Genomic DNA, 60,535 nt, shown 5'->3' with positions numbered 1-60,535 from the left:
TGCCCTGTAAATGTCTAGACTTCAATATTCCCTTCTCAATAATGTTTTCTCTCTCTGTTGCAACAAATTGAAAACAAAATAACTCTTTTGGAAGAAAATCCAGCCAGTCTGCAATAACGTTACTACATTATCTCTGTTTAAATCACGTCTGAAGAAACATATCTTTCTCTTTCTTAATCTCTCCTCCTTTTCTCTTTCCCCTTTTTTCCTTTTCCCATTGAGTAATAGTTTTGATTTAAGGTAATTTATAAACAAATACTTTTATTTCTATTTTTATATATCTTTAGCTTTTTAATCCTTTTTTCCATTGAATATGTTCTGTAACTTGAATTATAAAAATAAAACTTTTATTTTATCGGTTGATTGGAAGAAATTGCCATTTGGCAATAAGCCCGCCAATGTACAAATAACATAATGTACAAAAAGTTAAATAAATAAAAATAAATTAATATTCCCACGTATCTGATATATTTAGTGTTCCCATAGAACAAACCTTTTGAACTTTTTCAAAGATTATGAATGGTAATTTTATTTATTTATTCATGCATTTCATAATATGGAATCATTATATGATATGGAATCCTTAGTATGCCATATATATAAGTAGAATAGAAAATATTCAAAACAAATTTATAAAGTACCTTAAATACAAAACCGGTATTTCTTATGTGTCAACTCTCACTGCCTCCACCTTCCATTTCAATCATTTCTCTACAATACCGCAGAGTGTGTGCGGACCAACTACTGCTTTACAAAATTATGACAGGAATGGTTGACTGTACAGAGCTGCTTGGTTTAATAACAATACATGTGCCAGCCAGGATTTTTAGACGGTACCACCTTTTTCATGTACCAATAAGTAAAACATCGTATGTAAAAAATGCTTTTTTTCGTAGGACTTTTTCAATGTACAATACAAAATTTAAAAATAAAGATTACACAAACATCACTCTGTCAGATTTAAAATTTAAACTAAAAATGTATTATGTAACTTAGTAGACATTATAATAATGAATATGTACATCTCCCCTCCCTCCTTATCCTCTCTTCAAGCATTCTTTTCCTTATCCCGCCCAATTTACAGTAACTTAATGTTCTTAAAATAAATATTTAAAAAATCCTTGTTTATTGAGTACATGAAAATAACATTTTTATATGTATAAATTGTATGTATTCATTTGATATGTAATATATTTTCTTTAGTAACTTTGTATACTATGTGGAAATCTGTTATTAGTTCTGAGTTTATACACTATATCGGTTTACTAAAAATATGTATGTAGAACTGTTGATTTCCCAAATAAAATAAAATAAAATAAATAATATATACAGTTCACTTTGTCTAGCTGTATGAAACAGTACTTATGATTTTCTTGTTGTATTACTGTAGAATGTTTTATTATTTAAACTTTCTACTGAATATGCTGTATATTTTTTTAAATATAAATCGTGTATAATTTTTAGGTTTATTTTTTTTTTATAAATCTTGGGTATAAGGAAATTTATGTTTAAAAAAAATATTTTAAGCCAAATATGTTAGTATTATAAATGTTTGTAAAAGGCAGATTTGCCGTTTATGTTAATAAAAAATAAATGAAATAAAGCAGCTTAAACTTTTTTTCTATTATATTATAGGTGGGATATATTTCATGTAATTGTAGATACTGGCCATTAGTTTATTACTTCATTATGTGTTGAATAAATTGAACGACCCTGTATTCATTGTTTTATTTATAAATTCAAATTAAATGAATATTGTTTTTTTACATGGGTAAATAAAAATGTCTAATTTTAATTATGAAACCATTTAAATGATTGAAATTTCAATATGTTGTAATTAATAATAGATAAACGTTTTGTTTTTATTAAACTGTTTATTATAAATTCCGCCAAAAACGTAAGGTTTACATTATAAAACTGTTAACTCAACTCAAGCAGCGATACAATATAAAAGAATGCTGGGGTACAGCAAAACCAGATGATTCGCAGTTTTGCCTGCAGTTGAGAGAATCTTACAATCGTATTTGCCATTGAAATCATATTTTTTATCGCAAGAATAATGCCCCGCTGTACTAAACGCATTTTCCTCTCACGAATGCTCAGAGCTTTGGTTAAAATTCACCCATGTGCGAGCATCAATATTTAATGACACGGTAAAAATTATGGAAGGCGACAAAATCAGCTTCACAGAAGTTTCCTACACGTTTGTGGATTTAAAAAATAAGTACACAAACCGATTGGAAAACGATTACACTCCTCTGACTATAAGGACTGAGTTGACTTAACTTGTAGAGAGTGGTCAAATTGAGAGGAATGATAATATGAGGCACATTCGTAACTTTTACCAAAATTGCACCCAGTATCTGGAGAAGCACATGCATCAATATAATGAACGCCAAACATACACTTGGATTCAATTTATAAAAATGTCTGAAATGGACCGATGTACAGCAATTATTAATATAACAAATACCAACAATTATCAGTACAAATGCCTACGACGGCGGCTATGACAATAAATGAAGAAAGCTTATTTGACAAAATAAACTACGTCTCAAATTATGTGAACCATCCACGATGCTCTAAAGATATGGGAGGATATGAAGTATAACACAGAACAATGATGGATGGATGTATTCTGGGATTTAAAAAAAAAAGCAAATGACCTTTAAAAATTGACTGGCCGTCGTCCAATACTTTTTAAGTATTTTCATTGATGAATGCCATGTGGACATCAGAAAAATCCTCACTTTCAAAAGAAACGTTGCGCGCTGTGCTAATTATAAGATTTTATATGGGCAGTTGCGAAAACATTTATGATGTTTTAAATCACAACCCTGAGTTAGTAAAAAAAAGGCGTTCTTGTGAAAAATACGATTTTAAGAATACAAGATCGCTTTCTTTAAGATTTGTTTGATTGTTTCTTGATTAAGCGTACTGACACACCCACCCTCAGTTCTTCATAAAAATATTTTTCTCTTTTCGCGAAAATGTCCCGCATTGACGTTTCACAAAGTTGGCCGCCTTAGGTATGGGTCAACATATGCCTTGTTAAATAACTTTTACGTGAACATTTATATTGACACTCTAAGCACGAGAATGGTTTCTCGTCACTATGAGTCAACATGTGCAAATTCAACTTATCTCTTCGTGAACATTTGAACTGGCACTCTGAGCATGAAAATGGTTTCTCACCAGTATGAGTTAACATGTGTGCTTTCAACTTATTTTTTCGTGAATATTTAAAATGGCACTCTGAGCAAGCAAATGGTTTCTCACCGGTATGAGTTAACATATGCGCTTTCAAACCATGGTTGGTTGAAGATTTATATTGGCACTCTGAGCATAAGAATGGTTTCTCGCCAGTATGAGTTGACATGTGTGCTTTCAAACCATGGCTGGTTGCAGATTTATATTGGCACTCTGAGCATAAGAATGGTTTCTCGCCAGTGTGGGTTGACATATGTGTTTTCAAAGTAAAGCTCTTTGAACATTTATATTGGCACTCTGTGCACGAGAATGGTTTTTCACCAGTATGAGTTAAAAAGTGCGAATTCAAAGCAGAGCTCTTTGAACATTTAAATTGGCACTCTGAGCATGAGAATGGTTTCTCGCCAGTGTGAGTTGACATGTGTGATTTTAAAGCAGAGCTGGTTGAAAATTTATATTGGCATTCTAAGCATGAGAATGGTTTGTTAGCAGCATGAGTTAACATGTGCGATTTCAGAGTAGAGCTACGAGAACATTTAAATTGGCAGTCTGAGCATGAGAATGGTTTCTCGGTTGAATGAGTTAACATATGGGATTGCAAATGACTTTTTCGTAAAGATTTATATTGGCATTCTGAGCATGAGAATAATTTCTTGCTAGTATGAGTTAACATGTGCGATTTCAAAATAATCCTTCGGTAAGATTTAAATGGACACTTTGGACAGGTGTCGTATTTCTGACTTGCTTGCGAACCTGAAATAAAAACACACACAATGTAATCATTTCAGCTGCTGTTTATTTTATAACAAGCTAATGGAAAATAAGATAAGTGGGAAAGTTTCTGGTACAATAAATTTTATCAATTATTCAGGATTTAAAAAAATGAGATTTTATTAATCGCTATAACAGTATTTCTCAAAAATACTGGACTGAACTTTCACAATTGAAATGTTGACGATTCTTTCAAATGTTTTATGAATAAATTGCAAATTCAGCAAATTTTATTGATAATAAAAAACTGTTCATCTTAAAATTCAATGATTCGATTTTGTTTGTTGAATCATTAAATTTATACATACACAATTTTTTATTATATTGTCCAACTTATTATTTAACCTTTTTTATTATTATTACATAACTAATTATTTTTTAAAAATATTTTTGATATAATACTGTATCACATATCTAGCTTATTTAGTTTAGTTCCTCTGCGTACTATCATATATAGTCCATAGACGTAATCTCAGAACAAATAATGAGGATGGAAGTATCACTTACTTGAGGAAATTTCACCGTTACGAGAGGAGGAATCCAAGCAATTTTGTTTAATTTCAGGATTTCTTATATCCGTATTTGTGCAGATAATATGACCGCTGGTTAAGCTAGGCTGGTAAGTACTGCCTCCCGGTTCAGTCTTCGCTGTAGCAACGCCTGGCTTCTCGTTTCTATAAGGACGTGACGCTCCTTCCCCAGCATGGAGAAATTCTACTTTTACATCGTCAGTTCCCGGTTCAGTCTTCACGGTACTACCATCTGACTCCTCGCTTTTGTAGGAACGTGACGCCTCTTCCGCAGTATAGATTACATCTCCATCTACATCGCTAGTCCCCGGTTCAGTCTTAACAGTAGCAACACCTGGCTCATCGCTTCTCCAGGGATGTGATGGCTTTTCACCAGTATAGAGAATATATCCATCTACATCGCTAAGCCCCGGTTCAGCCTTCACGGTACTACCATCTGACTCCTCGCTTTTGTAGAAACGTGACGCCTCTTCCGCAGTATAGATAACATCTCCATCTACATCGCTAGTCCCCGGTTCAGCCTTCACAGTAGCAACACCTGGCTCGTCGCCTTTGTAGGGATGTGATGGCTCTTCCCCTTTGTAGAGAATATATCCGTCTACATCGCTAGACCCCGGTTCAGTCTTCACGGTACTACTATCTGACTCTTCGCTCTTGTAGACACGTGACGTCTGAAGAGGCGCAGTAAAGATAATATCTCCATCTATATCGCCAGTCCCGGGTTCAGCCTTCACAGTAGCAACACCTGGCTCCTCGTTTCTGTAGGGATGCGACCCCTCTTCCTCAGTATGGAGAATTTCTCCTTCTACGTCGCCAATTCCCGGTTCCACCTTAATATTCATTGTAGATATTTCCATAGCTCTGGTTTTGAGAGCGGATTCAAAGTAATTCCTAGAAATAGAACAAAATATTTAATTCGAAAATAAAATAATTTATGTCGGAAGGATTTTTTAAAAATGTTTTCAATTACCCAATAAATTACTTAATACACTGAAACGCAAGGTAAATTTTTTGTACCACAACATGCCACGAGTCAAAAGTATAATGCAGATAAAACATAAATGAAATATTTTATAGCCAATATGTTTAAATTGTAAATGATGCCTTTTTTGTTGTTTGATTAGTAACACTGCATAAAAAATTGAAAAAGAATATGTTTTTTGTATGAGAACAAATATTTATAATCATCAAAACCAATTACATTATAATATTATCAGTTAATCGCTCTCCGTTATTTTATCCTTACATAGACATTTAGGCTAGAGAAATATAATCATTCTCGGAAGTCGCGATACCTACTCAATCACACTCGTGAAAGAAAAAGTAAAAACACACAAAAATGTTTAGAGATTATTGCGCAGATATATACAAGTATAAAAGTATGCAAGTCCAAAAAGGATAAATGAAACTGAAAAATACAAATCACAATAAGAATATGACTGACGTCGGTATCAAAATAATGCACGACAGATGGAACTCAGTTTGGAAATCAGAAAAAAGACTAATTGATTGGGTTGAATCTGTCATCATCATCAGTGGCGCTGTAGCTCGTTGTGGGCCCTGGCCTCCTCCAGAAGTTATCTCCATTCGTTCCTGCACCCTGCGGCTCTTTTCCAGTTTGTCGGGCTCTAATGTCACTTTACACATTATCCAGCCGTCTTAATTTTGCTCTGCCTCTGCTTCGTCTGCCTTCAGGAGTGGTATAAATAATATTTTTTGGGGTACGGTTATCATTTATTATGTGCACATGACCCGACCATTGTAATCTTCTTAATTAGATGAATTGTGCGATGTTGGGTTCACCATACAGTGCCTCTAATTCGTGATTAAACCGTCTCCTCCACATTCCGTTTTGGTTGACAGCACCAAATATCTTCCTTAATATTTTTCTTTTGAATACCAATACCATATTTCATATCTTTCGGTCATAACCCAGCGTTCCGCACCATATGAAATGACCGGTCTGAGGAGAGTTTTTTAAATAATGGTCTTAGTTTTTCCAGTAAGCAATTTGGATCCCAGATGTTTAAACAAGCCATAATAACATCTGTTTGCCACCGATAGCCGTGCCCTAATCTCGGTAATATAATTGTTATCATTAGTCATTTCAATACCTAAATATTCAAAGGAGTTGACAGTGTCTATGTGGTGTGACCCAACGTCAATTGCCTGCTGTACATAGTTTATTTGCGACTTTCTTGCTAACATATATTTAGTCTAAGATGTAATTATTTTAAGACCCATGTCACTTGCAGCCATTTCTAGCTTTAAGAAATCCTATTTTAATCCCGGGACAGTTCTGGAGATTAAAGGGTTGTATCTGTATTTCGTTCAATACACAAAAAAGGATCAACCGAAAAGTGCAAAAGTTGTCGAACTGTCCGTTATATCTCGTGCAAACTAAACATTGCTACAAAGGCGAGACACAACCTTGCAAGACTGGTTAATTACAATAGAGCAAGCCGGATTCGTTAAAGGCGCATGAGACTCAGTCATGAAAATATTAAATATTTAAGGTTTTCCTTTTTATAAAACAATATACAAATTACAGATATATTTTTTTAATACCGCCAAGAGTCCTTCAATAATTTAGGCTTGCCTCGGTGTTATATGTAATATTAACAAATTATAACATTCTTACTATTTTGTTATAGGTATTTCATAAGCAGCTTTAACTAGCATTAGTTAATGCTTATTGTGTCAATTGCGAATTCACTATGCTAATTATTCCATAACTAGACTATCAGGAGAATTCACATCTATCTAAAACGATAGCCTCACGCACGGGAGTTCCGTATTCGATTCTGTTGCGGTGCTACAAATAAAAAATATGTTGTTCTGCTTTACGTACTGGAATAGTTACTTACTTTTAGCGGTGATTTGTAAGTAAAAACTTAGTGTATCCGTCCAATAATATTGTAATTAACGTATTTATTATTTACGAGCTAATAGAAAAGCGCTCGGTTCAGAGTTTGACAGGAGAACCACAGATAAAATGTACTATGGTAGACAATCTACAAAAAAGCGAAGAAAGGTAATTTCTTAATCCATAAACACCAACGTGCGGTCATAGTGACCCAATCAAACAAAAAAACAAATTCCTTGGAAACGCCCAAAGCTTTCGCTTAGCCGCGTCCAGTAGCTTCTTATAAAATATAAAGGCAGCCAAATAAAATATTAAAGTTAGTAAATGACCTATCCTATCTAACAGCAACTAAAGAACTTTTTAAACAATCCAAACAATTAAATGTAACTGAACTCTTTAAAGTAGAACCCTTAAAATTTATTCATAAATTAGCCACTGATGCAATTGTAGACGAATAATTAAAACTGGAAAAAAACTGTAGCAAACATGAACACAATACGAGAATATCAGAAAAATATCATATACTTTTCATTTCATTTTTTTGCGCCACAACAGGCCAGGAGGCCCAATTACAGTGGTGAATTACATTACAGAACAACCAGGCTTGAGCAAAATCATATTTTTAATTTTTGTGTTCTCACCGGGAATCGAACCCGGAACCTTCCGTGCGTGAGTCAAGCGTCTTGACCACTACACCACGGAGGCCGCCTTCAAAACAAGAAGAAGATACAACCTTCTAAAACAAGAAAAAGACAATCGATACTAATAAACCATGGACTGAAATTATACAATAAACTACCAGACAAAACTAAACAAAAGACTCAGACAACCTTTACAAAAGATGTAAAAACTATTATTACTAACATTAGAATGTGAATTTTAAAAGTAAAACTATTTTGTTAAATGTATGTAACCCGTTATGGTTTATTAATGAAATATTAAAATAAAAAAAAATAAACAAAAATGATGTCAAATCAGTTCTGCGTATGCAGTTACTACGAATGATTGTGCCCATGCCCAAAAGCTTAATTTTTAAATTCATTTACTGCGAGTGTTTGTGTCCATGCCTAACAGCTATTTTTAATTTTTTTTATTATATTCTTCTTGGTCGTTTGCTCTTGGCAGAGCAGTCGTGATTATGTTGGCAAGAAGGGAGCACGTCAAGTACGTAAGTTTTATTAAAACATAATGATAATTAAATATATAGGTATTAGTAGGTTGAAAGTCTTTTTCGGATAATTCTTTGTTTTTTGTATTCAAAATGGTTTTTGTTGTACCTCAGGGTGTGTCCCCGTGGTTTTATCGGTTGCTATTGAAAATAAAACGTTTGCACTCATTGAATGCATCAAATTTAGCCGTGGTTTTCCGTGAAATCAATGTATTTAGGGTCAATGAATCACTTTTATGCAAAACCGCCTTATTTCAACATAAATTATTTTTCTTGTAAATGAGTTCATATTATTTTTTAGAATTTGAAGGCACCTCGGGGACCCGAAGAATAATGCGTAGACTCTTTTTTGACAAAAAGCAGCAACAAGGCTTTCCAAGTTTTGACGAAAAGTTGATATATTTTATCTCGAGATGAAGTTTCTGACGAGCAAAAGAAAGAAGTGAATCATAATTTTACCTATTTGAAGTCACAATTTGAAAAAAGGTGGATTTAAGTGTATAAAAAAGTACCTACAAAATTTTCTTCGGAAGAATGAAATTTATTTATATTTTTATATTTTATTTTTTTATTTTAAAGAAACAAACAGTCGACAATGATATGGTAACATAAAAAAAATACAGTTTAAAGACAGACCAGCAAAGTTTCTGAATAAGAATCATACATATTATTAAATTGTGTTACAACAAAAGGATATGTTTATGTGTATTTGTATGAGAGTAAGTGTAGATGTGTGTTTATGTGTATTAGTGCAGGAGTAAGTGCTCAGGTGTGTGTAAGTTTGAGCATCATTAAATAGTAAGTGGGATCGTATCGCAGCCAGAAATAAAAATTCGTAATTTATGTTAAAATAAATAGAATGTAAAATATATCAATAGAAGAAAAAAAAGCATTATAGTTAGAGCAAGAACGATAGAGTGTTGTGCATAGTTAATGCTACAGACTGGCAGATGGAATAAATACTTATTTCTTGTCACGCTAAAGGGGACATTTAGATTAATTTTGGAGAGTAGGTTAAAAGAGTCTTCTTTATTATTTAATTATTAATGTAAAACTCATAATTCAAATACAGTGGTGTCTATTTTGAAGAGTAAAAAATCCATTTTGTTTGACAGATTGGCTGTAAGTGCAAAGCGTTGTATTGTTTTTATAATCTAGGTATTTAAAATTATTTTTTTTGAATATTTTGAATCCTTTCTATGTTTTTTATGTATTTTAGCCGCCTAATTAGCAGAAATACCCTATGTGCGTCGTCAGGATTTGGCCTCATCCGTAAATTGTAGTAAGGTTCATTGGTCAAATTACTAAACACTGTTTTTACATTTTTTCATTTTGTCAATATTATTAATTCATTTATTTATTAACTTACATGGTCCATGTATACAATTTAAAGGGTTTAAATATAACAATAAAATAATTGTTTAAAACATAAAAAAATAATGAAAAGAAGCATTGCAAACATAAGTAACACCGAGACAAGATCTGGACAATTTATTTAGTGCTCGTTTAAATCCTTGGAAACTTAAACCAAAAAAGTCCAGATCTTGTCTTGAGTTAACAATACGACAAAGACGGGTCATTGGATAATTAAGGCCATAGTTTGTTCTATGCTGATCGATGAACAGTACGTACTTCATTGTTTCTCGACCTACGAGTCGGAATATTGAATTTTACTTGTCCCAGTAATGATGGAACATCGATTATACCATTTAGTATGCCGAGCATATATATGGAATCAATTCTACGTTTTTGTAGACTAGAAATATTTAATATAACAATATTGTTGTTTAAGGCTGATTAAAGTGTATGTTTTTGTTATATGTTTTATTTACCAATGAACAGAATATGAACCATATAATTATAAATTAAAATCTAACATAAGACATTTTAAAAATATATATTTTTTAAAAGAGTGGGTCCAACGGGGCTCGTACGCCAGTAACGTAATTTTTTATCACGACGCCAGTTAAATTTTAATAGTAAAGTGACGTTATAAATATGCTTTAAATGTAAAGAGCTAGCTGTGAGCGCATTTATTTTTTATTCATTTATTTACACACATAAGTTTATTGTACATTATTTGAGACATAAGTCCCAACTCAATGGGACTAAAAGTCCTGTGTTGAGTTGTAACAAGCAATTAGTTGACACAGACACATGAGTAGGATCAGAAACATAAAATATAATTTAAAAAAACAACATATATATGGCACATTAATATGTTACACAGTAAACTCAAACATCAATCATCAAGGAGTTTCCTACTTAAATCCCTCCCAATAAGGAAAATCCAGGCCTTAACTCCTTTCTTGAAAACAGTTTTTGTCCTTGAGAGCTTAATACGCATTGATTTTCATTATAATATTAATTAATTATCAATCAAGTCAATTTCAAATGATCTGAGCTATCCATAAAAACTAAGCATCCCATTTCAGATGTGACCAGAAAGACAAACAAAATATTAATTATAGTTAAGCCATCGGCAACTCGATTACCATCACACTTCAATTCCCAGTGAATTAAGCCTGATGTTTGATAACAAGAAAGTACACAAATACGATCGATTTATAAAAGCACAACTGTCATGGTTATAGAGAGGAACAACTTCTCTTATCCGTCGTACCAAGTGAGAGCCACACGTCATTAATTATCGTTCATTTTTAGTAATTTCCCAGTAAGAAATTTCTCACCAATGTGATTTAATGAATGATTTATTAAAAACCTTTATTGAAAACGTACATTCATTATCGGAGCAGTTGAATGGTTTGATGCAAGTATTAGTCAACATAAGTTTTGTTAAATTACGTTTACGTAAACATTTATACTGGCACTTTGAGCACGATAGTGGTTTACAGTCAGTCAGTCAAATAACTTTAATGTGAACATTTATATTGGAACTCTAAGCACGATAATGGTTTCTAGCTACTATGAGTAGACATGTGCGAGTTCAATTTATCTTTTCGTGAACATTTGAACTGGCACTCTGAGCATGAGAATGGTTTCTCGCCAGTATGAGTTAACATGTGTAAGATCAATTTGTCTTTTCGTGAAAATTTAAAATTGCACTCTGAACATGAAAATGGTTTCTCGCCAGTATGAGTAAACATGTGTAATTTCAACTTATTTTTTCGTGAACATTTAAATTGGCACTCTGAGCATGAGAATGGTTTCTCGCCAGAGTGGATTAACATGTGAGATTTCAAAGCAGAGCTGTTTGAACAAACATATTGGCACTCTAAGCACGAGAATCGTTTCTCACCAGTATGAGTTAACATGTGTGATTTTAAATTAGAGCTGTGCGAACATTTATAATGGCACTCTGAGCATGATAATGGTTTCTTGCCACTGTGAGTAAACATGTGTGATTTCAAAGCAGAGCTGTTTGAACACTTATATTGGCACTCTGGGCATGAGAACGGTTTTTCGCCAGTGTGAATCAAAGTGTGTGATTTCAGAGCATAGCTGGTTGAACCTTTATATTGGCACTCTGAGCATGAGAATGGTTTCTCGCCAGTGTGAGTTAACATGTGTGATTTCAAAGTAGTGCTCTTTGAACATCTATATTGGCACACTGAGCATGATAATGGTTTCTTGCCAGCATGAGTTAACATGTGTGATTTCAAATTAGAGCTGTGTGAACATTTGAACTGGCACTCTGGGCATGAGAATGGTTTCTTGCCACTGTGAGTTAACATGTGTGATTTCAAAGCAGTGCTGTTCGAACCTTTATATTGGCACTCTGAGCATGAGAACGGTTTCTCACCAGTGTGAGTAAACATGTGTGATTTCAAAGCAGAGCTGGTTGAAAATTTATTTTGGCATTCTGAACATAAGAATGGTTTTGTGTGCGTTTTTGTGTGCGATTTCAAAACAGATCTATAAGAACATTTAAATTGGCAGTCTGAGCATGAGAATGGTTTCTCGCGAGTTTGTTTTGACATGTGCGATGTCAAAATAATCCTTCGAGAAGCTTCAAATGGACGCTTTGAACGGGCGTTATATTCCTGACTTGTTTGTGAACCTGAAATGAAAACACAAACAATGTAATCTAATAGTTTAAACCGCTGTTAATTTGATAACAAAGTAATGAAAAATGAGATGAGTATGAAAGTTTTTTAGACAATCAATTAGTATTCTTAGACTAAATTTATATTTGAAGCACTATCTTTGTGATAACCATTAACAAAAAATATATTAAAACAAAACAACCTTTTGTCTAATGACTTATTTCATATTTTATTACTGACCGGTTTCGAAGCTAAGCAAGCTGTTTAGTAGTTACCACATTATACCATAATAAGGAAGCTTACGTGGCTTCTAAACCGGTTATGATAAAACGGTTTTATAGCGACTTAACTGATAGATCACAAACGTAAAAAATGTGTCATTTTATCCCATTCTTCCTTTGCTAATAGCGGGGTTCCGCAGTGTATTCATTTGGGTCCAATACCGTTCATCATCTTTGTTATTGATTAAAAGGATGTATTTGATGAATTGAATATATAATTGTTTGCTGATGGCTTAAGAATTTGAAGCTTTATATGCTACTGTAGATCATTATGTGACTTTGTAACATCATTAAGATAACATTCTTCAGCGGCGCTCTACCAAAAAGTTACAGTTAAAAATGTTAGATAATGAGAGGGAAGGTCCAATTAGTCTTTTGGATAAATAATGTTTATTTATTAGTCACATAAAACATAGCTAGCATAATGTAGATGCTTTATTATGTTGGTGTATAGACATTAACATAATAATATAGTAGTACGAGGAGAGCAGCGCGGCGGCCGGGATCTGCGTTCATTTGAGTTTTGCCCTCCTAGTTAGTCACAAGTTCAAAAGTAATATAATTATTGCATTGAGAGTCTGATTATTATACGCATTAAGAACGTCAGAGTTTTCATTATTATCGAAACATATAGATCGGACCGAAATTGTGATCACTTGCGACTGGAGTATATAAGAACCCAGACCAAGGATTTCACAATAAGTGATTCACTGAAAATGTTTGCCTTTATTTTACGTGTGAATAAATAATTAAAAAAACATAAACACAGTTGTAATACCTATACTTCATAAGTTTGGAGCCTGTTAGAGTATAAATCAACAGTCCGTATCGTTGAATTGTACTCAAACCAGCTCACACAGTAGGGTATTTTTACGAGTCAGGAATAACGTCAAAAACAACATATATATAAAAGCTAATTTTTACGATTCTAGTGATATAACTAGCAATGTATTCAAAACACGTTTTATTTAAAATTTTGTGTTTAGAAATGAGCATATACAAAACGGCTCGCAGTTGGTATGACGCCATTTTGACGTCACGCGTTATGACCGCTGACTGCGCTTCTTATAAACGTTGCGTAAAAGTTTAGCGCCGAAACGTCATGCGAGCTGCTTGTCCCACAAGACGCGAAGCGTCTTGTATTCGGATAATTCAAAATATGCATATTTTAAACCTTAATTTCGTAAAATTCGTAGCAAATTTTCAGTTCTTCGTCATTCACGTATCCAATCAAATTTCGATATGATAGTTTTAACAGAAACTAACCTGACTTTCGAGGGATATTGATGACAGAGAATTACGATTTCCAAACTATAAATTGTTTCGTTGTGACCGACCTTCACACACAAGTAACAGAATGAGTGGAGGAGGAACACTTATAGCTGTGAATACCTTACTAATTGAAGTGGTAGCGAATTGTAATTGCGTAGAAAATGGATTCGTACAAATCAAACTCAAAATTTTCTAATTACTCGTTGCTGGAGTTTATTTTCCACCCGCCAGATCAGTTGAAGTGTACTTATCGTACTGCAAGACGATTTAAGAATTATAACCATCTAGAAATAACAAATCGTCCACTCTCTTATTTAGAGACTTCGGCTTACCTAAGTAAACCAAAAATGCATTGGAATACTTTATTTTTACCGCTTTCATTGATAATTATTGAATCGTTATCTTGTCTTGATTTAAGCCAAATAAACAACACTTTGAACCATAGAAATGAAACTTTTGATCTGGTTTTCAGTTCATGGCTCCAACATACTGTACGTCTCGAGGTTGATAATCTTTTACCAGTTAAAAAGTATCATCCTCCTATTGTGTAACATAATATTCAGTCAAAACATCTTTAGTCCACAGACATAATCTCAGAACAAATAATGCTCAAAATCCCCTGACTCTATCAAACCAAATCATGGAAAAGGTCGAGAGTTTTAAATACCTGGGAGTACATGTTACAGAAAATACCAGCTTTAAAAAAGAACTGGGAGTGCAGTTAGGAGTAGCAGGCGGCACATTCAACAGCATGAAAGCTGTCTGGAGAACGGATATTTACTCAGTGAAAACCAAATGCCGCCTATATACAGATTGCATAACACCTATTCTCCTCCACGGATGCGAATCGAGGCACCTTACTAGGGCCCAAAACAGCAAAATACTGAGATTTAAGAATCTTGGGTGTGCGGTGGTTTGACTTTGTGAAGTAATAAGAGAACGGATACAGCAAACTCCGGTGACAACTGCCATCAAGCTGAGGCGATACAGTTAGCTTGGCCATGTACTGCGGATGCCTCCTGAGAGCCTTAACCACGTTGCCTATTTTACAAGGCATCAGGTTCTCGACGTCCTGGACGTTCACTGCTGACTGTTCGTCGGCAGTTTATGTCAGAACTTCGGGACGAAAACATGACTTGAAAGGACGCAAAGGAGTTGGCAGCCGATAAAGTAACATGGAGGCTCTTTGCCTTTGGAGGAACTAGAGAGCGGACACGAAACGATGATGATGTATTGCAATGAAGGAGAAAATATAACTTACTTGAGGGGATTTCATCGTAACGAGAGGATTCTAAACATTCTTGTTTTATATCAGGATAATCAATGTCGATATCCGTAAAGATCGGTACATCACTATCTATAGTATTCTGTTGCTCAACACTAGCCCCCGGTTCAGCCTTCACGGTAGCTACACCTGGTTCCTCGCTTCTGTAAGGACGCGACGCCCCTCCTCCAGTATGGGGAATTTCCAATTTCACATCGTCAGTCTCCGGTTCAGCCTTCACGGTTAGAACACCTGGCTCCACATTTCTATAGGGAAGTGCCGCTTTTTTCCCAGCATGAAAAATTTCCACTTTTACATCGCCAGTTCCAGGTTCAGTCTTCACGGTACTACCATCTGACTCCTCGCTTTTGTATGGATGTGACGCCCAATCCGCAGTAGAAGGAATATCTCTATCTACATCACCAGTCCCCGGTTCAGCTTTCACGGTAGCAACATCTGGCTTCTCGCTTCTGTAGGGAGGCGACGCCCCTTCCCCAGTACGGAGAATTTCTCCTTCTACCTCGCCAATTCCCGGTTCCACCTTAATATTTATCGATGCGATTTCCATAACTCTGGTTTTGAGAGCGGAATCAAAGTAATTATTTGATTTATCTGAAGATAAATATCCTAGAAATGAAACAAAGTATTTAATTCGAAGTTCCACAAGGAACAGTTCTTGGCCCTTTATTGTTTTAAATTTATATTAACTTTTGAAGCTATGAGAAATCTAGTCAAATATTGAATAATTTACTTGAAATCCCTTATTGTAAATCTAGACTTGAGCAAAGACACTCATTTTTCAAAGCTTAAAAACTGTTCAATGCATTTCATAATGACAATATGATAGAGATTAATTATTTGAATATGTTTCGATAAAATTGTGTTGAAATTATGAATAAAAAAACTGGTTTAAGTAGTTCCTTTTTCTTATGAACAGAATATACTTTTAATATAATTTTCTCTTTTTTAGTGACGAAAAAATTCTGTTCTAATATCAGCACTCATTTTATGACTCGTTGATATCTATCGTATTCTTCCAGTAGCCTTTATTTCAATTAAAAATAAAATGTATATACGCGCACAGGCCATGCCTTTGTGCGATTTTTTGTGTTAATGCAATAATTTTTTATTGTATTTGTAACTTAGGTATACTGATTGTAAAATGCAAAGAAAAAATTGTATTAATTAAAATTACTAAATGTCAAAAGAACGGATTTAATTTTTCTTAAATGTTTTAAAATACCCAATAAATTACTTGATACATCGTGACATAATAGGTTACTTTTTTGTACCACAACAGGCCACGAGTCAAAAGTATACAGCAGATAAAATATTAATTAAATATAATATAGTCAATATGTATAAATGGTAAATGAAGCCTCATTTTTTCTTGAATTAGTAACGCGGCATGACAAATTATTTTTAAAAAACATGTTTTTTCGTTCGAGAACTAATATTTCCAATCAGTAAAACCGATCATATTGTATTATCATTATATCTCTCTCCGTTATTTTATATTATGAAACATATACGATAGAAGAAAAATTATAGACATTTTAGATTTATTCAAAATTGTAAATTCAATATGGGATTGCCCTGAATTATTATCTCTCATCAACTTCAGGGCGCCTGGAAGAATGACTAGACAGGTGCCACCGTTTTATAGCAACAATTCACGGACAGTGTATACTTGTAATGCCGTATTAAATAGATTTCATGAACTCGGCAATAGTTATTCCCACGTATCTGATATATTTAGTGTAGGGTATTGTTCCTATAGAACAAACCTTTTGAACTTTTTCAAAGATGGTGAATGGTAATTATATTTATTTATTCATGCATTTTATAATATATACAGTTTTTTGTTCACTTTGCCCAGCTGTATTAAACAGTACTTATGAATTTCTTGTTGTATTACTGTAGAATGTTTTATTATTTAAACTTTCAACTGAATATGCTGTATAATTTTAAGGTTATTTTTTTAATATAAATCTTGTATAATTATTAGGTTTAATTTTTTTAAAATAAATCTTGGGTATAAAGAAAATTATGTGTTTAAAAAATACATATATACATATTAAGCCAAATATGTTAGTATTATAAATTTTTGTAAAAGGCAGATTTGCCGTTTACGTTAATAAAATAAAATAAAATATCTAGGCTAAAGAAAAATAATCATTCTTAGAATGCGATACCTACCCTAACCCAATTACACTCGTGATCAAAAAAGTAAAAACACTCTCAAAAATGTTTAACACTCGAACATGGACGATTGATGACGCACAAGGAAACACAAGAGATGAAATCGAAAGCCATCGGAAGATAGAGAGATTATTGCGCAGATCTATACAAGGATAAAAGTATGCAAGCCCAGTAAGAATAAATATATTAATTCAAACGCAGAAGAATCTGATATAATCCTCCAGCAAATTAAAGACCCAAGCAGGATATTGAAAATGTACAAATCACAATTAGAATATGACTGACGACAGAATCAAAATAAAGCTCGACAGACGTAACTCAGTTTGGAAATCAGAAAAATGGATAATAGAATGGGTTGAATCTGTATTTATTCCGAAAGACAAGAAAGAATCAACCAAAAATGCGAAAACTATCGAACTGTCCCTGATCTATGGTGCCAGCTAAACATTGCTAATTGCTACAAAGGCAAGACTTAACCCTACAAGACGGGTTAAGTCAAATATGGCAAGCTGGATTGAAAATATTGAATACTTCTGGTTTTCCTTATTATAAAACAATACAAGTACAAAATATAGATATTTATTTAATACCGCCGAGAGTCCTGTAATTTAGACTTGCCTCGGTGTTATTTGTGATATTTACAAATTATAATATTCTTACTATTTTGTAATCGTTATTTTAATTGCGAATTCACTATGCTAATTATTCCATAACTTGACTGTTTCAGATAAGGAGAAGAATTCATATCTAGCTAAAAAAAATCTATTTTGTTCTAATTTACATACTGGAATAGTTACTTACCTACTTTTTGCGGCGATTTATAAGTAAAAACTAAGTTTATTCGTCCAATAATATTGAAATTCGTGTATTTATTATTCACTAGCTAAGGGGACGCGCACAGCTAAGTTTGACACTTTGACAGGAGAACCACAGATAAAATGTACTATGGTAGACAATCTACAAACAAAGAAATTTCGATGAAAGGAAATGTCTTAATCCATAAACACCAACGTGCAGTCACATAAAAAAAATTATTTCAAACGCACAAAGCTTTTTTAAGCCTAGCTGCGTTCAATAGCTTCTTATAATGTTAAATCAGTTCTGCGTATGCAGTTAATGCGAGTGACTGTGTCCATGCTTACCTAGATACCTATTATTAACAGCTAAATTTTGTAATTTAATTATATTCTTCTTTGTCGTTGGCTCTTGGCAGAGCAGTCGTAAGTAAGTTAACAGTAACGTCGTTAAGATTTGCCTCCACCCTTTGATGTCTTCAGCGCTTCTAAAGAACCTTGTAAGATTTTTACAGCGAGAATGAGTTCCCTCTACTCGTTTTTTTTTTACTGTGCCTTAGCAAGTTCCCTTGACGTTGGCGATCACTACAGCGAAAGCATCTCGGTCCTGCGCTACTCCGGGGCTAGGACAATACTTGGATGTACTCGCCATAATGATTCCTGGGAAAAGATGACCAGAGTGGTTTCCCATACCTTCTCTGGAGGATTTTTCTGTCGGAGTTCCCTTTTTTAAGCTGATTGGTTCTGGTTTGGAGGTGCCAGAAACTCTCCTTTCATCTTCTCGTTATCTGCTGTGATCACACCGTTATGAGTGTGATCCCATTGCCCAGGGTTTGTGACGTGGACGCTAATGAGTTGGAATAGTTAGTAATGTTGCTACTCTTACGTTTTCTCTTCGCGAACAGGAATATAGGAAAAAATAGGGTTTGGACCATTTTTTACATGCTTTAGTCGTTTATTTTACATATTCTCCTAAGTTTAAATTTAGTGGCTGTTTCACTAATGATAATAATTGTATTTTTTGTATTTTATTATATCCCTTGATAACGATCTTGATAACGAACACGTCTTGCATTTACAGAGCGCAAGAACGGTTGAGATTCCAGAAGAAATATAATAATATTTACTCATTGTATAGGTTCAATTCAATGTATCGCGAAAGATTAAAAACACTGGCTTAGGAACATATTTTTTTTCATTTAATCGACTTATGTATAAGTCAATTATCTAGTGCTCGCGCGTTCACAAAACTTACACAAATGCATTTTGAATGTACAGAATATTGATTTGAAAACATTAATATTAAATTTCAGTCAAATAATTTAAAGTACTTGATGGTATTGTAACATTTAAGAAGGTATAAATTTTATATTTATAAGCAGGTCACATTACAGAAAGTAGATAATATTTATTTGAGATGTATTAGTTTTGTTGGGAATCATTTGATAATTTTTTTATCTACTTACTAGTGATTTCTTCTTGTGAAAATTAAATGCCATTTATGGCATTATTGAGTAGAAAACTCCTTGATGATTTTCCGAATGTTTGAGTTTACTGTTTACCATTTTGATGTGCCATACACAGGCTGTTCTTTAAACCCTGTCACATCCGAAACCACGATGATCAGTATGGGCAAGAAGGCATATTGGCACATTAGAATAAATGTTTAGAACGAATAAAATTTACAAAAATAAAATTTAAAAAAACTAATGGTTGCTTACTTTTGCGAGGGCGAAGCGAGGAGTGGGGAAGAGGGAGTCTGATACAACGCCAACCACATGGGCACGCCCCCCTCGCTTCTCCTCTGCAGAAGTAAGCCACCATTTGTTTTTTAGAATATTTTATTTTTGAAAAATTTCTGCGGTCTACATATTTTTTAAATATTCTTATATGTTTTCTTACCATACTGATCATCGTGGTTTCGGAGTGACAGGGTTTAAAGAACACCCTGTTTATTTTTATATATTTAAAAAAATTATATATGTTTCTGATCCTAATTTTTTTTATTTAAATTAACAGCAAATAAAAGTACAATATTACAACCAAATACATTTTTTTTCATGAATTAAATACATATATTTACATTAACATTTGTGGTGACATACTCTTGTGTCTGTGTCAACTAAAGCTCGGGTTTCCTAGGACAGCGGTGCCCGTATTTTAACGGCCGTAGTGAACATAAATGCGATTGACAGCCGTCGTAACGGTGACTAGAGAGTGGTTTCCTATAAAAATGGTGTTGATAACACCGTTAAAAAATAAAACCACTCTCTAGTCACCACTACGACGGCTGTCCACCGCATCACCGTTCACTACGGCCGTTAAAACACGGGCACCGCTGTCCTAGGAAACCCTAGCTTAATTGCTCGTCCAATCTCAACACCATGGAGTCGAGACCTATGTATGTAAATAAATAAATAAATGAATTAATTAATTAATGCAAATTGGCTGAGAATTTGATATTCAAAAGTATGATTAAAATTCTATTTTTTGAGAGTGCTTTTTTAAAAAGCTTTTACTCAGTGGTAATGATGAAAATTTTATTAGACTACATTTATATTAAAATGCAATTGTTAACTGAAAAAAATCTTTTATTTCATTGATTCGAAGGTAGTGTGAAATTCCATAAAGGTTGACCACTTTCCAGTTTATATTTTCATGTATTAATTTTGAATAATGTTTGATTTATTTCTTTTGGAAGTGCCTACTCCTAGCAGGCAGTTCATAATTTTAACTGAGGTTTCATGCTTCTTGACTGAGTTAGATCGGTGTATTTGTTTATAATAAAACTAGGTCATATAAACTTGAACGACTTCAGAATACATGTATTGGGTTGAATTTTGGTCTTAGGAAATATGACCACATTTCTGACTATCGTAGGCAACTGAAATGGCTCGAAATTAGACAGCGGAGAGACTATCACTCCCTTTCACTTCTGTTTAATGTACTTCATAGTCCTAACGCACCTATATACCTCCCTCAACGCTTATCAGTTCATGGTTTACCTCTTGGTTTTAATTCTCAAGGCACCCTCTTAATATCCAACCACAATTCCTCTTTCTTCTCTAACTCATATAGTGTCCATGCGGCTCGACCGTGGAATCATCTCCCATCCACTATTAAAGATGATTATTACTTAGTATCTCTCTTTAAATCACGTGTGAAGAAACATCTCCTTTCTCTTCTTTAATTTCTCCTTCTTTCCTCTTTTTTTCTTTTTCCCATTAAGTAATAGTTTTGAATTAAGGTCATTTATAAACAAATACGTTTATTTCTATATTTATATATCTTTAGCTTTTTAATCTTTATTTTCTATTGAATATGTTCTGTAACTTGAATTATGAAAATATAACTATTTTTTATTGGTTGGTTGGAAGAAATTACCAATTGGCAATAAGCCCGCCAATGTACAAATAACATTATGTACAAAAAGTTAAATAAATAAATAAACATAATAGTTGATTTATCTACTTATTTATTTAGTTATTTTTCATTTACAAATGGGTATTTTATTTATTTATCTATTTCAATGATGTCCTTTTCCTCTGGCATTTATTGAATGGAAACTTATGGGTATAATTCACTTGAGGTCGATTTGAACGTCGACCTTCATATTTATATTTATTTCGTCTTTTTGATTAGACAGCCCCTACATTGTCTAGGATGAGTTTATATTTTGTCTTGATCCATTCGGAAGACTTATATGGTTGATTTTAATTCAATGGCCATACATAGCGTTACAATGTAATTCTACCTGTTCTCTGTAATTGAAGACAATATACGCATACGAGATTGTATCAACAATAAACATTTTACATAGACCCGTCCAGGGACTGTAAAATTAAACAGCCACAAAATAAAAACGCAAATAAAAAAACCACCAACAGGTGGTCAAAAGTAAAATAAACAATGTTAGGTTTTGACACTCGGCAGTAAGGTGTAGCATAATAATGAAACATGCTTAAAATGTTGAGGGATAGTTGTAGGCGCATTGATTTTTAATACAATATAAATTAATTACAAGTCGATTCCAAATGGTTCTCAATTAAAATTTTTCTTATGAGGCTAGATTTAAGTTATAAATAATTATAATCGACACACATCCCATTTCGTATGTGACCCGAAAGCCAAATAAAACAATAATGGTAAGTCAGCCATTGCGGCGCTTCCATTTCCATCACATCTCAAGTCTCAGTGAATGAAGCTGTCAAACAAGAAAGTACACAAAGACGATCGATTTATAAAAGTACAGCTGTCATGGTAATATAGTTACAGCTACTCTAATCCATTATATTGAGTCGGGGCCTCACGTCATTGAATATCGTTCAGTTTTAGTAATTTCACTGTAAGAACTTTCTCACCAACGTGAGTTAATGAATGATTAATTAAATACCTTTTTTTGGTAAAGGTACATTCACAATCGGAGCAGTTGAATGGTTTGATGTCAGTATGGGTCAACATATGCCTTGTTAAATAACATTTACGTGAACATTTATATTGGCACTCTAAGCACGAGAATGGTTTCTCGCCACTATGAGTCAACATGTGCAAGTTCATTTTATCTCTTCGTGAACATTTAAAAGGGCACTCTAAACACGAGAATGGTTTCTCGCCACTGTGAGTCCTTTTGTGTAAAATCAACTTATCTCTTCGTGTACATTTGAAATAGCACTCTGAGCATGAGAATGGTTTCTCGCCAGAATGAGTAAACATGTGTGATTTCAACTTATTTCTGTGTGAACATTTAAATTGGCACTCTGAGCATGAGAATAGTTTTTCGCCAGTGTGAGTAAACATATGAGACTTTAAAGCAGATCCGGTTGAACAATAATAATGACACTCTGAGCACGAGAATCGTTTCTCGCCAGTATGAATTAGCATGTGTGATTTCAAAACATAGCTGGTTGAACATTTATATTGGCACTCTGAGCATAAGAATGGTTTTTCGCCAGTATGAGTAAACATGTGTGATTTCAATGTAGAGTTCTTTGAACATTTATATTGGCACTTTGAGCATGAGAATGGTTTCTCGCCAGTATGAGTTAACATGTGTGATTTCAAATGAGAGCTGTATAAACATTTATAATGGCACTCTGAGCATGAGATTGGTTTCTCGCCAGTGTGGGTAAACATGTGTGATTTCAAAGCAGAGCTGCTTGAAAATTTATTTTGGCATTCTGAGCATATGAATGGTTTCTTGTGCGTTTTCATGTGCGATTTCAAAACAGAGCTATGAGAACATTCAAATTGGCAGTCTGAGCATGATAATGGCTTTTCGCCAGTATGAGTTAACATAAGCGATGTCAAAATAATCCTTCCAGAAGAATTTAATGGACGCTTCGAACAGGCGTCATATTTCTGACTTGCTTGCGAACCTGAAATAAAAACACAAACAATGTAATCGTTTAAACCACAGTTTATTTTATAACTAATGAAAAATGAAATGAGTATGAACGTTTTTCAGTTAATCAATTAGTATTTTTATACTAATTGATTAACTGAAAAATTAATTTAATTTAAGTTAATTTATATTCGAAGCACTATCTATGTGATAACTATTTACAGTAAAAATATGAAACTAAAACGACTTGTTGTCTAACGACTCATTTTATATTTTATTACCGACCGGTTTCAATGATACGCAAGATTTTTAGTAAAGCTACTACATTATACCTTAATAATGAATCGAAGGAAGAGAATGTAGTAACATTATACCTTAATGAGGAAGCTTGTGTGCTTGCTACTTAACTGATAGAACACAAACGGTAAAAAAATGTGACAGTTCCCATTCTTCCTTTGTTACTAGCGATGTACCGCAGGGTTCCCACTTGGGTCCAACACTGTTTATCACCTTTGTTATTGATTAAAAGGACGGATTTGATGAAATCAACATATTGTTTGCCGATGGCATAATGATTTCAAAAGTTTTATTTAATTTATTTATCTTTAGTTACATTGAGAACATTACAGAGTATCCAATTAACTCTCAACACATTACAAAGTATACGTATCAGATTTATTAAATAAAAAAGAGAGAAAAAAGTAATGTAAAATTGACAAACATATTACAATTTGAAAATTGCCCTCCTAAGAGAAATCCCACTGTCATGAAATATATCGACATCCGAGGCGATATGATTAAATAACACGATTGCTCTACCTACCAGCATAACCATTGGCAGGTTGGTTCTGCATCGTGGTAGGTAGAACAACCTGTGTTGCCTTTGTCGAAGATAATTATCAGGGACAAATAGACTAAATTCATTCAGAATATCGGAATTATGTATGCGACCACCAATTAGTTTAAAAAAGTGAACACCCAAATTAATATCCCTTCTCCTCAACAATGATTGATGGCCCAGCATTCCTAGTAAGAAGTCAGTCGGGAAAAGCCACGGGTAATGTCCATTCTCTCTGAGATACAGATAACGCAGAAATTTTTTCTGCGCCCTCTCTATCATTAAGGAATAGGTTGTTTCTTTCATTTCATTATATACTTCTGTGGATTATTGATACTCTGTAACGCAATTTATTTGTTTATTTATTTTATTAACAGATACGGCAAATCTGCCTTTTACAAATATTGATAATTTTAACATATTTGGTTTAATTATTTTTTCAAAAAACCACATTAGTGGTGCACCACTCAAAAGTAACAGTTTAAAATTTTGAAATGTTAAATGATGAGAGGGAATGTATAGTTATTTTTCCAATGTGCGCGACTTGGGTATCGTTTTCGATCAAAAATGATTTTTTATTAGTCACATTAAACATAACGTGTGTAATGTAAAACCATTGTTATGTTGGTGTATAGGCATTAACATAATAACATATAGTGCGAGGAGAGCAGCGCGGCCGCCGTTCATTTGAGTTTTGCCTACCGAGCTAGCCACACGTTCAGAAGTAGTATAATTATTGCATAGATTCTGATTATTATATGTATTAAGAACGTCAGAGTTTTCATTCTTAATAATAACGGAACAACGTTAAAAATATAAAACATATTTAGAGCGGATTTTTACGATTCTAATGATATAACTATCAATGTATTCAAAACAAGTTTTATTTATAATTTTTGGGTTAGAAAATGAGCACATACAAAACCGCTTGCAGTTGGCATCGCGCCATTTTGACGCCACGCGTTATAACCGCTAACTACGCTTCTAAAAAACGTTGCGTACAAGTTTGTCACCAAAACGTCACGCGTGCCGCTTGGCCCGCAGGGCGCGAAGCGTCTTGTTTTCGGCAAATTCAAAATATGCATATTTTAAACCATTTTTTACTTACTTGAGGAAATTTCATCGTGACGAGAGAAATCCAAGCATCCTTGTTTAATGTCAGGAGTTTTTATATCTGAATTCGTGGAGATAATATTATCAACGGTTGTACTAGGCTGGTAAGTACTGCTACCCGGTTCAGCCTTCACGGTAGCAGCACCCAGTTTCTCAGTACTGTAGGGACGTGACACCCCTCCTCCAGAATGGGGAAATTCCATTTTCACGTCAATCCCCGGTTCAGCCTTCACGGTTATAACACCTGGCTCGTCGATTCTATAGGGACGTGGCGCTCTTTGCCCAGCACAGATAATTTCTCCTTTTATATCGCCAGTCCCAGGTTCAATCTTCACGGTACTACCATCTGACTCCTCGCTTCTGTAGAAACGTGACGCCCCTTCCGCAGTATAGGGAATATCTTCATCTACATCGCTAGTCCCCGGTTCAGCCTTCACAGTAGCAACACCTGGCTCTTCACTTCTGTAGGGATGTGATGGCCTTTCACCAGTATAGAGGATATCTCCATCGATATCGCCAGTCCCCGGTTCAGCCTTCACTGTAGCAACACCTGGCTCCTCGCTTCTGTAGGGATGCGACGCCCCTTCTTCTGTATGGAGAATTTCACCTTCTACGTCGCCAATTCCCGGTTCCACCTTAATTTTCATTGAAGCGATTTCCATAACTCTGGTGTTGAAAGCGGATACAAAGTTATTCTTTGATTTAGCTAAAAAGAATTATTTTTAATGTTTTAAAATACCCAATAAATTACTTAATACACAGTGAATCGATGTTTTTTAATAGTTCATTTTTTTGTACCACAACAGGCCACGAGTCAAAAGTAGATACAAATATAAATTAAATATTATGCAGCCAATATGTTGAAATGATGCGTTATTTTCGAGAATTAGTAACGCAGCATGACAAATTATAAAAAAAATATGTTTTTTTGTTTGAGAACAAATATTTCTAACCATCAAAACCGATCATATTATATTATCAGTATATCTCTCTAGCTAGCCCAAAGCAACAGTGACATATCTCTCAATCTGAGATAATCGGACTTTGAGGTGTAAGGGTCTGATTGAATTAAATGATTTAAAGTAGATTATGAATACTACAGTGTGGGCTTTAACTGTATACTTGTTTCAATTAAAAAAATATATATAATTGTAGAACATTTAAATGTTTCGTTCGTATTTTCAGAAACTACACAAATGGAAATTTAAAGGATATCTAAATTTTTACACTTATTTATTTAATTTGTTTATTTATTTAACTTTTTGTACAAAATGTTATTTGTACATTGGTGGGCTTATTGCCAAATGGCAATTTCTTCCAACCAACCAATAAAATAAAAGTTATATTTTTATAATTTAAGTTACAGAACATATTCACTAGAAAAAAAGATTAAAAAGCTAAAGATATATTAAAATAGAAATAAACGTAATAAATTACCTTAAATCGAAACTATTACTCAATGGGAAAAAGGAAAAAAAGAGGAAAGAGGAAAGGAGGAAAGATTAAGGAAGAGAAAGGAGATGTTTCTGCAGACGTGATTTAAACAGAGATAATGTATCAACATTTTTGATGGTGGATGGGAGATGATTCCACAGTCAAGCCGCATGGACACTATACGAGTTAGAGAAGAAAGAGGAATTGTGGATTGGTATTAAGAGAGTGCCTTGAGAATTAGAACGAAGAGGTAAACCATGAACTGATAAGCGTTGAAATTTTTCACGCAGGTATATAGGAGCGTTAGAACTATGAAGTACATTGAACAGAAGTGAGAGGGAGTGATAGTCTCTCCGCTGTCTAATTTTGAGCCATTTGGACAAACTCAAAATATTGTTTATTTATTAACGAACATTGTCCGTTTATACAATTTATAGGGTTTAAATACTAAAATAAAAGAAAAGTTAAAAATATAAAAAAAAAAAAAAAAAAAGAAGCATTGACAAACATAAGGGACATCGGATATCAAGGGATCTGGACTATTTATTTAGTTAAATCGCTGTAAACGTAAACCAAAAAAGTCAAGATCGTGTCTCGAGTTAACAATACGACAAAGACAGGTCATTGGAGAATTAAGTCCATAGTTTGTTCTATGCTGATGGATGAACAGTACTTTATAGTTTCTCAACCAACGAGTCGGAATATTGAATTTGACCGGTAATGATGGAACATCGATTACACCATGTATGCCGAACATATATATGGAATCAATATTTGTTCTACGTTTTTGTAGACTAGAAATATTGAACATTGACTCTATATCAGCATAAGAATAATTGACTAAGGATAATTGAATAAGGACTGATTCAATGTGATTTATGCATTGTTTATATAATATAAATATGTTGTAAATAATACTTTAAATATTGGATTAGTTACTTACCTACTTTTTGCGGAGATTTATAAGTAAAAACTTTGTTTATTCGTCCAGTAATATTGTAATTTGTGCATTTATTATTCACGAGCCAAGAGGGACGCGCACAGCTTAGAGTTTGACAGGCGAACCACAGACAAATTGAACTACGTTAGCCAATCTACAAAAAAGCGAAGAAATTCGGATGAAAGGTAATTTCTTAATCCATAAACACCAATGTGCAGTCATGGTGACCCCATTAAATATAAAAAACCCGAATTCCTTCGAAACCCACAAAGCCTAGCTGCGTCTAATAGCTTATAATGTTTAATTAGTTTTGCGTATGCAGTTACCGCGAGTGATTTGTGTCCATGCTCACCTGTTATTAACATATAAGCTTTCAATTTTCTTATATTCTCCTTAGTCGTTTGCTCTTGGTAGAGCTGTCATAATCACGTTGGCAGGAGGAGAACACGCCATCGGGATTCACCTCAGCGCTTCTGGAGCCTCCAGAGGGACGTCAGTTTCCTCTGTTATCAAGCGCGTCCATCTTGTAAGTTTCTACCGCGATAGCGAGTTCCCTCTACTCGTCCTTGCACCACTAATTTTTCCACGTTATCTTTTCGCTTCGTAACGTAGCCAAAGTACCCGAGAACACAGATTTGCACAGTGGAAGAAAGTCGCTGTTCAATACCCAATTCTCAGATTATAGAAACATAACGTTCACGCTCAGCCACCGTACGGGCTGGGCGTGAAATATAGTTCCTCCCCAACCGTAGCTTATAATCTTATAATAAATCTGAAAATAAGTTGTTATATGTTAGAAAACAATGAGTTTATGTTTATAAATCATTAGTGTGTAGTAGTGTAGTCATGTTTCAACAAACAGTGGAAAAAAGAAGACTATTTATTTAATAGCATTGTTTTATACTTTATTCTTAACAAAATATGTGACAAATAGTGAACAATGGAAACTTACAAAAATAGTGCGTCTGTAACCTTAAAATCATAAAATTTTATATGAATCCTTTAAAACCGTTTAAGAATGCATCAGTTTTTGACGCGAAAGTACCTAAATTTTGCTATTTAGAACACTACACCCATAATTAAAAAATTACAACAGTTCTACTAAAAGTGAACTGACATTTATTGATAAATACATAATATTTCAAATATCTGCCTTCTAATAATATACAAAATTATAAATCAAACCGCTTATACACGCGTTTGTGTAATATACATGTAAAGAAGTGAATTTGAACAGGAATGTTGCGTCTCATAAAACGAAATAATACGGACCAAAATGGACACCAAGTCGTTGGAACAATAGGCGTAATCCTGGGGTCTACACACGTGCGTTTCCAGAAATTCTCCAGCAGCCTAGTGGACCACATGGTGACGATATCTACCTACTGTCTACAAAAGATTCTCTTCGGACATCTATCTCCCTTTGTTAACCATGGAGTTGATACAGTGCTTTATTTATTTAGTTTTTTATTGCTTACTTCTTGGTATGAACACTTGACCAATTTACTACTATACTCTATTTTTTATAGATTTATTGATATTGTTTTAACTTTGCTGGAATTCCTCTCATCCATGCGCTTTGTAGCTGCACGATGATTGGTTATCTAGCTTTCATATTTCAACTTTAAAATACCTTAATTTTGTAAACGGGGTCTAGAATTCCAATCGTCTATGCGCTTAGTAGCAGCAAGGCGTGTTGTAATCTTACTCCTTTTTACTATTCATATTATTATTATTTTGTAATACACTAAATTTATTTGTCAATTTTTAAAATGTGTAAATGGGGGCTAAATTTCTAACTGTCTATGCGCTCTGTAGCTGCAAGACGTCCTGTAATCTAGCTCCTATCTATTATAATTTTTGATTGATCTTAATTGAAAACGAGGAACTAGAATCCCAACCGTCCATGCGCTCTGTAGCTGCAAGACGTACTGGGATATTTATTAATTGTACAGCGCCCTTGAGGTGATTTTCACAAAAATGGCGCTTTATAAATTATCCAACTATATATATATATATATATATCAGTGTTTTAAGAGTAGAGGATATCTACGGAAAGTGTTGTATGCTCCAGGTGCATAAGGAGAACCTCCCATCAGACCGTATTACGGGAAGGTTAAAAACAGGATGCCTCGCTCTATTCAGAGAATTAAAACTACCACGGCCAAACATCATTATACTCATTTAGGACAGAAGCTTTTCAATAATTTACCACAAAATCTACGTCAAGAAATACATTACGGAAAATGTAAGGATACATTTAAAAAAAGCTTCTTATCATAATTAACATTAACTGTATTTTGAAAATAAAGATGTTGGTTTAACATGTGCCTGTGTTTATAAATTTACTGTTATTTTTTTCTCAATTTTTAAAATTTTTTATTTGTTTTATTATTTTATTTTGCATTTGTTGTTTCTTTTTTATGTTATTTTGTAAACTTGCCAAACAAAAGAGCCAGACTCTTTTTTGGCAAGTTCTACCTTGAGTGTTCCATTTTTTTTACTGAATGTATTGTTTATTTATGCTAATAAAGGTTTTTATTTTTTTTAAATAGGCTGTTGGTATCCGTAAAATTCTGCGCCAGCACCACATTTATAACGCATCTATCTCTCTTCTTTCTCTTTCTCTCAAGGATCGTGTTTTTGCGGCGTACAAAAATATAGGAAAAATTAAGGTTTAGACCATTTTTTACATGCTTTAGTAATTTAATTGCATATTTCACTAAATTTAATGGTTGTAGCGTCACTGATGATGATTGCATGTTTAATATGTTATTATATCCCTTGGTAACAATGAATCTAGAATTCCATAAGTAGAACTAATTCGAAATTGCTAGGTTACTGAATTTTGTGACGAAGTTATATGTATGATAAGAAAATCTTTTTTAATTTATTTCAACAGAGAGAGTAAACATTTTTGAAAAGGGAATATCTTCTTAAGCCCTGTAAATGCCTAGACTTCCATATTCCCTTCTCTAAAATGTTTTCCCTCTCTGTTGAAATAAATTTAAATACGAATAACTCCCTAGGATGGAAATCCAGCAAATCTGCAAGCATTTGGACATGCTCAAACATTGTTAAATTAACTACCTGGTAAAAGAAGAAATATAATAATTGTAAAATTGTTTTCAGGCGTTGCCTAGCAGGTGGCTTGGTTCGGCCGGATAAATCTCACCCACGTGATAAAGGTTTCAGCTCTTTTACTTCACAAAAGTCAACAGATGCAAGAGTTGATGAAATGCGGATGTTTAAACATGGGCAGAATGGTAAATGTTACAGTGTGTAAAGTTGCCACTTAAACCAGCCAATGACAGGTCATAAGCCCTGTAAATGCTTAGACTTCCATATTCCCTTCTCAAAAATGATTTCCCTCTCTGTTGAAATAAATTTAAATATGAATAATTCCCTAGGGAGGAAATCCAGCCAGTCTGCAAGCATTTGGACATACTCAAACATTGTTGGAGAAAATCTTTTATTCAAAAATCTCCCACGCTTAATATTATCTGTATTTATTATGTTTTCAATTAAATGGTGGAGATGCGCTGCAAAATGCTCGTAATAGTTAATAAATCTTTTTATATAATTTTTTATTGGGTAAACAACAGTATGCACACACCAAAAAAGTTGTTTACACTTAGGTAATACAATAATTTCTTCTTCTCTTAGTGCCCTGTCGGGTATCCCCAACATTAACAATCACCCAAGCAAAAGCCTCTCTGTCGTGTGCTGCCCGGAAAATCTGCTTCACAGTCATGAAGCCAGTCCAGTCTCGTATATTTCGGTGCCGGGACATCTGTCTTCTTCCAGCCCCTCTGTGACCCCCAATCTTGCCTTTCAAAATTAAATGAAGCAAGTGGTACTTTTCTCCACGCATTATTTGCCCCAGATACGAAATTTTAAGAATTTTTATACGAACTATAATGTAAATTATGTTAAATAAAACAAATGTAAAAAACGAAATGAAAAAAATATGTACCTATATAATAATAAAGTTAAATATCTGCTTCTCTCAAAATTTCTATGATTTTTGACCTAAATTTACATGCATTGTCACAGAAAATATCAGCCTCGGTAAATCTATTGTTATATTGGTCGCATAATCTAGGTATTGTAGATTGTTTCAAATAGTTTGTTGACGCGTTTTCTGTGTAAAACAGAAGATTTTGTCTTGTGAGTCTAGATGGCACACGGAATGAAAGTTCAATCAATTTTATTGTTTATTAATTTGTATTAAAATAACTGGTCTAACTTTATTCTTAGATTTTTAAGACAGTTTATTCCATGGTACTGCATACTTTCAGCTCAGTTAGAGAAGTTAATGTTTAACCGATAGTCGACCTGCTTAAAAAAAAAGTTGTTGGACCCTTTCTAGTCTATTAATACTAACATTATAGTAAAGTAACCAAATAGGAGTACAGTATTCTTGCTGGGGACGACACATGTTTTGTTAAGTTTTTCATATGTCTCTGCATGTTTTAATGGTTTCGATACCCGCATAATACGTCCGACCATTTTATATATTATATATAAAATAAAGAGTTGTATAGAAAATTCTATAGTTCGTATTGGCGAAGTTTACTTTAAATGAATGAAAATTGATAAGAAGGGTTGCTTAGTGACGACACGATGTATGACTAAAATTGAACAGTTTATTTTGTAAAACAACACAATGAATTTAAGCCTAGATCTTAACTTAATCTTACAAATTACGTCTTATTTAGTAATCAGACGTAATTTGACGAGCTTAGTAGCTCGCAATTACCCGATGACGAAGGTAAAGATGGTTGCGTGGAGATCTTGATCATTCGGTTACTTATAAGGCGAGTGCGCGGGCAGGGTGCAGAAGTCGGACGGTCCGGAGGCTGCTGAGGGCCGGAGATCCTGACTCGGAGACGTTCAGGTCCGGTTGCCGGAGGACAGGGGGTGAGCTCCTGCACGGATGTTAGTACGATGCGGGTACGAGACTACGGCGGAGGTGGTGCATCCTACGCTGGCGGTAGGCGGATGATTTGGGCGTGGTGGGTGGACCGTCACAGATTGCGTCCTGCCAGATGAGCCAAGGGCCTGCCCGTTCAGCGACAGGGCACTGTGTTGCAATTGTGGTCGTCTTTCCAACCATCCTCCAGCTGCTGGTTCGGATTATATGCGATCTCCCTATCTACGCCTTCTAAGGAGCGTTTTCCTCGGACCAACATAAACGATGGCACCCCTGAGGTTGGTACCACCATATTTATTTATTTATTTTAAAGAAACAAACAGTCGGCAATGATATAATTTTTTTTTTTTTAAATACGGTTTAAAGACAGACCTGCGAAGTTTCTAAATAAAAATCATACATATTATTAAATTGTGTTACAACAAAAGGATGTGTTTATGTGTATTTGTATGAGAGTAAGTGTAGATGTGTGTTTATGTGTATTAGTGTGAGAGTAAGTGTTCAGGTATGTGCATCATCAAATAGTAAGTGGGATCGTATCGCAGCCAGAAATAATAATTCTTAATTTATTTTTAAATAAATTAAGGAGCAAGTTAAAATATCAAAAGATGAAAAGAAAAACATTATAGCTAGAGCAAAAACGATAGAGGAAAGAGTGTTGTGCATATTGGTGGCGTATATGGTATATCGCGCACTTCACAGTATTGTGCCGGCTCTTACGGCACATTTGAAGAATGTTTGCGATTTCTTTATCATACTTGTTTATTTATTTGATGGACTTACGCAGTATATTCTAACGATGGTAAATACAATTTCTTATAATAAATACAGGCACTAATAAAATAAAATACAACTAAATAAAATTAAAGCTAGAACAAAAACAAATATTACTTCCTCAAGACAAGATCCGGTCAATTTTAGTGATTTTTTAAATCTCCATAAAGACTTACACCAAAAAAGACAAGATCTTGCCTCGAGTTTACAATACGACACAATCGGGACATTGTTGGTGCATGCCAGCCATAGTTTGTCGAATTGTATTTTGACGGTTGATTAGGCATGAAGATCAGTTGGATATTAAATGTTAATGATTTTCTAAACGAGAACACCTCTTAATTAATATTAAGATAAGTACGTAAGTAGTACGTATTACTAAATTATGGTCAAATATCTCATCAATAATCTGGTCAATGCATCGGGCTGTACGTTTATATTACTAGGCAATACCATTAGAAATAAGAGAACAAAAAAAACATAAGTTGAAAAACCGGTATGTACCAAAATAGCTTATAAAGTTTAAAGAGCCAACTTAGCATTCATTTATCGTTTTTCGGTATTTATCTTAGAGAAGTGTTTTGTAATATGGTTAATTTGTTTAAATTTTCTTGGTATGATTTTATAATGTTCTGCTACGAATCGTTATCAATAGATCTCATTGTTATTCTCAAAGTCAAAAACAATATTTTTCGTTATTTTCTAAGTGTTTAAATGAAGTTTTTTTTTTTTTTTTTTAAATGTACAGAGTTTATTTGTCTCAGGTCCCGACTAGCTAGGAAATTCCTGTGTTAAGGAAGGACCTTATTTTTTTCATGTGTTTTTTATTTCATTAAATGATGCTTAATAAATTCAAAGAATAATAATAACATTAGAAAAAATAAATATAAATATAAATTAGAAAACATGCAAGTAATAATAATAAAAATTGAATCATAAAAATAAATTAGAAAATATGCCATTAATAGTAAATAAATGAGACATAATTATTATAAATTAGAAAACATACCGATAATAATAAAAATTGAACCACAAATACACATTAGTAATAAAGAAATTAAACAAAAACATAAATTGGAAAACATACCGATAATCATAAAAATTGCAGCATAAATACAAATTTCAAAACATATCGTTAGTAATTAAAAATTGAAGAACAAAAATAAATTACAGAATATACCATTTATAATTTTAAAAAAATTAAGATACGTGTAAAATACTAGTATTAAAAAGAAAAATAAAACATATGTAAATGAATAAACGTAAAAAGTAAAAATGAAACATACATTTTTATTTGTTGTTATTGTTTTTATTGTTGGTATTGTTTTATTGTTGGTATTGTTTTTACAATAAGAGATTTTTTTCAATTAAAAGCAACACAATTTTTAGTCATGAAAATAATTACAGGATATAAAAAGGTCTACCCCTAATCCACTTGCTCACCTTCTTCTTATAAACATTGTAACTGACAGACGTCTTTATGTCAGGGTCCAACATGTTAAAAAACCTAGGGCCCAATATTGCAAAATGCCTCTGAAAAAAGGCAGTTCTACTTAGAGGTACCCCAAAGTTTATGCTCATTGCATATCTTGTTTTAATATTTTGTTGTGTTCTATTTTTTATTGAAGACCAGAAATTTGTAAGGACTTCTCTAACATAAAGTTGTCTGACAGTTGGTAAATTTGTTGTTTCAAATAGAGTATGAGAGGGGTAAGTAGATGGCAGTTTTAGCATTATTTTCAATATTGTTTTTTGGAGAATGACCAATGGATTTAGTATGACCTCCGAACAACCACCCCATCCAATTACTCCATATGACGCAACCGACTGGAACAGTGCAAAATATACCGATTTAACTGCTCCGTAGTCTAAAACACCTCTCAATGAGTAGAACACATGTATCAGTTTTCGGAGTTTTTTGACAGTCATAGAAATGTGAGATTCCCATCTAAGATGTCGATCATAATTCCCAAATATTTAATTTCATTAACTCTTTTCAAGGGAGAGCAGGTACACGGCACTTTATCTTGTCCAGGAATTTGGTTTAAACCACAAGTATGAAGCATAACATTGAAAGATGTGACTGGTTGGGTAGCTCCACTGAGGCTAAATGTTATGTTGTTTGTTTTATCAATATTGAGGGAAAGTAAATTGATGTCTAACCACTTTCTCACCATTTCCATTCCTGCTGTGGCCTTACAAAAAACATCATTCCAGTTTAAAGTTGAAATGATTACAGTTTAAAAATATTGATGATTAGTTCATAGTTAAATGATATATAGAATTAAGTAAATATAAGAAAATTAATTTATTATGTTTGTACTATCTTAAGATAAAATAAATAAGGATGTAAATTTGTGAATTGGGTTGTGGTCCCGTGGCTAGTGTCTCGGACTCACGGCTAAAAGGTCCGTGGTTCGAAAGTCACTCCACCCCAACTTAAATCCCATGTTCTACTAGTGAGTTATTTACAACTCGTTGAAAATGGGCCTCTAAATGAGATTTTTGGGTAAATCCTTAGAACGCTAATATTTATTTTTTACAAGGAGACTTCGAAATACGAAATATAATTTAATGTAAATTTAATCATTTATCATCTTAACAATTAGTGTCAATTCGAGAACCAGTGGTAGGCAAGCTTGTTTACTCAGGCATGGGATCCGGGGTCGATATAATTATTATTGGTCATAATTTATCATCGTACTGTCATGTAAATAAATCCGACATTCTTGTCCTATTTAAAATTCTCAACTCACTCTTTGATGCGCCTGAACTACAAGTTCGATAAAATTAAATATCCCAACTAGAAACCTCAGACAAAACTTACTCTTTCATACCGATTACCATAGAACTAACTATGGTTTTTATTCCCCTATGCCCAGAATTCTTAGGTCTGCCAACAAACATACAAACCAGTCTTGATTTCTTCGATAACAAGTTGTCTTCTTTCAAACGATCACTGAATCAAATTTAATTATAAAAACCTCTCTCCCGCTTCCACTCCCACCGAGTCTACTATACACCATTGGGTCCTACTTTCCTTTATAATAATTTTCTATGCATAAATATGTCCTTAAGAATGCCCATTGGGCGTATATATAGATAAATAAGACAAATGTAATTTTACCTATTCTGTGTAATTGAAGACAATATACACATCCGGGATTGTATCAACAAGCAACATTTTACGTATAAATAGACCCGTCCAGGGGCTGTAAAATAAAGCAGTAAAACACCACCACCAGGTCGCCGAAGATAATAAACAATATTATGTATTGACACCTAGCAGTACTATGTAGCTTTAACTATGAAGTGACGTGTTAAACATGTTTTAAATGTAAAGAGCTAGCTGTAAGCGCATTTATTTTCAATGTAGTATTAATTAATAATAAGCCGATTCTAAATGATTTTCAATTGAAATTTCCCATTTCCGTGACCGGAAAGACAAATAAAATAATGCTTATAATCAGCCATCGGCGACTCCATTACTATTACATTTCAATTATCAGTGAATGAAGCCACCAAACGAGAAAGTAGACAAATACGATCGATTTATAAAAGCACAACTATAATGGTTAAAGAGAGTAACAGCTACTCTTATCCGTCGTATCGAGTGAGGGCCTATCGTCATTGAATATGGTTCAGTTTAAATAATTTCACAGTAAGAACTTTCTCACCAATGTGATTTAATGAATGATTAATTAAATACCTTTTTTTAGAAAACGTACATTCACAATCGGAGCAGTTATATGGTTTGATACCAGTATGGGTCAACATATGCTTTGTTAAATAACTTTTACGTGAACATTTATATTGGCACTCTAAGCACGAGAATGGTTTCTCGCCACTATGAATCAACATGTGCAAGTTCAACTTGTCTCTTCGTGAACATTTGAAATGGCATTCTAAGCACGAGAATGGTTTCTCGCCACTGTGAGTTGACATGTGCAAGATCAACTTATCTCTTCGCGAACATTTGAAATGGCACTCTGAGCATGAGAATGGTTTTTCGCCAGTATGAGTAAACATGTGTAATTTTAATTTATTTTTTCGTGAACATTTAAATTGGCACTCTGAACATGAGAACGGTTTTTCGCCAGTGTGACGTAACATGTGTGACTTCAAAGCATAGCTGTTTGAACAATAATATTGGCACTCTAAGCAAGAGAATCGTTTCTCGCCAGTATGAATTAGCATGTGTGATTTCAAAGCATAGCTGGTTGAACATTTATATTGGCACTCTAAGCATAAAAATGGTTTCTCACCAGTATGAGTTAACATGTGTGATTTCAAAGTAGAGCTCTTTGAACATCTATATTGGCACTCTGAACATGAGAATGGTTTCTCACCAGTGTGAGTTAATATGTGTGATTTCAAATTAGAGCTGTGTGAACATTTATAGTGGCACTCTGAGCATGAGAATGGTTTCTTGCCACTGTGAGTAAACATGTGCGATTTCAAAGCAGAGCTGCTTGAACAACTATATTGGCACTCTGGGCATAAGAATGCTTTCTCACCAGTATGAGTTAACATGTGTGATTTCAAAGCATAGCTGGTTGAACACTTATATTGGCACTCTGAGCATGAGAATGGTTTCTCGCCGGTGTGAGTAAACATGTGTAATTTCAAAGCAGAGCTGCTTGAAAAATTATTCAGGCATTCTAAGCATAAGTATGGTTTCTTGTGCGTTTTCATGTGCAATTTTAAAGCAGAGCTATCAGAACATTCTAATTGGCAGTCTGAGCACGAGAATGGTTTCTCGCCAGTATGAGTTAACATGTGCGAAGTCAAAATAATGCTTGGACAGGTTTCATATTTCTGACTTGATTGCGAACCTGAAATAAAAACACATACAATGTAATCGTTTAAACCCCACTAAAATAAACGAATGGAAAATGAGATGAGTTTGAAAGTTTTTTAGAAAATCAATAAGTATTTTTAGACTAAATTTATATTTGAAGCACTGTTTTTGTGATTACTTAATGTAAATAAAGCATTTTTTTTCACAGCTAATTTTATATTTTATTACCAAACGGTTTCGATACTAAGCAAGCTTTTTAGTAGAGATACTACATTATACCTTAATAAAAAGCTTGTGTGGCTTCGAAACCAGTTATGGTATAATAGTTTCATAGCGACATAACTGATAGAACGCAAACGGTTAATAAATTGTAACACTTTCTCCCATTCTTATTTTGTTACTAGCGGTGTTCCACAGGGTTCCTATTTGGGTCCAATACTGTTCATCATCTTTGTGATTGGTTAAAAGAATGTATTTGATAAAGTGAACATAGAAACACAGGCTATTTTCATAAGACAGGAATAACGCTAAAAATATAATATATATTTAGAGCAGATTTTTACGATTCTAATGTTAGAACTATCAATGTATTAAAAACATGTTTTATTTATAATTTTCGGGTTTAAAAATGAGCACATACAAAACGGCTCGTAGTTGATATCGCGCCATTTTGACGTCACGCGTTATAGCCGCCGACTGCGCTTCTAATAAACAAGTACAAGCTTAGCGCCAAAACGTCATGCGTGCCGCTTGTCCCACAGGGCGCGAAGCGTCTTGTTTTCGGGTAATTTAAAATATGCGTATATTAAACCTTTGTTTACTTACTTGAGGAAATTTCATCGTGACGAGAGGAATCCAAGCATTCTTGTCCAATGTCAGGATTTTTAAAATCAGTATTTCTGTAGATAATATTATCGCTGGCTATGCTAGGCTGGTAAGTACTGCTCCCCGGTTCAGTCTTCACGGGACAAACACCCAGTTTCTCGTTTCTGTAGGGACGTGACACCCCTCCTCCAGTATAGGGAATTTCCAATTTCACATCGTCAATCCCCGGTTCAGCCTTCACGGTTATAACACCAGGCTCCTCGATTCTATAAGGACGTGGCGCTCTTTCCCCAGCATAGAGAATTTCTCCTTTTACATCGCCAGTCCCCGGTTCAGTCTTCACGGTACTACCATCTGACTCCTCACTTCTGTAGAGACGTGACGCCCCTCCCGCACTAAAGATAATATCTTCATCTACATCGCTAGTTCCCGGTTCAGCCTTCACAGTAGCAACACCTGGCTCCTCGCTTCTGAAGGAACGTGACGCCCATTCCCCGGTATGGAGAATATCTCCATCTATATCGCCAGTCCCTGGTTCAGCCTTCACAGTAGCAACACCTGGCTCTTCCCCAGTATGGAGAATTTCTTCTTCTACATCGCCAATTTTCGGTTCCACCTTAATATTCTTCAAAGCGATTTCCATAACTCTAGTTTTGAGAGCGGATTTAAAGTAATTCTTTGATTTATCTGAATATAAATATCCTAGAAATGGAACAAAGTATTTAATTCGAAAATAAAATGATAAATGTCAAAAAAAAGGATTTGATATATTTTAAATGTTTTAAAATACTCAAATAAAATACTACATTTTTTTGTACAACAGGCAAAAATCAAAAGTACAAAGTCGATAAAATGCTTATTAAATATAGCAGCCAATATGTTTAAATGGTATTTCGTACCACATTTTTTCTTGAATTAGTAATGCGGCATGACAAATTATAAAAAAAAAGCATGTTTTTTTTGTTTGAGAACAAATATTTCTGACCATCGAAACCGATCATATTATATTATCGGTATACCTTTCTCCGTTATTTTATATTTTGATACTAGGCTAGTCTAAAGAAAAATACTCTTTCTCGGGAGTCGCGATACCTACCCTAACCCAATAGCACTCGTGATCGAAAAAGTAAAAACCCCTTCAAAAATGTTTAACGCTCGAACATGGATTTTTGATGACGCACAAGGAAACGCGGTCAATAAAATTGACAAAGTCGTCGGAAGATAAAGAGATTATTGCGCAGATCTATACAAGGATTAAAGTATGCAAGCCCAGTAAGGATTAATGTATTAATTCAAACAATATTTTGAGTTTGTCCAAATTTTTGTAGACAAGGACTGGATTCAACTCCCTGTGGAGCTGTTAATATTAACATATTACAACAGAGATGAAGAACATTTAAAAGAAGGTAATATAGAAGTCTAGGCATCTACAGGGCTTATGACATATTTTAAATGTTCTTCATCTCTGTTGTTATATGTTAATATAAACAGCTCCCCATGGAGTTCAATCCAGTCCCTGTCTACAAAAATTTGGACAAACTCAAAATATTGTTGATAAATCCACCTGGTCCATGAAGAAGTATAGAAATTGAAAAAAATAACATTTTCAGGCGTTGCCTAGTATGTAGGTGAAATAATTCAATTACACGAATTTCACCCGCATAGATAAAGGTTTTAGCACTTGAACTTCACAAAAATCAATAGATGAAAGAATTGAAGGAATATGGATGTTCAAATATGGGCAGAATGGTGAATGTTACACAGTGTGTAAAGTGGCCACTTAAACCAGCCAATGACAGGTCATAAGCCCTGATGTCATAAGATGATTTAAATGTTATTCATCTCTGTTGTAATATGTAAATATTAATTCAAAACTAGAAGAACCTTTTATAATCCTCCAGCAAATTGAAGACGCCAGTAGGAAACTGAAAATGCACAAATCACAATAAGAATATGACTGATGACAGAATCAAAATAAAGCTGGACAGACGTAACTCAGTTTGGACATCAGGAAAATGGCTAATAGATTGGGATGAATCTGTATTTATTCCAATAAACAAGAAGGGATCAACCAAAAAATGCAAAAGCTATCGAACTGTCTCCCTCATATCTCGTGTCGGCTAAACATTGCTACAACGGCGAGATTTAACCCTACAAGACAGGTGAATTACAGCAGAGAAAGCTGGATTCGTTAAAGGGTCACGAGAAACAATCTTGAAAATACTGAATATTTTAGGATTTCCTTTTCATAAAACAATACTGTATTTGCAAATATATAAAAAATATATAAATTGTTACGTACTGAATCTACATTTTCTAAACTGGCAACTCATGTAAGACTGTAAATATCCCGTTCCTTCCCAAACCCTTCCTATTTAAAAAAATTCTGCTTCTACCGTCCTGTGAGAAAGTCACATGTGAAAAGTTGTCCCTCTGATAAATCTTTATCATTTACTGCGTGCGTGAGCATATTTCGTATAAAGTGAAGTTTTTGAGTTATATAAAAAGGCTAAATTATACAGTTCATCATCATCTACACGATACCGGTCTCCGTGCTGCAGCAATAGTGAAGGAAGTGCTCCATATAAGAAACAATCGGAAGAACTTTACAAATGAGTAACAATTTCCATACAGTCCACTAAACTAATATATATATATATTTTTTTATTCAAATTACTTTGATCATTAACTGTCAGTAATTTGATACCCGTACACGTCAGATATTTAATTTTTTTGGTAGAATTGGGCATAATTCATATGTCCTGCTAAATCTTCTTAACGATAGTTTGGGATATCAGGGAAAGTATCAAATTATCGAGGTTAGTTTTCTTTAAACCATCCAATCGGGGAGAAAAAGAAGAAGAGAAAGACGCAAAATAGAGAAAGGTTAATTATTGTTGGAGTATAATTTTGCTAAAGACAAATAATCTTGTGGTGATAAATATTCAGATCTAGATCCAATAATATCCATTGCACAGGCATCGAATATCGTAATCTTCATAGTTATTCTTTTTTTCTATGACCGTTCTTGTAAATCACACATTTTTTAAAAATATACCACCGAGTCTTTTTTGTAATTTTGACTTGCTTCGGTGTTTGTTATCTGTAATATTTACAAATCATAATATTCCCACTGATTTGTTGTGGGTATTTCATTAAATTAAGCAACTTTAACTTTAAAGTTTATGCTTATTGTATCTGTTGCGATATAATTATGCTAATTTTTCCATAACTAGACTGTTCCGAACAAGGAGTAGAAGAATTCACATCTAGCTAAAACGCTTGCCTCACGCACGGGAGTTCCGTGTTCGATTCTGTTGCGGAGCTACAAATAAAACATATTTTGTTCTACTTTAAATACTAGAACAGTTACTTACTTTTTGCGGTGATTTATAAGTAAAAACTAAGTATATTCGTCCAATAATATTGCAATTTATGTATTTATTATCCGCGAGCGAAGGACGCGCACAGTTTAGAGTTTGACAGAAGAACCACAGATAAAATGAACTATTGTAGACAATCGACAAAAAAACGAAGTAATTACGAAGAAAGGTGATTTCATAATCTATAAACACCAGCGTGCGGTCATGTGACCCCATTAAACTCTGTTCGCTCGGTTGAAACAAATTTACAGACTATATTACGGCTGCATTAGATGCAAGACATTGGGTTGACTGTTCATATAACGACTTTGCCAAAGCCTTTGATACAGTCGATCATGTTATGTTAAACAAGCTGATGAGATCGGTTTCTCGGATGGAATGCTAAAATAATAGTGAGCTACCTCCGAAACCGAAATCAATACGTTTCACATGGCTTGTTTGCATCAAAAAAATTTAGTTACTCAGGTGTTCCCCAGGGATCCAACCTGGGCCGATTACTGTTCTCTATTTTTATTGATGATATTAAAAAAGTTGTAGTCAAATCGGGTTTTTTATTATTCGCAGATGACTTGAAGCTATTTTTGAGGGTTAGAACTTTGGATGATTTTCGTACTCTCCAGGCGGACATTATAAACGTATTTGAAGGGGGAAGACGAAATAAATTATTGTTAAATATTTCAAAATGCTAAGTTATGTCTTTCACCAGGGCCCACAAAACGCTTTTCTTCCGCTATAGAATGAATGATAAGAATCTTATGCGGATTGCGAAGGTTAAAGATCTAGGCATCACTTTTGTGAGTTCCTTGACATTTCATGATCAGATCGAAACAGTTTGTAGTAGTGTGTTGAAGGTGTTAGGATTCGTCTTGCGTACTACCAGGGTTTTTGGTGGTACACGAGTACTGAGAATTCTTTACAACTCGTTGGTGCGAAGTAGACTCGAGAGTGGCTCGACGATTCGGGGACCGTGTGAGTTGAAGTACTCTCTTATGGTGGAGAGGGTTCAGAAGAAATTTCTTCGGTTTCTCTACATGAGGGAGTGCGGATATTATCCATGGCTTTATTCTACTGAGTTTTTACAGGATATGCTCGGTTACAACAGTTTGAAGTCTAGAAGGAATGTGTATTTAACAACGCACTTCTTTCGATTGTTGCGCGGTATTATTGACAACCCTAAAATTATGCGGAGCATTAGCTTTTATGTTCCGAATAATTACCTTAGACAGCGTCAGCATAGACTGTTTCACATTCCAATATACAGGACCAACCTGCCAATGGTCATGCCTGTTAGAAGGGCTATCTCTATGTTAAACAATATCCCTTTGGATACTGACATTTTTCACGTCTCTGAGGGAGTTTTCGTTACAGGATTCTCTTACTTTTTTAAATTATTCTTCTCTGGATATTATGTATACTAATGTTTTTTTTTTATATATACCTAATTATTTAATTTTTTCTATATGTATGAATTAAGATATTCCATTTTGTAATGTACATATTTATGAATAAATAAATAAAATTTAAAATAAACAAAAAAAAACTAATTCCTTGAAAACGCACAAAGCTTTCGCCTAGCCGCGTCCAATAGCAATGTTAAATTAGTTCTGCGTATGCAGGTACTGCGAGGGACTGTGTCTATGCTTACCTGTTATTAAAAGCTAATTTAAAAATGGTTCTAATTAAATCGTATTATTCTTACAGGTTCGCTCTTGGCAGAACAGCAGTGGTTACGTTGACAGGAGGGAGCACGTCGTTAGCATTTGCCTCCGTCCTCAGCGCTTCTGGAGCTCCCCTGAAGAGAGACGTCAGTCGCCTGTCACCAAGCCCGTCCATCTTGTAAGATTTCTACGGCGAGAGTAAGTTTCTCATTTTCCATAAACTAGTTTTGTATAGATTCCCTGTTATCAAATATATATATATATATACTAGCGGACCGACAGACGTCCTGCCCGAACGTTGGCTTGCCTGTTTTTAACCTGGAAAGAGACTTTTCATTGATAAGTAGGTACCTAAGTACTTTTTTATAGTTGAATTACAAAAAATATAAATCATTTAAAAAAATAGAATTCTTATTGCAAATGTCAAACTAGGCGCTTCTTACCAACAGGGGTGCATTTTATGCATAAATGCGATATTAAAAAAATTACTGAATGTCAGTTAATATTGTTTTAGTATTCTCAAAAATACAGTAAAAAGGAATAATTGGTAAGAAATTATAAGGAATGTAAGGAAGAAATCTGATTGGGATCTATAAAAAGCAAATGTTGTTTGTAAACATTCAAAAACAAACTTTAACCAAACACAAAAAAATTAATATCCTTCAATGTTTTTCGTACATGCATTCTCGTCGAACGCAACCCTGGTAGGTCGATGAAAAAAAGATTTATGCTTCTATTTTTTTGATATCTACGAACACGCGCAGCGCAAAGATCTACATTTCGCCGAAAACCGCACGTAAATCGGTTAAGCCGTTTAGGAGAAGTTCAGTTACATCACACGTACAGAAGACATAAAAGATTATGCAATAAATTTATAAAATGAAATATGAGAAATTCTATAGTTCGTATTCGAGAAGTTTATTTTAAGTGCATAGACATATTATTAAAAAGAAGGGTGGCTTAGTGACGACAGATGTATAACTAAAATTGAACAGTTTATTATGTAAAACAACACAATGAATTTAAGCTTAGATCTGAACATAGCCTTACAAATTACGTCTTATTACTAAGCTTGCAGTAACCTTATGACGAAGGTTAAAATAGTTGCGTGGAGATCTTGATCATTCGGTTTCTTATGAAGCGAGTGCGCGGACAGGGTGCAGAAGTCGGACGGTCCGGAGGCTGCTGAGGGCCGGTGATCCTGGCTCGGAGACGTTCGGGACCGGTTGTCGGAGGAGTCCTAGACTACGGCGGAGGTGGTGCTTCCTACGCTGGCGGTAGGCAGGTGATTTGGGCGTGGCGGGCGGACGGCCACGTATTGCGACCCGGCAGATGGGCCAAGGGCTTGCTTGTTCCACAAGTCACTATGTACAAATAGTGTCCTCCGGCTGCTGGTTCGGATTACATCTGATATCCCTAGCTACGCCTTCTAGGGAACGTTTTCCTAGAACCGCCATGCCGGCTCTTACGGCACATTCGAAGAATTTATCCGATTTCTGCATCCTACGTTCACTTGTTTTTTCATTGATTGGGCATGAAGATAAGTTAGATATTAAATATTAATAATTTTCTAAATGAAAACACATATTCATTAAAATTATGATTAATCTTAATCCAGATAAATTCCACACAAGACTGACTGACTGACTATGAAGTCAAAAAAGCTTTGTTTTCAAAGGTGTCAAAAATTACAATAATCTCCCCAAGTAACTAAAAACGATTAAAACGAATATATTAATAAATTTAAAAAAATTACCAGTGTAAAAACTGCATTCAATTTTAATTAGTACGAATGTGTTATTATTTTCTGATTTTCTTTTAATATCCTATAAGTTTTTTTTCATGTACCGAAAAGCGGACTTAAATGTTATCTGAGACGAAACTTCCACGGCACATAATATTACATTTGGTATCATTGCTACTCAGGCAGCACTGGGAGTGTCCTTCCTAAGTTTTTGCTTGTGAACATATAATTGCTGCCGCAAATGAAATCAAACAACAAATTAAATAAGTCAAAGTGGGGTTTTTTTTAACACAGTCCGATGTATTCAAATATGATTCTACGCTCCTTCTGGGCTATTCTAAATTCTTTGATAAGGACATTCATAGATTATGTTTGTCTATCTTAAGACTAAATAAATATACATTTCTTGGCCTACATAACACGTACACTAAAATTATTATATTACCTTCCCAATGCTGATACAATTACAGGGAGACATCTTAATACGAAATATGATCGAATATAAATATAATCATATATATACATCTCTTAACAACTAGTGGTAGGCACGCATGTTTACTCAGGTATTCGATATTAATATTAGTAACAATAATTCATCTTCTCACCGTCATGTATCCAGACAGATGTAATCAACATATTACAACAGAGATGAAGAACATTTAAGAGAAGGTAATACAGAAGTCTAGGCATCTACAGGGTTTATGACCTGTCAATGGCTGGTTTAAGTTCTCTTAAATGTTCTTCATTTCTGCTGTAATATGTTAATATAAACAGCTCCCCAGGGAGTTGAATCCAGTCCTTGTCTACAAAAATTTGGACAAACTCAAAATATTGTAGATGTAATTCTACCTAAATTGTGTTATTGAAGACAATACATGAATGCAGGATTGTATCCACGAATATCTACAAAACATATGTTTAATCACAATATTTGAGTTTGTCCAAATGTTTGTAGAAGAAGACTGGATTTCACCCCCTCGGGAGTCATTAAGATTAACAAATTTTTTCCCTTCATTAACATACGTTAATAATGGAGAATACTCTCCATCCCTGTTGTAATTTGATAATTTTAGTGACTCCTGAGGGGGTGGAATCCAGGCTTTATCTACAAACATTTGGACAAACTCAAATATTGTAATAAAACCAATTGGTGCAAGAAGACGCTTAAAAATTCAGAAATTGTTTTCAGACGTTGCCTATTATGTGAAATAGGTGAATCTCTTCACAAAAATAAAGGTTTCAGCTCTTTAACTTCACTCAAATCAACAAATGGAAAAATCGAAGAAATATGTTCAAACATAGGCAAAATGGTGAATGTTACACAGTGTGTAAAGCGGCCACTTAAACTAGCCAATGACAGATCAAAAACCCTGTAAATGCCTAGACTTCCATATTCCCTTCTTTAAGGTATTTCCATACAGGTATTTCTCCATCCCTGTTGTAATTTGTTAATATGTTTAGTCAACAAATAAGGAAATCACACTTTTGAGCGTGTCCAAATGTTTGTAGACCTCTGTTTATACTTATTTACACATATTCTAAACAAAGTAGATTAAACTAACCGATATAAGAAGTATAAACATTATTATCGGGCGCTGCCTAGTAGGTGAAATGGTTCAGCCGGATGAATCTCACCCGCAAAATAAAGGTTTCAGCTCTTTTACCTCACGAAAGTCAACAGGCGGAGAGCTGAGAAAATGTGAAAGAGCTGAGCTGAAATAAATGATGTTTTGACCTAATAATCGGTCATAAGCTCTGTAAACGCCTAGATTTCCACATTCCCTTCTCAAAAATGCCTCTCTGTCGCAACAAATTTATATCGAAATTTCACTTTATTCTGATCTTTATAGATTAAATGCTCATTTGTATCTTGGTTGCCATAATTGTTTTGTAGCTAATTTTGTGTTCGAACTACATGTTACACATACTTTTTTGTGCGTGTGTTTGATATTATAGTTTTAGTTATTTCACAGTAGGAACTTTCTATCGAATGTGGTTTAATGAATGATTGACTAAATACCTCTTTTTGGAAAATGAACGTTCACAATCGGGGCAACTAAACGGTTTGATGCCAGTATGGATATACATATGCTTTGTTAAATAACTTTTACGCAAACATTTATATTGGCACTCTGAGCACGAGAATGGTTTATAGCCAGAATGCGTTAACATGTGCGATTTCAAATTATGTTTCTGAGAACATTTAAATTGGCACTCTGAGCACGAGAATGGTTTCTTGTGCGTATGAGTTGACATGTGCGATTTCAAATCATATTTTCGTAATGCTTTATATTCGCACTCTGAGCATGAGAATGTTTTCTCGCCAGTGTGAGTTAACATGTGTGTTTTCAAAGCAGATTTCTGTAAACATTTATATTGGCACTCTAAGCACGAGAATCGTTTCTCGCCAGTATGAGTTAACTCGTGTAATGTCATTTTAGTTCTCTGCGAACATTTATATTGGCACACTGAGCATGAGAATGGTTTCTCTCCAGTGTGAGTTGACATGTGTAATTTCAAAGACGAGCTCTGTAAACATTTATATTCGCACTTTGAACATGAAAATGGCTTTTCACCAGTATGAGTTAATATGTGTGATTTTAAATAAGATTTCAAAGCACACTTAAAGTCGCACTCTGAGCAAGCGAATGGTTTCTCACCAGTATGAGTCGACAAGTGTAAGTTTAACTTGTCTCTACGTGAACATTTAAATTCGCATTCTGGGCATGAGAATGGTTTCTCACCAGTATGAGTAAACATGTGCAATTTCAACTTATCTTTTCGTGAAAATTTAAATTCGCACTCTGAACATGAGAATGGTTTCTCGCCAGTATGAGTTAACATGTGCGATTTCAAGTAAGTTTTTAGAGCACACTTAAATTGGCACTCTGAGCATGAGAATGGTTTTTCACGAGTATGAGTCAACATGTGTGATTTCAACTTAACTATTCGTGAACATTTGAATTGGCACTCTAAGCACGAAAACGGTTTTTCTTCAGTATGAGTTAGCATGTGTGATTTTAAAGTAGACCTCTTTGAACATTTATAAAGGCACTCTGAGCATGAGAAAGGTTTCTCGCCAGTATGAGTTAACATGTGTGACTTTAAAGCAAAGCCGTGTGAACATTTATATTGGCACTCCGAGCATGAGAATGATTTCTCGCCATTATGAGTAAACATATGTGATTTCAAAGCAGAGCTCTGAGTGCATTTAAATTTGCAGACTGAGCATGAGAATGGTTTTTCGCCAGTATGAGTTAACAAGTGCGTTTTTAAATTGCTTTTTCGTAAAGATTTATATTGGCATTCTGAGCATGAGAATGGTTTCTCGCACGTATGAGTTAACATGTGCGATGTAAAATTAATCCTTCGTAAAGATTTAAATGGACACTCTGAACAGGTGTAATATTTCTGACTTGCTTGCGAACCTGAAATAAAAACACGAACAATGTTATCGTTTAAAATTGTGTACATTTTATAACAAACTAATGGAAAATAAGATAATTCATGTAGGTATTTGTATTAATAAAATAAATCAAAAATAGAAAGCCAAAAAAAATTTAAGTTTTTTTTAAAAGGTTAAACCAAATATGTTTAAATTATAAGTTCTGTAAAATGCAATTAAACTTTAATATTAATTCCCTTTCCGCAAATAATGGTGCACTGGTACACCAATCGCGGTGTATATTAAAAAAAAGAAAAAAAAAATGTTTACATGAAGGTCCAAGTACTATGAAATATTCTAGTGCAAAAACACCTTTTCAAATAAATATTTCATGTCAATCCCGTCGGCAAACAAACCCGAGACCACTTGCATGGTAGGCAAACGCGCTGACTCTACACCAAGGGTAACATTTAAAAAAAATATTATGAAATTGTTGCTCCAGAGCCCGGTTTCTTGGAAAAGAAACGGAGTCAAAAACAATTCTAAAGAACAGGGAAATCAAAGTAGTATTGAAGTGTTTTCTATGCCAGTAAATATAACTAGTGTTGATTTAAAAAAAACTTGTTTGGTGTTTATTACGCAAGAAAAAATCATCTAATTTTTATTTTTAGTATAACTTACTTGAGGGAATTTCGTCGTATTGAGAGGAATCCAAACATTCTTGTTTAATGTCAGGATTTTTAATATTCGTGTTTTCGTTAGCAATTATTTCACCGGTTATGCTAGGCTGGTATGTACTGGTTCCCGGTTCAGCCTTCACGCAAATAACACCTGGCTCTTCGTTTCTATACGGACGCGAGGCCTCTTCCCCAGTATGGAGAATTTCTACTTTTACATCACCAGTCCCCGGTTCAACTTTCACAGTAACAACGCCTGGCTCCTCGCTTCTGTAGGGATGTGATGCTCCTTCCTCAGTATAAATAATATCTCCTTCTACACAACCAGTCCCCTGTTCAGCCTTAACAGTAGCAACACCTGGCTTCTCGCATCTGTAGGGATGTGATGCCCCTTCCTCAGTATAGAGAATATCTCCTTCTACATCGTCAGTCCCTGGTTCAGCCTTCACAGTAACAACACCTGGCTCCTCGCTTCTGTAGAGACGTGACGCCCATTCCCCAGTATGGAGAATAGCTCCATCTAGATCGCCAGTCCCCGGTTCAGCCTTTATGGTAGCAACCCCTTGCTTCTCGCTTCCATAGTGAAAGGACCCCCCCTCCTCAGTATTAAATATATCTTCTTCTACTTCGCCAATTCCCGGTTCCAACTTAATACTTATCGAAGCGATTTCCATAACTCTAGTTTTAAGAATGGATTCAAAGTAATCCTTTGATTTATTTGAAGATAACTCCTAGAAATGAAACAAAATATTTGACTCGAAAATAAAATAATAAATGTCATAAGAAAGGATTTTTTAAATAATTCCTAATACGCCATGAAAACACGTTTTTGAAATTGGTAATTATTTTACACCATAACAGGCTGGAGGCACAATTAGTGGTAAATTACAGTAAAAAACCACCCAGGTTTGAGAATAATGAATTTGAATTTTTGAGGTGTCAACTAAAATCAAACCCAGAACCTTGCGAGCGTAAGTCAAGCGTCTTAACTACTACGCCAGGGGCCGCATGTTGAGATTTTTCAACTTATTAAAGTTGTTCTTATCACTTTTCCCCTAATTCGCGTTTTTCAAATATTACGAAAATAAAGGTATCAGACATAAAAATGTATAATACGGAAAATATGAATTCAATTTTATAAAGCCAATACGTTTTATTTTATTTTAATCACTTAATTTTAAAAAAATTAATTGACTTTAGTGAAGTCAACAAATGGAAGAACTAAAGAAATGTGGATGTTCAAACATGGGCAGAATGGTGAATGTTACACAGTGTGTGAAGTGGCCATTTGAACCAGCCAATGACAAGTCATAAGCTCCGTAAATGCCTAGACTTCCATGTTCCCTTCTCTAAAATGTTCTCAATCTCTGTTGTAATTTGTGATTACATATATACAGGGTGCCGGTGGCAATTTTTATATTAAGAACAGTTATTACTTTTGAACGCGGGAAGCTAGAGGGGCGCGGCATTCAGAGCGTCGGCGTTGAGAGTTTTTTTAGTCCCAATAGAGCGTTGGTCGGAAGAGCATCGTGCGTTTGCGATCGAAGCATATTTAACAAGCGATTTTTCGCTCATTACGGCGCAGCGCAAGTTCTGTAATCGTTACAATATTCCACGAATACGCGATGCGCCTTTAAAAGGCTTGATTCGATATTGGATAACAATATTTAGAACTTTAGGATCGGCCGAATCAGCTCGTCGCCAAGTCCCAGTTCTTTCTGTATTATTACGAGCATTATGTAGAGCTGTGAACGCTAGGATCACGTGGTACTAGTTGTAGTGCCGGCAGTGCCCCCAAGTGGCGACGAAGAGAAGCCAAGAAGAAGGTCACATGGTAGACGCACTCACCGGTAGCATTGTGAATATATGATGGTGCAATATCATAGTAATAACGTTGAAATACATAAGCTTTCTATTATAACTAAATACTCAATTATACCTCTAACAGTATCAACTGAAGAAAACATCCAACGAGTGTTTGATTCAACTATGCAAAATCCACGAACGTCAGTAAGAGCTTGATCGTCGGCTTTAGGGATCTTCAGATCAGCATTGCATAAAATAATGAAAAAGAAACTCAAGTTCCATCCTTACAAAATACAGAGAGTCCAAAAATTAAATGACTATCAGGCAAGAATAACTTATTCCGAGAGGATGTTAGCGACTTTTTCTATAAAAACACGACTAAAAAAACATTTTCTTCAGTGACGAAGCACATTTCAGTTTGGGAGGTTATGTCAACAAACAAAACTTTCGTTACCAGAGTACGAAAAATCACAAAGAAATGCATGACGAACCATTGCACAGCGAAAAAGTGACTGTTTGGTGTGCTATTTCGGGCAGAGAAATCATTGGGTCGTATTTTTTCGAAAATCATAGAGGTGCCACGGTAACTGTAAATTCTGAAAGACATTGTAATACGATGAACAGTTTTAAAAAAAAAAACTTTCATTGGCTTTGATGTTCCTGATAATTACCTGAGACAGCGTCAGCATAGACCGTTTCACATTCCAATATACAGGACCAACCTGCCAATGGTTGTGCCTGTTGGAAGGGCTATCTCTATGTTGAACAATATTACTTTGGACATTGTCATTTTTCACGTCTCTGAGGGAGTTTTTCGTTAATAGTCTCTTACTTTTTTAACATATTATTATCTGGATATTATGTATACTTGTGTGTTATTTTTATGCATACCTAACTTTACCTTAATATTTTAATTAATTCTATATGTATGAATTAAGATATTCCATTTTGTAATGTACATGTATATGAATAAATAAAATTGAAAATGAAAAACAGCTCTTCGGAAGTTCAATCCAGTCCTTGTCATCAAAAAATTAGACAAACTCAAAATATTGTTTACAAACATTTGAACAAACTCAAAATATTGTAATTATTAGAATCATTGGCGTGATTTCACCCATCTTTGCATTCAAATTGGTATATTCCTGAATAAGATGCGTGAGAGTTCAACTGTTATGTGTTTCTATGGTTATGCCTGCTGTCATCTGCCATGTATCAGAGTGCCTCAGTATTCTAAGTTTAGCCAAACAATACGCAAATTAATGTGTGTTTATAGTGTCTATTACGAACTCATTATGCAAATCATCCAAAAACTAGACTGTTCCACACAAGGAGTAGAAGGATTACCCTCGAGCTAAGAGGCTTGCCTCACGCACGGAAGTTTTCGATTCTGTTGCGGTACTACAAATAACATGCATGTTGTTCTACATTATATAATTATAACTTACTTTTTGCGGTGATTTGTGGGTAAAAACTTTGTATGTTCGTCCAATAATATTGTAATTGATGTATTTGTTACCCGCGAACCGAGAGGGACGCGCACAGCTTAGCGTTTGACAGAAGAACCATAGATAAAACGAACTATGGTGGAGAATCCACAAACAAACGAAGAAATTACGACTGAAAGTAGTTTTTGTACCCATAAGGGCAGCTTACATGTGAACGATACAAGATATATTTTATTGATTTATTTGTTATATATTATATGGCCTAAGCCAATTGGACGTATTTATGCAGAAAAGATCCAACTGTCAAATTACAGTTTTGAGATGTTTAAGGAAATATAATATCTCCCTAATATAAAATTACAGATAACTACTTGATTAGAAAATATTGTTTATGATGGAAATAGTATTTTTCTTGCCAATGGTGTTCCATTTGTTCAAAATTAACATTTCATTAATGAGTTATATGCCTATTTATGCAGCTGGATCTTTTTGCTTAAACAGATTTTAAGATTTTTAAATGCAAAAAAAGTTCATACTACATTTTGTAAAATTTGGCTACTGGGTTTGTATAAAGAAAAATTTGAAAATTTACTCAAAAACCCTCTAAAATAATAAATAGTATAAATCAATACTAAATTGACTAGTAGGTAGTAGGTAGTCATGTTTGTGTTTATTTTGCATAAAAATGTCTGCTTTAAAATAGATTGTACCCTGTTAGGCAGACTAGACAAAATCCAGAAAAATCTATTACCTAAGTATGTATGTAGAAATTGTATTTTTTTGTTAATAAACCATAATTATCATTATTTTCATTAAAATATTTTTTTATTTTTTTTATTTGTTTATTTTTCCATACACTTATTATTTACAAAGAGATATAATTACAAAAATACACTTTAGAAAAATACATCATAAAATTAAGCTATAACATGAATTGGATTGGATTGGATTTATTATGAATAATTATGACCCTACAAATAATTATGACCCTCGTGGAGTCGTCGGATTCCACGAGGTTTGCTATGTAGCACTGGCTACCCTGTGCACTCACTGCACTTAAACTCCCTAACTTCGACTTCCACGCTGCATCGTCTCCGCAATCAAGGGTAGCGATCGCGTAGACCCAACTAACTCTCCTGACTGTCGACCGACTCTTAAACGACTCTCCTTCCTGGCTCTTTTCCGACTCGTTTATTCCGACCGTTTGGGGTGGTTTTATAACTCTCAAATAAGGAGGTCTCTCCTCCCTCTCACTTACTGCTTAAAACTCATTGTCTCTTTTCCACACTTATTCATAAACGTCTCGTCATGTTTAAAACTAAAATACTGAGCTTGAATGCAAAAAAGGCTCACTACCTTCTATTTGGAAATAAAAGCAATGAATCTATTGATGTCTTTATTGGTGATAATCGTCTGGAGAAAAAAATAGTACCAAGTACTTGGGACTGTTAGTGGACTCGCAGCTTACTTGGAATGAACATGTTGAGCACGTGAAGGGAAAGATTGTCCCTGTAGCTGGAATACTGTACAGATTTTAGAAAATGCTTCCAGTTTCGCTGCTTCGAGCAATCTATTTTTCTATGATCCATTCACATTTATCATACCAATGCTGTGTTTGGGGTTTTGCAACTAAGAGCAAAATTTCTGAGGTTCAGGTTATTCAGAATAGAGCGATCAAAAATTTGTTTTACCTACCGTATGATACTCATGTAAGGGACATTTATTTTGAAACAAAAGTTATGCCTTTTAGCATGTTTTCCTATTTCGAGATAACTGACACTATCATTAATACAAGTCTTGACTCAATGCACAGTAACGTAAAGCCTGCTTTCACTAGAGACATCCATCAGTACAGTACTCGATCAAAAAATAATATTTATATTGGATCTGTGAAGTCTACGAAGTTTGGTACTAGATTTTTACAATACATAGGTTTCAAAGAATTTATTGATTGATTTGGTGTTTATTTTGTACAACTCCATATTTAAACTTATAATTCGAAATCAAACACTGATTTGAGTCTACCGAACACTTTATTTTATAGAACGTATTGGAGAGTTATATTTAAATTCGTTTTGAAATATTTAAAAAACATCGCCCCGTTTTTTCCCAATACAAACAAAGGTTGATTTTATAATCTGAAACGAAAATACCTGCTTATTTTACGGGGACAAAGGGTTTTTTGCATGGATATTTTAAACAGGTATGTTTAGCTCATATCAACTGGATACGAAAATCAAAATGTTGTTTAACCAAAATCTGGATTTGCATCCGCCAGCCTCTGAGGTCCAGAATTATTTTATTATTCGTAATAATAAGTCCGTTGATCTTTGCCAGATAAGTATGGACTGAATAGTTTATTAATGCCTATGACCTTCTGTATTGTTGCACTAGGATCTATGATATTGTCTATGTGTCTCCTCGAAATGGCTGCCCAGTATAATCCATGGTCCGCACCGCGTGTCATACATCATATCCGTGTCCTAAGGTTTTGTCTGTATAAAACGTGAGTTTATTATTATTATTAATCCGCCGCAGCACAGGATGTTTTCGTTCGTAAATAAAATGTGTATTGCGTTGAATATCGTGCCCCGTTTCACAGCGGGCTGTTCTTTAATACAATGACCACGTCTATAGTTGAATGACTATTTATTTTGGCCACCCTCTATTTTTTATAAAACTGTGGGAAAGTAACAATTTTTAGCATTTGAAATTGTCCCTTGAATAAGGGTCCATATAATAGATTGCAACAAACAGTGATTCTATGATTTCAAACGGGTCTATATGGCATTGCCCTCCTTTTCGTGTATATATTTATATAGTAGCGAAACTCGAGTCAGAATTTGCTCTGAAAAATAGCGTACAGAATAATAAAAGTCTTCTTCTCCTTCCTGTCCACATCCCCTCCTAAGTGGAGCATGTGGACATCACCAGTTATATCCAGGAGACCCTATCACCAGCCAGTATTTTTACCTCTTTTGACATAGATGCTTGGAGGATCTTTGTAGACACCATATGCTCCAACTAGGGGGCGGATATGGAATAATAATAATAATACCAACGAGATTTATAACGAGTAGTTAAATCTTCAGGTTAACACCTTAATGATCCTTACATTTAAAAATGCACCCAGATCTCTGTTTAATTAGTAAAATACGATTTAGGTTAATCTTATATCGTGAAAATATTAATGCGAGGAAATATAATGTAATAATAAATATAAAATATTCTGTAGGCAACATACTTTTCAGGTGATTGATCTTCAGTTGTAAGGTTTTCGTATTGGACTATGGAAAAGATCGCTTCAGTGAGTGTCAAGGCTGAACCAGAGACGGGTGGTTTATACGGAGATATTCTCCGAACTACCGTGAAGGCTGAGCCGGGGACTGGCGACGCACAAGAACACATTCTCTATACTGGGGAAGGAACGCCATGTCCCTACAGAAGCGAGGAACCTGGTGTTGCTACCGTGAAGGTTGAACCGGGGACAAGTACTGAACAACAGTATAGTATAAAGAGTAAAATAGAAATCGACATTAATTATCCCTATATAAAACAAGAATGTTCGGAATCCTCTCGCAGCACTGAAGTCGACTCTAGTGAGTAATACAGCATTCTACTTTACCATAATTATAAGTATAAATTGTCAATAAAAGTATTTTATGTAATATTGTTGCCAGTATATTGTGTGTGGTTGGGCAGTTCCTATTGTAGTCAGTAGCCGCTAGGGGTGAGTACTACAGACTTCCTATACCCACAGTGCCGAGTACCGAGTATCATCCGTGCCCGCCACATCTATACATTGCCAACAGTACTTGGTTCAGTGCTGGGCGACATCACACTACTAAGTTTTAATGTACTTTATTTTTACATATAAGCTTGATGGAAAAACCACAAATCGGCAATGACTATATTTCTTGATAAAACTCCATAGTTAATGATTATGATAAAATTATAAATAAACTTATCAATGAAACTTCTTGGTTTGGTTTTACTTTTTATTATCGTTGGTCAAAATAATAAAAAGTAAGACTAAACCAAGAAGTTTCACTGATAAGTTTATTTATAATTTTATCATAATCATTAATGACTATTTCGTGATGCAAAATGTATAATCACAAAGACGAACGTATTTAACTACAAAACAAGTTAATAGTAATAGTAAATTTGTATTCATGGGATATATAAAGTTTACCTAGGCCTAGTCAGAGTCGTTTACAAGTGAGTCCTCGGTGTCCGCTAAACGGTGGCTCAATGCTTCCTACCAGGTTTATATTATGACTTTATATTTTCAGGCACTAAGTCAACAGTATTATTTGTGGAGAGTATAAATCTACCGTCTCATAGTGCAGAACTACTACCCGAGTGTGAATATGAAACAGGACAGAAGAGGAAGACGAATAAATCTCGTCATGTGCAGTTATTGAGGAGTGCTGACAAGAAATGGCTTGCATGCTCAGAATGTAAATATACCACTCAACATAAAGGGAATTGGAAACAGCACAGTTTGAAACATACTGGCGAGAAACCGTTCTCATGCTCAGAATGTAAATACACAACTCAACAGAAAGGTCATTTGAAACGGCACATTTTAATACATACTGGCGAAAAACCGTTCGCATGCTCAGATTGTAAATATACAACTCAACAGAAAGGTCTTTTAAAACAGCACATTATTATACATACTGGTGAGAAACCGTTCGCTTGCTCAGAATGTAAATATACAACTCGACACAAAGGCAATTTGACCCAGCACCTTTTGAAACATACTGGCAAGAAACCATTCGCATGCTCAGAATGTAAATATACAACTCGATATAAATGTAATTTAAAAAATCACATTTTAATTCACACTGGCGAGAATTCGTTCGCTTGCTCAGTATGTAAATATACAAGTCACCTTAAAAGTAATTTGAAACACCACATTTTGAGACATTCTGGCGGGAAACTGTTCGCTTGTTTAGAATGTAAATATACAACTCAACAGAAAGGTCTTTTGAAACAGCACTCGTTTGTGCATTCAGTTGAAAAACCGTTCGCATGCTCAGAATGTAGTTATATAACTCGGCACAAAAAGAATTTAAAACAGCACTCGCTAATACATACTGGTGAGAAATCGTTCGCGTGCTCAGAATGTAAATATAAAACTCTTTATAAAAGTAATTTGAAACATCACATTTTAATACACTCAGGCGAGAAACCGTTCTCATGCTTAGATTGTAAATATACAACTCAACTTAAAACTAATTTGAAACGTCACATTTTGATACATTCTGGTGAGAAACGATTCTCTTGCTCAGAATGTAAATTTACAACTCGACAGAAAGGTCTTTTGAAACAGCACTTATTTATACATTCAGCTGAGAAACCGTTCGCGTGCTCAGAATGTTATTATATAACTCGACACAAGAAAAATTTAAAACAGCACTTGTTAATTCATACAGACGAGAAACCGTTCGCATGCTCAGAATGTAAATATACAACTCGTTCTAAAAGTAATTTGAAACAGCACATTTTCATACATACTGGCGGGAAACCGTTCCCATGCTCAGAATGTAAGTATACAGCTCGACGGATAGATCATTTGAAAAAACACATGTTGATACACAGTGAAATAACTTCATTATAATTGTTATTAAAAAAATACTGAACTGGTGATACACGTTTTTTTTTACAAGAACACTTCCTCCCTCTGCCTGGATCCTTAAATACACCCGGCCAAAAGTGATAACAATTTATTGGTTTGATTATAACTTGTTATAAATAAGTAAAACTCTAATATTAAAACTTTATTACAATTACATTAAACGATTTTTTTACTTTCTAAAATATGTTGTATGCTCATTTTAGGAATTTTATTTTACCAAAACTAATAACATATGAAGAACATATGTCACGTTCTAACACGGATTTTATTTCTAGCAAGCCCTCCACGTATATAGGCACTATCCCCTCCAGTTCTCACGGCATTCTAGCGGCGGCAGCGCAGCTCGAAACAATGAATATTCAAAAATATACACAAACTAATTTACAAACTAAATACCTCGGTATGGAAAAAGCCACCCTCGAAAGTGACAAATACTAGTCTTTATTGGAGGGCAGCTCATTTTCCCTAACTCTAACACTTAATCTAGCGCGGTGGCGGTCCCTACAAGCGCCGCTTTCCGTATCGACGTCCGTAACAGACTTATTACTAAATTACTTCATTCATTCGGTGTAAAGCCCGCCCATTGATTTATTTGCAATGGTTGAATTACACGCACGCCTATTGGTCTATTTGCATTCGAGTGAATTAATATTTTTCAAAGAGTTTGGAAATTACTAATACATTAATTTGCTACAATTACTACCTATAGTACTTAAAATATAGAATGACTAGCATGGCAGTTGTCAGAAAAACTGACGACATAACTTTGTAGTAACGTCCAAGGAGTGATTTATATTAATTCAAATTTGGTAAGTTAATTTATTTTTTTAATACAATGCTTGACATATAAATCAGCTTAAAAAACTTAAATAAACCTAATTATTAACGAAGTTCTTACAAGGTTACATCATTTTGCAAAAACGTTAGAGATGGACAAATTGATAAATGTAATTTGATCGAATAAAAAAATAATTCGTTTGATAATGTTCACGAAAAAAGTATAAATGTCTTATTTTTTGGTGAATAATTGTATTCAACACACTATAATAGGCTTGTTTTTGCGTTTTTATATCGAATTTCGGAAACATAGTTTCATGTTTGCATGAAAAAACTGATAAAATCGAATTGATCGGTACATGATCAGTGATCAGTAATTTCCCATCACTATTGACATGAGCTTGACAGCTGTCATTTAATCAAGTTATATTATAAGGACTATAATTCATTCGTTTTGCACAATAACCAATTTATTTATTTAGTCCAATTACTAATTCATTCGAATGAATTACTGCATTCAAACTGCCATAAATGCATTCAATTCTTTTTATTCGAATTAATTATCGCTAAAAAAATATTTTTTAAACAGGTTTATTTACTCCGCAAAGAAATATGGCATGGTAACATCACGTTTTGCACAAAT

At 34.3% G+C, this 60,535-nt stretch overlaps 5 protein-coding genes and 1 long non-coding RNA gene across 7 annotated transcripts; 1 reads left to right on the top strand and 5 right to left on the bottom strand.

The window, feature by feature from the left end:
• Nucleotides 1–1,854: 1,854 nt before the first annotated feature.
• Nucleotides 1,855–7,491, bottom strand: LOC148278981 (uncharacterized). Its single transcript, XM_088230629.1, has 3 exons — nt 7,379–7,491; nt 4,489–5,402; nt 1,855–3,963 (listed from the first exon to the last, which is right to left on the bottom strand). Exons 2-3 carry the CDS (start codon nt 5,366–5,368, stop codon nt 3,026–3,028), a joined length of 1,818 nt encoding a protein of 605 aa, XP_088086755.1. The 5' UTR covers nt 5,369–5,402; nt 7,379–7,491; the 3' UTR covers nt 1,855–3,025.
• A 3,076-nt stretch (nt 7,492–10,567) lies between these two features.
• LOC148278980 (uncharacterized) lies at nt 10,568–18,484 on the bottom strand. Its single transcript, XM_088230630.1, has 3 exons — nt 18,373–18,484; nt 15,367–15,996; nt 10,568–12,566 (listed from the first exon to the last, which is right to left on the bottom strand). The coding sequence occupies exons 2-3, from the start codon at nt 15,935–15,937 to the stop codon at nt 11,464–11,466; spliced, it is 1,674 nt and encodes a 557-aa protein (XP_088086756.1). The 5' UTR covers nt 15,938–15,996; nt 18,373–18,484; the 3' UTR covers nt 10,568–11,463.
• A 3,512-nt stretch (nt 18,485–21,996) lies between these two features.
• Nucleotides 21,997–28,153, bottom strand: LOC148278979 (uncharacterized). 2 transcript variants are annotated; one of them, XM_088230623.1, is made up of 3 exons: nt 28,035–28,153; nt 25,653–26,363; nt 21,997–23,740 (listed from the first exon to the last, which is right to left on the bottom strand). In XM_088230623.1, the coding sequence occupies exons 2-3, from the start codon at nt 26,317–26,319 to the stop codon at nt 22,677–22,679; spliced, it is 1,731 nt and encodes a 576-aa protein (XP_088086749.1). In that variant the 5' UTR covers nt 26,320–26,363; nt 28,035–28,153; the 3' UTR covers nt 21,997–22,676. The 2 variants fall into 2 exon arrangements, with proteins under 2 accessions (XP_088086749.1, XP_088086750.1); XM_088230624.1 differs by having other exon boundaries at nt 28,039–28,140.
• An 8,706-nt stretch (nt 28,154–36,859) lies between these two features.
• On the bottom strand, nt 36,860–42,896 carry LOC148278978 (uncharacterized). Its single transcript, XR_015823015.1, has 3 exons — nt 42,745–42,896; nt 39,368–40,069; nt 36,860–38,576 (listed from the first exon to the last, which is right to left on the bottom strand). It is a non-coding gene; the product is annotated as an uncharacterized LOC148278978 (long non-coding RNA).
• Nucleotides 42,897–47,992: 5,096 nt separating this feature from the next.
• Nucleotides 47,993–53,794, bottom strand: LOC148278977 (uncharacterized). The gene is made up of 3 exons (XM_088230627.1): nt 53,469–53,794; nt 50,219–50,945; nt 47,993–49,580 (listed from the first exon to the last, which is right to left on the bottom strand). The coding sequence occupies exons 1-3, from the start codon at nt 53,661–53,663 to the stop codon at nt 48,136–48,138; spliced, it is 2,367 nt and encodes a 788-aa protein (XP_088086753.1). The 5' UTR covers nt 53,664–53,794; the 3' UTR covers nt 47,993–48,135.
• A 2,108-nt stretch (nt 53,795–55,902) lies between these two features.
• LOC148278976 (uncharacterized) lies at nt 55,903–59,297 on the top strand. Its single transcript, XM_088230632.1, has 3 exons — nt 55,903–55,974; nt 56,720–57,067; nt 57,764–59,297. The coding sequence occupies exons 2-3, from the start codon at nt 56,758–56,760 to the stop codon at nt 59,095–59,097; spliced, it is 1,644 nt and encodes a 547-aa protein (XP_088086758.1). The 5' UTR covers nt 55,903–55,974; nt 56,720–56,757; the 3' UTR covers nt 59,098–59,297.
• Nucleotides 59,298–60,535: the final 1,238 nt, after the last annotated feature.

This window comes from Micrasema longulum, unplaced genomic scaffold (genome assembly GCF_059751315.1).
Source record: "Micrasema longulum isolate JH-2025_06_02 unplaced genomic scaffold, ASM5975131v1 h1tg000801l, whole genome shotgun sequence".
Taxonomy (NCBI): Eukaryota; Metazoa; Arthropoda; class Insecta; order Trichoptera; family Brachycentridae; genus Micrasema; species Micrasema longulum.
This window is presented reverse-complemented; position numbering and strand designations above follow the sequence as displayed.

Excerpts from the sequence above, each read along its gene's own strand:
- LOC148278981 (XM_088230629.1), bottom strand. The coding sequence starts at position 5,368 with ATGGAAATATCTACAATGAATATTAAGGTGGAACCGGGAATTGGCGAC. Across the intron at positions 3,964-4,488 it reads TAACGGTGAAATTTCCTCAA|GTTCGCAAGCAAGTCAGAAA; the intron begins GTAAGTGATACT and ends TTTTTATTTCAG.
- LOC148278980 (XM_088230630.1), bottom strand. The coding sequence starts at position 15,937 with ATGGAAATCGCATCGATAAATATTAAGGTGGAACCGGGAATTGGCGAG. Across the intron at positions 12,567-15,366 it reads TTACGATGAAATCCCCTCAA|GTTCACAAACAAGTCAGGAA; the intron begins GTAAGTTATATT and ends TTTTCATTTCAG.
- LOC148278979 (XM_088230623.1), bottom strand. The coding sequence starts at position 26,319 with ATGGAAATCGCTTCAATGAAAATTAAGGTGGAACCGGGAATTGGCGAC. Across the intron at positions 23,741-25,652 it reads TCACGATGAAATTTCCTCAA|GTTCGCAAGCAAGTCAGAAA; the intron begins GTAAGTAAAAAA and ends TTTTTATTTCAG.
- LOC148278977 (XM_088230627.1), bottom strand. The coding sequence starts at position 53,663 with ATGGGTACAAAAACTACTTTCAGTCGTAATTTCTTCGTTTGTTTGTGG. Across the intron at positions 50,946-53,468 it reads CCCACAAATCACCGCAAAAA|GAGTTATCTTCAAATAAATC; the intron begins GTAAGTTATAAT and ends TTTCATTTCTAG. Across the intron at positions 49,581-50,218 it reads ATACGACGAAATTCCCTCAA|GTTCGCAAGCAAGTCAGAAA; the intron begins GTAAGTTATACT and ends TTTTTATTTCAG.
- LOC148278976 (XM_088230632.1), top strand. The coding sequence starts at position 56,758 with ATGGAAAAGATCGCTTCAGTGAGTGTCAAGGCTGAACCAGAGACGGGT. Across the intron at positions 57,068-57,763 it reads CAGCACTGAAGTCGACTCTA|GCACTAAGTCAACAGTATTA; the intron begins GTGAGTAATACA and ends TTATATTTTCAG.